General features: G+C 46.1%; 1 protein-coding gene across 2 annotated transcripts; it reads left to right on the forward strand.

The window, feature by feature from the left end:
- Window positions 1-539: 539 nt before the first annotated feature.
- TMEM201 (transmembrane protein 201) lies at window positions 540-44,444 on the forward strand. Of its 2 annotated transcripts, none has more exons than XM_053400886.1 (11): window positions 540-1,482; window positions 11,265-11,385; window positions 14,866-15,060; window positions 17,715-17,891; window positions 19,186-19,586; window positions 21,748-21,951; window positions 35,628-35,851; window positions 38,964-39,035; window positions 40,312-40,590; window positions 42,389-42,520; window positions 43,044-44,444. In XM_053400886.1, exons 1-11 carry the CDS (start codon window positions 1,367-1,369, stop codon window positions 43,139-43,141), a joined length of 2,019 nt encoding a protein of 672 aa, XP_053256861.1. In that variant the 5' UTR covers window positions 540-1,366; the 3' UTR covers window positions 43,142-44,444. The 2 variants fall into 2 exon arrangements, with proteins under 2 accessions (XP_053256861.1, XP_053256862.1); XM_053400887.1 differs by lacking the exon at window positions 540-1,482 and adding an exon at window positions 14,172-14,344 and having other exon boundaries at window positions 11,330-11,385.
- The last annotated feature ends 16,945 nt before the right edge of the window (window positions 44,445-61,389 follow it).

A 61,389-nucleotide genomic window follows, 5' to 3' on the forward strand; every position in this document is an offset into this window, starting at 1 on the left:
CTTTTTCTCTCCTTCCCGGTTGCCTCGACTCCGCGTTACAGCGAGGGAGTCGTGGACTGAAAAGGTGGGAGACTGGTGTTCGTGCTCGCCGCCGCCGCCGCGTGAAAGGCCAGCATCGTGCCAGCCTGCGCGCGTGAATCAGCTTTTGAGAGGAGTTTTTCCAAGCACGAAAAGCCAGCTTTAAAAACGGGGTCTCGCTTCCTCCAAGGTCCTGCCACAAGCACGGATCAAGCATTTCAAAGGCGTGAGTCGTGACGGATATTTTCGATTTGCCAGCCGGGGGCGTGGAAGTCTCTTGCTTCCTTTTTAAAATTTATTAGACTGAGCTGCTCACGCTTTTTTTTTTTAAAGATAAATAAAGGGTGATCCGCTTGATTTTTGACGCCACTCTGCCTGAACACACACAAAAGGTTTGCTTATTTTCGTCGTCATTCCACCATGGGGTGAGCAGTGCTTCGGTGTGCACGGCGCTCCGTACCCCGAATCGTTTGGGTGTGCGCGTGTGCAAAGCTCCCACTTCCACAGCCACGTGCTGCGTTCAGCAGCGCTTACTCCCAAAGGGGGAAAGCGTGCGTAAAAGGATCGCCGCCTCGGATTCCTTTTTCCTTCCCCGCGCCGCCTCCAGCCATGCTTACCCACGCCTCGTGCCGGTGATTGGAGGCGAGGCAGCCAGCTGGGGGTATATGCGAGAAGGGGGCGGATAGGTGCCTCCTGGAAGAGGAGGAGCGGCGGCGGCGGCAGTGGAGGGAAGGTCATACCGCTTTATAGAAAGAGGGGAGGAGAAAAGGAACCGCTCCAATTGCCCGCTGTGTCTACTGAACCGGGCGGGGGGTAACGCTCTTGATCAACCCGTTCCGCCTTTGGCGCTTTTTCTGGATTTGCCTCTGCCACGCGCGGGCGCGCTTTCTTCTAATTCTTCAAAGCGTTGGAGCAGAGGGCGCCGCGGGGGGCGGGGGAGTGAGGCGTGGAGGTGAGAAAGGGAGCCGGGCGCGCGATTGGACACTCCGCGTTCTAAAGAGGCTGCTCGTTACTCAGCGTTCCGAAAGGCTCGGCCGAGCATTCCAATCCGCATCCGGCGCTTCTCTCCTCCGCCTCCTCGCGCTCCGAAAGCCGCAACTGAACGTTCTAAGAACGCTCCCCCTCGACGCGTTCTAAGAGGAGGCGCCGTTCTTTCTTTGCTGAGCGCGCGGTGGAAACAGCCTTTTATTATTTTTTTCCTCCTTCTCTTTTCGCGACCGCCCCCTCGCACGAGGAATCCGAGCAGCGGTCGTTGCAGTTCCGTTTACTCCCCCCCCCCCGCTCCCTTTTCAGTTCCCCTTCCCTCCTCCTCCTCCCTGAGCCTTTTCTCCCGCAGAGCCCAGCGGCCATGGAGGGAGTCGGCGCGCTGCTGGCCGGCTGCCCCACCGCCGGCCTGGCCGGGGGCCTGGGGGTGACTGTGTGCGCTGCTGCCGGCGGAGTCCTGCTGTACAAAATCGCCCGGAGGTAAGCTGTGCTTTATTTTAAATACCTACATGTCCCGTGGAATTGCGATCGAGGCAGTAATACAAATGATAATGTACTGTAATATAAAAGATCCGCCGCGCGGATTAAGCTGCCTCCAGGAGGCGAGCATGCTTTGGGAGGCCCAGCCAGGCAAGCTGGGCGGGGTTGCCGCCTTAAGCCTTCGGAAGGGGAGCGACCATGCTTGCGACTCGCCTCCCTTCGATTTGAACTGCCGGGATCTTCCTGCGGGAGGGCGAGTCTTTCCTCCCGCCTCTTTGCTTCTCTTGTTTCTTTTTGGGAGAGAGGAATATTTTTTTAAATGTCCGGGGTTTTTTTCTTGGAGGGGGAGGTGAAGTCCCGCCCCCTTCCGGAGTCACGAACCGCTTGTAGAGAAGGGTGCCATCCGAACGGGTTTCAATGAATGCCGAGTTAGCTTTATTAAAAAATGACCACAAAAGTTTTACAGTGATGAAAGGCGAAAGCTGTCTTTTAATTGAGGCGGAACTGACAGCCTACCTATCTCAGTGTTGTCAGCACGGACTGGCAGGTGTCTCTCCACGCCCTACCTGGAGAATCCGTTGGGGATTAAACGTGGGATCTTCTGCGTGCAAGGCAGATGCTCTTACCACTCCGCTCAAGGCCCTCCCCCCAAAACAGAGCAAGATTCTAGTCTTCGTGGTGCTGCATAAAAGCTGCCTTGAGTCAGACCCTTTGTCCGTCTCGCTCAGTATTCTTCTACTGTGATTCCCAGCAGCTTTCTAGGGTTTCAGCCCTTCCTAGCCATACTGATTTTATATTGAAATTTACACGGTCCCGTGTTGCTCAGTGGATTTGAACCGGAGTTATGAGCGGATAAGCATATAAGGAGTGGTTTTGTTACTGAAACTGTGATTTAGGGAATCCTGCCCAAATATTGGTGGTTGTGCACAAGAAGTGACCTTACAGTATCCATGTTCTCTCAGCTTTGTTCCATATCCAGTACAGTGTTAGAAACTCTCATATATAAGCTTGGATGTGCATCTTGACAGCCTGCTTAAAAGTTGGGTCTAATCCAGCCTTCTGTGGTCCTTGTGATGCTTGGGACTACAACTCACATCATCCCAGCCTGTTGGCAATGCTGGCTGAGGCTGGAGGCAGTCATGGAAACTCAGATATATAAGCTAATCACCAAATAGCACCTTAAACCTGGGTTGTGGTCACCACAATGGAGTGTCTGGGCACCTTTTTTCCAGTGAATTGTTGTTATTTATTAATTTCATTTCTGTGCCACTAAATCTTAAAAAAACAATCTCACGGTGGTTTACAACACATTAAAACATCAAACCAAACAATCCAGACTAAAATAAATTCAAGCTTTAAGGAAAATATTTCAGATCTTTCTCTAGGTGACATTTTGCTTTCCCCATATTTACTTACCTGCGTAATTTATAGAGCTGTCGCATAGCAGCAGGGCTCTTGGAAGTCAGTGTGGTGTAGTGGTTAGAGTGTCAGAATAGGACCTGAGAGATCAGGTTCAAAGCCCTCCTCAGTCATGAAGCTCGCTGGGTGACCTTGGGCCAGTCATAGCCTCTTAATCTACTTCACAGGGCTGATTTCTAACACTGGAGGGTATCGGGTTGGCGAAAGCCCGGCCCAACCGTTGGATGCTTTGGGTAACATTTTGCTTCTGTGGGTCACTGTGGACATAGGAAACTGCCCAGTGGACACAAGCTTCCTGATCCCATAAGGACTGCGATTCTCAAACTGTGTGCCTTGAGGAAGAAGTTGATGAGTCTGAAATGAGTAATATGCCCTTGAAAGTTTCCTAAAGAACTTCACATTATGGGGTGACATACAAATGTTGTAAATAAATAAAACAGTCTAGGGAGCAGCCTGCTTTGAACTCCAGTGAAAGCTGACTTGGTAATTTAGATAGGCTTCAGTCAGTCAGTCACTCCCAGTTGCAGAGCTATGGCAAAGTGTCCTTGCTCTCAAGGGTTGTGCTTCTGTATGAGTTGCTGTTCTGGGCTTGCCTCCTTCCAGTCCTAGAATCCCAAGGTGAGCAATGTATACAGATGCATGGGGTGGTAGGAGGAAAGTAGAACACTTTCTCTCACACACACATCCGTAAGTAAGATGTGGTGTAAGATTGAAATGTGCTTTCCAGTTATAATAGTTCCTTTGCTGCCAGAGGTTTAGGAAGAGTAAGATGTTCTCAATGGAACCAAGTCAGGTTTTGGTTTTTATAGATTGTAGAGTTGGAAGGTGTACCCCAAGGTTCATCTAGGTCAGCCCCTTGCAATGCAGAAATCGCAGCTAAAGAATCCATCCAACCTCTGTTTAAAAGCCTCCATTGAAGGAAAGTCCACCACCTTCCAAGGGAGTCTCTTCTACTGGTTTGCATTCTCTCTGTGTTAAGGTAAAGGGACCCTTGACCATTAGGTCCAGTTGTGGCCGACTCTGGGGTTGCGCGCTCATCTCACTTTATTGGCCAAGGGAGCCGGTGTACAGCTTCCGGGTCATGTTGCCAGCATGACTAAACCGCTTCTGGCAAACCAAAGCAGCGCACGGAAACGCCGTTTACCTTCCCGCCGGAGCGGTACCTATTTATCTACTTGCACTTTGATGTGCTTTCGAACTGCTAGGTTGGCAGGAGCAGGGACCGAGCAATAATGGGAGCTCACCCCGTCGTGGGGATTCGAAACACCGACCTTCTGATCGGCAAGTCCTAGGCTCTGTGGTTTAACCCACAGCGCCACCCACGTTCCTCCCTTGACATGTAGTGATCCCTTCTCTCTGTGTGTGGAAACACATTATTTAAAGCCACGTCCTCTGCAGTTGCACGTTTCTAATTGAATAAAGTGCCCCCTGAGAACAGTTTGGGTCTGTGCATTTTAAAAATGTTATTGTTACGAACCTGTGTTGGTCCTGTGCTAATTCAGCTGTCATTGCTTCCCATGGTGGAGGTGTCAGCACTCGAGGAAGCTAGTAAATCATAAGATAATAATTATTTCCTCACGTTCCCAAGGGCCATATTCCCTTCTGAGGGCCACATCCTAGTATGGCAACTAATGTAATTTCCTCCCCTTTCATCCAGCGGTCTTGTTTCTCTAAACACACCTCTCCTGATCCTCCATCCAGGCAGGCAAAATCAGAGTTCAAGGCCACAATCCAGCCAGGCAAGAACACTTGAGGAGGGTGCAGAGCAAGGCTCATGAGGATTCTGACTTTGGGAAGGGGGGTTCTGAGGACCAGATCATGCGACCTGGAGGGCCACCCTTTGCATACATGATAGATTACCTGCTTTACCACAGCCCTGTAAGGTGGGATGGTAGCATAGGTAGGTTGGAGGCTGAAAGGGAGGAGCAGTGACTTTGAATGAGGTTCTCCTTCCGTCTGCTCAAAAGGAAGTCCATTGATTGTTAGTCACGATGGCTGGGCTGTGCGTCCACAGTCAGAGGTAGCAATGTTTTTGAAAGCTAGTTGCTGGAAACTGGAGGGGAGAGGGCTCTTGTGCTAGGGTCCTGCTTTTGCTGGTTTCTCACAGGCATCTGGTTGGCTGCTGTGAGAACATGATGCTGGACTAGCCACCAGCCTGGGCTCTCAGAGGCTTGCATGGAAATCTCAAAAAATTCCAGCAAAGCAGAGCTTATTTTGTTTTCAGTCTGAAGCAGATGCTGCAGGTGAGCGTTAACATTCCTGTTGTTTGACTAGGGAGAACGATTAGAGGAGGCAGGCAAAATGAGTGAATAGGTTTTTTTCATCCATTGCAGGCAAAGGATCAGCCCTGAGAATGTCTCTCTGGTGGAATGTGAGGAATGCATTTCGTTTGGGGATGAGGTCTTGTACAGCCGCTTTTCTCCATCTTCCTCCAGGGGTCATGATGACTGGACACTGCCTGAGCAGAACTTGGGAAGAACATTTTAAAATGTCCACTTCCCTTTTTTTGTGGCAAGTTAATGACTGCTTTCTTGCACTGCAACAGTGGCTCCCAAAGTTTTAATTCTTAAAATGCACCCCACCCCCGATTTTTTTTTATAAAAAAAAACCACTTCTGGAATCATGTTACTGTTGCCTCTTAAATCTGGAAAAATAGGTTTCCGTGTATTTCTCCATGAATCGTTATTTTGGACACGCAGAGGTGCAGTGGATACTCTCCTCTGAGTGTAGCTGATTCTGGCAAGAAAAGGTTATTCTCCCAACAGCCTTTTCAGGTAGGCTAAGTGACAGCCTGATTTTTCCAAGGACCCCCATTGAGCTTCATGGCTCTGCAGTGTATTTCCCTTATCCAGGATACGTCTGACCTTGTTATTCATCATCTACACTGCCTGCAAGTTTTCGTTGAACTTCTGTGTTCTAGCCCTTAAATTTTGGCTCCCTGCTTGAGCTTTGTGGCCCAGGAATCAGGCCCAACCTTCGTAGTTTTGAGTAACTTTGGAATGCCGTTTGTGGGGCAAGCAGCTTTCCCCAGATAAGAGTTTAATGTGTCTTTTATCAGTGCCTTTGCCTTTCTGCAGAGTGTCCTTGAATTGTGATAAAACTCATTGCTTTTCTGGTTATAAAAATGGGTGTGTGTAGCTCTCTGGCTTTTGCATGACTGGAATATAAGCTTACTTTGCAAAGGAAAGAGTCGCATCCCTTAACTGCTCACCTCTGCCTCTGGCATGCGGCCCCCAGAAGGTTACTAACAAGGGAATGTGGCCCTCAAGCTGGAAAAAAGTTTCCCCTTCCTTGTTCTAAGATATGTGTTTTGCTGGGGTTTCATTGCACGTGGGGAGGGGGTGCTAACTTCAGCTTCAAAGAAAAAATAATGTGAGGCATCAGTCTATCAATGGCTATTGCTTATATTGATGAAATAGAACCTCCATATACAAAGGCAGCATACATCAGAACCCCATGTGCTGGTAACAGATGCAGGAGTGTAGTAAACGTTATGCAATGCTTCTGAATTTCTTGCCCTCTCCTGGACACAATGCTTGAGCAGGCAGATTTGCAGGGCCTGTGATTTGCCTGATAATCTCCATCTTGTTCAGACCAGCCACCCCCTTCTGCGTTTTCTTGATCTAAAACAGCATTGTTTTTGTTCTTAATGCGTCTGTGGCCCCAGACAGAGTAGGATCACGGAAATAGTGCCACGAGATTATCGCTTCTTCGTCTGAGAAAGGCACAAGCTGAGGAAATCTCCACGCTGCTCCCAGTTTGTCTGAAATGAAAGGATTGCCATACACCCTTCATTTGAGGAAGCAGAAGGCACAAGAGAGCTGAGTAGGGGCATCTGGAGCCAGAATGGCTGATAAGACTTGACCTCGGTGGAAACTCTTGATTGGGCCTGTTTGTTGCTCTCTGCTGTTTGTGAGGAAGAAAAGCCATCTCTCGGACAGCTTTCATGTAGAATCCAGTAAGACTGGCTACCGCTGTCCTGGATTTTGCTGTTGTGGTGCCTTCTAGATGTTGTCAGACTCCACTTTTGCATCAGCCCAGAGCAGTGTTAGAAACTCAGATATATGAGCTAGGCACCAAATGGCTTCTTAAACCAGGGTTACAGTCAACCAAAATGGAACGCCTAGTTGCCCTTTTTGGGCCAGATGGCTCGAAAATCATTTTACCCCATGCGACTTTGGGGTTCCTGAAATTCATTCTGATTGTGCAGATAAAATATAATGGATAGAATTCCACAGGATGTGTCTGAAAATAGTCACGCTGCAAGGATCCCCAGGCATGCACCTCCAGGTGGTGGAGACATCAGGTGCCACCCGGGCACCTGGTAGCCAGGTGCAAAGTGTGCTGGGCGAATTTAGATCGCTGGACCTGACCATTATCCATTCCGGCTGGAGCTGATGAGCATTGGAGTCCAGCAGTGTACAGTGGTACCTCGGGTTAAGAACTTAATTTGTTCTGGAGGTCCATTCTTAACCTGAAACTGTTCTTAACCTGAAGCACCACTTTAGCTAATGGGGCCTCCTGCTGCCGCTGCACGATTTCTGTTCTCATCCTGAAGCAAAGTTCTTAACCCGAGTTTCTGGGTTAGCAGAGTCTGTAGCCTGAAGCGTATGTAACCTGAAGCGTCTGTAACCCGAGTTACCATGAATATATAATATTCATTAAGTTAAAAACAACTTGCGATTGCAAAAATAAGGTGGGTCCTAAAAGTGGACATTACGTGTGTCAAAAGCTCAGGGTTAAGAGGTGTGAATATATACACATATATATACACATACACTGTTTAGCCCTTCTTAAAATAAGTTTTAAAAATAGTTTTGGTAAATTAAGTGGATTATTGTTACTGATGCTAAAAGGTGCCCCCTTCTGATAGATTGGTTGCCAGATTCTAAAGAAAGGTTAGGAGAGAGTGTGCAACACACACACACACACACACACACACACAGGTGTTCTCTCCTCAGAGTCTCAGGGAGAGGAGGAGGAATACCTCTTCTAAAACAATGCCTGCTGTGGCAAAAAAGGGATTCGTTATTTGTGACTCCTGCATTGCTGGAAGTTGGACTAGATGACCCTTGGGATCCCTCCCAACTCTGCAATTCTGTGCGCCCTAATGAAAATAGTTTGTTTGTTAATTCCAAGAAAGAAGGGTCTGTGACGTCCAAGCCTGCTGGTTGAGGACATGAGCCCAGGCAGGAGGTATGCTTGGCTTGCATTGCAGCAGATGGATGTCCCAAGCATTCCCTTGGCCCCTGTTTGCATCAGCTGGGCCTTTTTGCTCTGTGGTGCTTCCGACAGCTGTAGTTCAAAGGAGCCCTTGTGCTGAAGTCATGTGGAAACAGATGGTGGAGAGGTGAGGTGTGTTGGGTAAGGGGAGTGGAATTCCCATCTCGGGCAGCTGTGCTTGGCGGAATTTGAAGTCTTGTTTTGCCTGCAGCAATACCTGGCACTATATTATTGCTGCTACTACTGTTGTTGTTGTATTTATTTATATCCTGCTTTCCACCCAGATCAGGACTCAAGGCGACTGGCACAGAATGAAACAACATGGAGATGAGGATGATAATAATAATTATTATTATTATAATGATGATGCACTGCCCATCCTAGGATCACAGGGTGCTTTACAGTGTAAAAACACAAAAAAATATAACGTCGTAACAAACAAAAGCAATACCATCCCATCCTTTACACACAGTTTAAAAGGCCATAGACTGTTTAATTAGCCAAAGGCCTAGGAGAAAAGGAATGTTTTTGCCTGGCGGCTAAAGAAACGTAGCAAAGATTCCTTGGGGAATACCTTGGCCGCTGACACACTTTGGGTGGGAGCAACTAGATGGCAGCTTTTTAGAAAATGTATTATACTTTAAACACAAGATTATGAACTGACCTGGACCCTGCAATCATAATCTGAGGCTTCTCTTCATGAGAGGCCAAAACAGAAAGCTTAGAAGCATATAAAAGATAAAAGTAATTGATCTCTAATAAAATTTTAAAAATATATAAAGAAAACAAATCTATTAAAATACAATTAAAATAGCACAGCACTATTAAAAGCCCTTTCCTTAAAAACCAGTCAATTCCCAAAGGCCTTTCGGAATGAGACAGTCTTTATCTGCCAGTCGAAGGACAACAAGGAGGGAGCCAGTCAAGCTTCTCTAGGAAGGGAGTTCCAGAGTCTGGGAGCAGCCACCGAGAAGGCCCTTTTTCACATCAACACCAAGTCTGCACATAAGGGTGGTGGCACTGAAGATCACACAGCCCAGGCAGGTTCATATGGGAGAATATGGCCGTCCTGATAGACTGGGCCTAAACTGTGTTGGGCTTTATAAGTCATTAGCAGCACTTTGCGTTTATAGAGAGGAAAGCTGTGCTCATGGAATAACTAACTGGCATTTGGGTCACCCATAATTTTTATTTTTATTTTGCACAGCTTGTCTCTGCATATGCACAGACCCCAATACAAAACACATGCCCCCTACTTAAATGGGGGGGGGGAGGTAGCTTTCATTCCAGGTCAGGTCTTTGATGGTTAGTTGGTCGTCAGTGGTAGAGTATCTCCTTTGCATGCAAAAAGTCCCCAGGTTCATACCTTGGCGTCTTCAGGTAGGCGTGGTGAAATCCTTGGGAGTTGCTGCCAGTCAGTGCAGACAGTACAGAGCTTGTCTGACTCAATGTAATACAATTTCTTGTGCTCCTGTCTGAGATGGCTTGTTCACATGAACAAGTCACCCACTTCTGTAGCTGCTGTGAAATAAAAGACCTTTATCATTATTATATACACAAACAAGCTTGGCTTCTAAGCGCACTTTTCAAGTACCAAGGCACCATGGCCCGAAGTTTAATAAAAGAAATCCCATTAAAACATGAAAATATAAATGCACCTAATTAAAATGAACACTAAAACAGTCCCATCGAAAATATAAACACTCACAGTTAAGATATGCAATTAAAAAAATCCATTATATATATATATATATATATATATATATATATATATATAACAATCCAAGGTAAAATTATGCAGTATAAAAGTCATTTTGAAACAACACAGCAATTAAAACAGGTTGAGTGAGCAAGGGAATGTCTGTGTGAACAAGTCTGTCTTCAAAAGCCTGTTCTTAGACTTTTGCTTATCTTTTTTTTAAAAAACAAAGCAAATGACTCTCCCTCTGTCCAAAAGGGTTAAGCCCCAACAGCTGCTCATTTTGATGGCAAGTGTTTCATTCCAGTGCATAGACAGGCAATCCTTTTCTATTGAAGTTCTGCTTTTCACTTGTGGCTCTGCTCGTTTACTGTTTACAGCTGCCCCATTAAGCTCTCTGGCTTTGGGCAGCAAATTCTTCCCTTCCCAGAAAAATATGATGGGGAAATCCCAGCCGTGGGCCCCACTCCTCCCTGGATTGGACATCTACGGCTTTTCCATTTTCTGGGTCTCCATCTTATTTTTCTGTTTTGGCGGGAAAGGGGAAAATTTGGTCTGTTGCCTGGTAAAGAGAGGTGGGAGGATCTTGTGGTTGCAGTACTGTCCCGAATTGCTTCCAGGTCAACCTGCAAGCGTTTCTGGGGGTATGCCAAGCAACTGCAAGGTGGTTGCTTCGGTAACCCTAGAAGTTGAGGTCTTCTAACTGCTTGCTGATGCTCAAAGGGATGCCCTGTGTTTGCTGTGTACCACAGTGGAGGTTGAAGCAAGTTGAGGTTGCCTAGCAACCACAGGACATGACCTTTGAAAGCCTGCAGGAAGTGATTAGAAGGCAGTGTCTTGCGGTTGCTAGACAACCACTATTATTATTATTATTATTATTATTATTATTATTATTATTATTAAATCTTTGATCTCACTTTCTTCCCCCACCAGGTGGGCCTAAAGCAATTCCCGCTATTAAAAAAGCAAAACATCAACAGCGGATCTTTGAGCAGGAATTAAAAGCTTGTATCTTAACTAGGTCCTACTCAGAGTAGGCCCATTTGAAAATAAGCAACCCAAGATAGTCATGCCTGTTAACTTTAAGATGGGTCTGCTCTGAGGAGGACTAGCTTTTGGTTAATGGCCATGAGTAACTTTAGGTCTGTTTGAGGAGAATGTAGTTGGATGTGGCCTAATTTGCATATAAAAAGAGTATATCAAACCGTGGGTATTATTATATGATTCTCTAAGCCAGGGGTGGGGAATCTCAGGCCAAGAAGACTATTGTGGCCCTCCAGGCTGCTCTTGCCTGGCCCTCGGAAATCTCTCCACAACCCTTCCTAGCCCTGCTTCATAACTTCCTTGCTATGTTTTTGCCTGACTGAAATGTGTCACATTGGGCCTCCTCCTCCCAGGGCCCAGTGTGATGTATACTTTTTTTTTATGCTGTTCCCCACAGGAAGAAACCCACCCACATGACTGTGAATTGCTGGTTCTGCAACCAGGACACCGTGGTTCCGTACGGGAACCGGAACTGTTGGGATTGCCCCAACTGCGAGCAGTACAATGGCTTCCAAGAGGTATGTTTCAAGAGTGGCGCCTCGTAAAGCCTCTATGACGAGATGAAATAGCGGTCAAGGGCCAAAGCAAGCTGGGTTGCCTCCAACTGAGGCCACATTCACATCATGTGTTTAAAGCGCTATGATACCACTTTAAACCATCATTGTCCCGTCCCCCCCAATTTTTTTATATAGTTTGTTAAATGTGCTGAGAGCTGTTAGGAGGTCTCCTGTTCCCCTCATGGAGCTACAATTCCCAGCATTCTGGGAATTATAACTGTGAGGAAAATAGGGTCTCTTAAGCACCCTTTACCCTTAACAAACTACAGTTCCCAGGATTTTTTGCCTAGGGGGACCATGACTGTTAAAGTGCAGTAATAGCGCTTTAAATATATGGTGTGAATGTGGCCTACGTTTTGCTCCAGAGTAGACCCATGGAAATTAATGGCCCTAAGTTAGTCGTGGTCATTGCTTTCAATGGGTATGCTCTTGGGTGGGGCTAGCCTTGGGTACAAACCCGGTGCCAACCCATGTGCATATATGTCTGTTCGATATTGGTGTGTATCAATTTATGAATCCCCTTTTACATATATCTATCATCTATCTATCTATCTATCTATCTATCTTAATTTCATTACATTTATATCCCACCTTTTTTCTCCCGAGAGGAGCTCAAGGTGGTGCACACACACTTCTCCCCGTCTCCGTTTCATCCTCACAGCATCCCTGTGAGGTAGGCAAGGCTGACGGGTAGCGACTGGCACTGAAGATACGCAATACAGTTTGAACGCCTTAAGGCAAGAGACCTTTTCGCCCAGCTGGAAAAGCTTATCAAAGCAAAAATGTAATTGGGTTGTTTCTTTGAAGTACAGATCTGTGGGTGCCTGCTGTATCTCAGCAGGGCTGCTGTTCCACAGAACAGGGGCAACCACAACAAAGGCCCTGCTTCCGAGTTGTTATGGTGTGGGCTTCTGATTTTTTGGGTGTATGTCCCTGTTGGTAGAATTTACTGGCAGAGGTCGAGGGTGGGAGCTTAAAAGCAAAAGTTGGTGTAACGAGTGAACCACCTTTGGGATTGAAGGGAGGAGATAGTTTTGGGGTGTGGAATGTTAAGGTAAGTGGGATAGATTTGGAGTGAGCATTGAATGAGAATCAGTGGGCTTAGGAGGTAACTTAACAGCTTCAGATCAGTTTACCTGTGAGTTCACCAGACCCCATCCGTATATGCTTGCTCTGCCTCTTCATTCTGCAGACTGTTACAAGGTGCCACATAATACTCATTCTGCATTTATAAGGAATCCATCCTTTAGCGTGGCAACACCCACACTTTGGAACTCCCTGCCTATTGAAACCAGGGAGGCGCCTTCACTGCACTCTTTTAGGTGCCTGTTAAAATTGATTTTGTTTAGGCCAGCCTACCCAGACATAATTTTACCTTCCTAAAATCTGGACTTTAGGTTATCGTTGATTTTAACTATTATTCTTTATTGAATTTATATACCTCCTTATACTTAGGGGTCTCAGGGGGATTTACAGAACAAAATCAAGATCTAAAACCACAAAATACATAATAAAAATAAAAACAACAACCCAATAGCCCCTCCCCACAAAAAACCCAACACATTTTAAAAGGGCATAGGGTGTAAATCAGATCAACCAAAGGCCTGTTTAAAAAGGAATGTTTTTGCCTGGTGCCTAAAGGTATATAATGAAGGCACCAGGCGAACTTCCCTGTGGAGAGCATTCCACAGACGGGGAGCCACTGCAGAGAAGGCCCATTCTTGTGTTGCCAAATTCTGGACCTCTCAAGGAGGAGGCACAAGATAATTATTTTTGAAGATTTTAGATAGTTGCTTTTGATGGATCATTTCATTGTGTTACTCATTTTGTAAACCACTTTGAATCTTTCTGGTTGTTGTTTTTTTACAATCAAGAGGTATAATACACATTTTATGAAATAAAATCCATCTGTACTTCACACTTTACTGTGAATTGGTTCTTCAAATAAACTCTGGTACAATTTTTATCCATCTTCCGTACAAGAGAAGTGGACTGTTGCCCCCTCACTCAGTTCTGCCTTAATTGGATCTCGCCAGTTTTCCCGTAGGTCCTCCAGTTGGTGGGACTCATGAAACCAAATGCCCCAGTTACTCTTATGAATTGACTTTGAAAGATCCCTACTGGATCATCAGATCAGAAGGCCCATCTAGTCCGGCATCCTCAAAGTAGCCAACCAGGTGCCTATGGAAAGCCCATAAGCAGTGCAGTGGTGCACTCCCCACTTGAGAACCACAGCAACTGGTTTTCAGAAGTTCACCGCCTCTAGCCCTGGAGGGTAGTACATAGCTGTCCTGGCAAGTAACCACCAATAACCCTAGCAGTGAGAGTTGCTAGGACTTTAATTAAGGTTTGTTTTGTGGCATACCACTTGTGGGTTTTCCAAACCACGAGCCTGGGTTTGGCCGTGACGCTAAACCCAACTGTTTCTTGGCTCACAATAGCAAGAGGAGCAAAGAAGAAGGGCGGGTTATAAACTTAAAACAATAATTTGAAATGATAATAAATAACTTTCCAAGGTTGCTTTTGTTGGCCCGTAAAAATTAAGAGTATCTCGGGGTGCAAATAAATCTATGGATTTTGCCTCCATTTGGCAGCCATTTGTTACTTATGTGGCTGGCCAATCACGGGAGTGACAAGTCCCAATGAAATACAGCTTTGTTTTGTATTCATAATATTTTGTATTCTTTTTTTTTTAATCCCCCCCAATTATTTTTATTGATTTTCCCATTTTAAATCCAATTATACAGATTTCTGGGTCTTCTTAAGAGCTTGGTGCCCATGGGAAGGTCCCCAACGGTAGGACCGGGGGGAAACTCTGGCCCTCCAGATGTTGTTGGGGCTGGAGTTCCATTTGACAACAGCAAGAAACAGTATCTTCATCTCAGTATTGTGGAATGCTCTGCCAGCAGAGATTCAGCAGGTGCCTTCTGTCAAAACTTTTAAATGCCTGCCGAAAACTTATTTTCTATTAGGCTTACGCAGGCAGTTAAGAATGCATCTTTTCACTGTAGGTAACGGATTTCTGATTTTAACCCTTTAATATGTTTTTTATTGTATGGTGGCCCACAAAAGGGCCTTCTCTGTGGCAGCCCCTTAACTGTGGAGCTCCCTCCCCACAGAGGTGCACCTGTCACCTTCATTATACAGCTTTTGACATTTGAGGTGTACATTTTTAGGACCCGCCTTATTTCTTTAACTGTTAAGCTGTTTTAAAGTGTTTGTAATATTGTGCTCTAATGTTGTATGTTAATGTAACCTGCCCTGGAACCACAGGCTGCAGATAATAAAAATTAAAACAGTGTACAATTGTTGTGAACTCCAATTAAAAAAAAAAAAGAATAGCAGTGTATAGATATTTTTTATGAAAAAATAAAAACGTCGTAGAGCAGCAGGAAGGAGACTGGAGTAACCATTGCCTCTCCTTTTGACCCCTCTTGGCAGAATGGAGATTACAACAAGCCGATCCCAGCTCAGTACATGGAGCATCTGAACCACGTTGTCTCTGGGGCCGGCGCCTTCTACGACCCCACCAAGCCCCAGCAGTGGGTGAGCAGCCAGGTCCTTCTCTGTAGGAAGTGCAACAACCATCAGACCACGAAGATTAAGCAGCTGGCATCCTTCACACCCAGGGAGGAGGTACGAACTGATCTCGGGACTCAGAGCAGCCCTTCGTTTTAAGGTTCTGGTACTTAACCTTCCCTAAGGCCATAAACCCACAGAAGGGGAAGCTCGACCCAGGAGACAAATGCGACCCTCTGGATCTTAGGAAACAAACCTTTTGTGGTTGTTTACATCGTTCTATTTCATGTACACATCATACTTTTAAATCTTAACGTTCCCACCAAAAATCGTGGGAGCTGTAGTTTGTGTGTGATTTCTTTCATGGAAAACTTATAATTCAGCGACCGATTAAAATAAAGAGTAAACAATACAATTTCAATAAAATTACACAAAAAAGGGTGCAGCTTTACATTGCTGCATTCACACTCCCTCGGAAAAATAATTATTATTGATATTGGGGTGGAGGTAGCAACATGACCTTTCCTTGCTTTTCTTTTTTCCTAAGGATTTGCTTTGTTAATAACTATCAAGATGTTGTCCTCAATGTCTTACGGTATTCTCACTTCAAGTTGAAAAGTTGCAAAGAACGCCAAAGAGTAGCCCATTTCACAGGAGGCTTTTGAATATTGTTATCATTTTGTCTAAAATGAATTTTAGTTTATGAATCTAAACTCTGACTGCATACATCTGCACCATACATTTTGAGCTTCCCCCACCAAAAAAAAATATTAAAAAATCTTAGGGAATGTGTTCTTCCTGTCAGAGCTGCAACTCTCCGCACACTTGAACTACAGTTCCCAGGACTCTTGGGGAGGGAGAAAGCCATGTTCTTTAAATGCATGATGTGTATACAGCCACAGTCTGAATTTGCAATGCCCTGCAAGTGTCTTCTGCTACTGCCTTGTCGTCCTACCCCCTTTGTCTCTATTATCCCCCCCCCCCCCGCTTTCATGTGTTACTGCCTTCCCCACTCCAGGTGGTGACATCTTTGAAAATGCCTGCCCCACTTATTTCAGGTGTCATGGCAACCAGGATAGCAATGGCAAGACACAGGCCGGCTTTCCCCATCCATGACTTAACACAAGAAGATTTTTGTCTGGTTGGAGGGTGCCTTGAGGGAAAGTGAGCTTGCATGGCTAAGCACATGGGGAACATTTTCCCCCTTAGTTGAGTTTCTGGGGGACGTATGATTGAGAGGGAACTGAATCTCATGCTGGTAGTTCTTAGGCCACGTTCACACAACACATTTTAAAGCACTATGATAATGATAATAATAATATAATTTATTATTTATACCCCGCCCATCTGGCTGGGTTTCCCCAGCCACTCTGGGCGGCTTCCAACCGAATATTAAAAACAATACAGCATCAGACATTAAAAACTTCCCTAAACAGGGCCGCCTTCAGTTGTCTTTTAAAAGTAAAATGGTTGACATCTGCTGGGAGGGCGTTCCACAGGGTAGGCGCCACTACCGCTTTAAACAGCTGTAGCTTCCCCCAAAGAATCTATTTGTTAAGGGAGCTGAGAGTTGTTAGGAGACCCCTGTTCCCCTCACAGAGCAAAAATTCCCAGAGTTCCTCGGGAAGAGGGTTTTATGGTTAAGCCATTCTGGGAATTGTCCCTCTGGGAGGGGAATAGGAGTCTCTTAACAGCGCTCAGAACTCTTTAACAAGCAACCGCTCCCATAATTCTTTGGGAGAAACCCTGGCTGTTTCAAGTGGTATCATAGTGCTTTAAATGTGTGGTCTGAATAGGGTCATGCTTGTGACTTGGTAGAATGTTGCTCCCTGTGTTGTATACAATAAGACCCAGCAGAAAAATACTGATCCATCAGTGAAATTTAAAATGACCCAGGACAGTCGTTCACAAACTTTTTCTCTGAGCCACACTTTCAGAATAAAAATTTGCTCGTACCACCCTGAATTTTTTTAATTGATAAAGAAATACATTTGAAAACAAAAAGAAACAACTCCTAGCACTGATTGGTTTATAACATGGAACACAACTACTTCATAACATGACCATGGGACATCCAGAAAATATAAATCAATGCAGCTACATAAGAATATGGATTATTCCCAAAATATAATTATAAACGAGCCTCTTACATATGTATCATAATAATGTATACATGAAATTCATACTTATTTAGTCATGTTCTGGATCACAACTAGGAATATCCTCAAGTTTCCCTTGATACTCTTGCTTTCTTTTTGAAAAGACAGCTATCCCTTTTCTGCAAGAAAACAATATTTTTATACTATACCATACTTCACTACATTGAAATGTTCAAAAGTTTCCTTGAGTGTCTTTGAAGCTCCCTGCCACACCAATGTGGTGTGCTACACCTTTTGAGAACCACTGGCCTAGGAGTTTAAAAAGCCTGAGAGGGTGAGGATTAAGGTTTTTTTTTCCCCAGTCGGAACTCACCAGAACTCAGTTCCAGCACCTCCCAGGTGGGCGCCATTGCCATTATAAGAGAACAAGGGAGGCATTCATGGTGAGTTCTGGCACCTTTTTCTAGAAAAATAGCACTGGTGAGGATGTTTTCTGCCTGGTACCGATGTTCCTCTATTCTGCTTCATCTCTAACAATGAGGTAGCAGAGATACTCATGAAACGGGAGCATGGGTCTGGTGCTCTTTTTCTGGTGGGGATTGAAGCCGTAAGTGTCTCTGCATGCAGAGCCCCTCCTGCCCCAGCTAAGCTTCTGCTCCTTCTTCCGGGCAGGGCAAGTACGACGAGGAGATTGAGGTGTACAAGCATCACCTGGAGCAGACCTACAAGCTCTGCCGTCCTTGCCAGGCCGCAGTGGAGTACTACATCAAGCACCAGAACCGGCAGCTCCGCGCCCTGCTGCTTCGGCACCACTTCAGCCACCGGAAGACAGACAAGACCTACATGCAGGTGAGGGAGAAGGAACAGGAAGGAACGGCTGTTGATTGGGCGTGGGCGGGGCATAACACTTGGGCAGGAAGTGACAGCTGTTCATTAGGCAGGGCATCCTGTTTGGATGGGCTGTGGGAGCAACAAGTGCTGAACCCAGAAGAGGATGGACACACAGCGATGGTGGAATCTGAATCATGCATTTTATTTTTAGATTGTCATATATTTTCTCTTAAGTAGGGCTTTCCGATCAAGCACGCTTTTCTCATTCTCTGTTTCTTTACACCAGGCCTTCTCTCTTCTCTCTATTTTTCTGCCACTGAATTTTTTATTGTGCTTATTTTGCCACCCATGTGAAAATTGGACCAAGGGCTGCATGAAATTAGGTGTGATGCTGCAAGTTGCCATCCATTACGCTACATCACAGTTTAGTGTCATATGTGACCTGTTTCCTATGCTATGCCACAGTTTAGTGTTACATGGGACCTGGGTCATATGCTACATAAGCCCTTCATGGCCTAGGACCCTCGTACTTACGGAACCTCCTCTCCTGGTCTGCCCCGCGGTGGATCTTATCCGTAAATAGCAACACCCTAGAGGTCCTGGGCCCTAAGGAAGTCAGATTAGCCTCAACCAGAGCCAGTGCCTTTTCAACACTGGCTCTGGCCTGGTGGAACACTGTCTCATGAGACCAGGGCCCTGCAGGATCTGATTTCTTTCCGCAGGGCCTGTAAGACAGAGTTGTTCTGCCTGACCTTTGGATTGGAGTCAATTTGATCCCCTCCCCCTCTTTCCTTTTTCCTTTCTCCTTCTGTGATGGAACTCCTATTTGAGGACTTCCCTGGCTTTTTTCTGGCCCATGTAGGACCAGTCTGGATAGTTGGCCTTGGTGAAGATTTGATGTTTTCATCCCCAAAAAGTTTTTGATTTGAGTTTCTACTGAAATGAGGCTGCATTTTAATGTTGTACTTTAATCTTGTTTTTAAGTTGTATTTTAATCAATTGTTTTTATACTTGGTGTTAGCCGCCCTGAGCCCGGTCTTGGCTGGGGAGGGCGGGTTATAAATAAAATTTATTATTATTTATTATTATTACATCACAGTTTAGCGTTACATGCAACTAGGGCCACGTAACCTTTCCAGTGGTTTAGAAGCCTACCTAGAATGCAAGCATTTCTTGCCTGTTGGCTCAGAAGTTGCCAAGAGAACCAGCCTGATCATGCACAGTTGTGTTCCCTTCCATGTAGATATAAAGACAACTCACACCGCCTGCACTGTAATCTTGTGATTATGAAGGTTCTTCTCTTCCCCTGCAGAGTTTTTATGCTGCGGCTTCGTCCACCGCCACAGCCACAACCACACCAGCCCAAGTGATTGCTCTCCGGTTCCTGGCCTTCCTCAGCTGCATTGTTCTCGTCACGATGGCCTTGTACGGGTCGGGCAACCCGTTCTCCCCTGAGCATGCAACTCCTCCTGCTCCAGCAAGCCCTGGGCCAGCGAGGAACGACACTGGCTCATCGCCACCAGCAGTGCCACCACCAGGCAACGGCACTCTCCTGGAAGTCCTCAGCTGGCAGGAAGTGATCCAGCTGTTGCCAGAGCAAGTCGTGGAGACTCTGAGAGTGGCTTGGTCTTACGGGAAGAATCACCAGATTGCGGTGGTCGTCCTTGGTCTTCTGACGTGCTCCTTAGCCATGCTGCTGGCGGGACGAATTAGGTATGGGGGATTTTGGGATGGGTTTTAAATCATTTATTCATGGCATTTATGTACTACTTAATTATAAATTATACATTTTATGAAATAAGGTTCCCAGACATGGAGAATGTTGATGTGTGTTTTAATTTTTTTAAAAAGTTTATTGCCGGTTTTTATCTTTTTAATATTTTCAAATTGTTGTCTTTACTGATAATTTTACTGCTTTATTCTCTTCATAAACTGCTTTGACGGTTTTGTAAGCAGTGTGTGTAAACTTTATGAACTAAATAAATTATTAACGTTTCTAAGCATTGAATGTAGAAGCCATACAGAGAAGAAAGCAGCAATAACAAAATCACCGTAAAACCATAAAATGCTCACCTTTTAAAATTCCTGCTGGAGTCAGACAGTCACATACCTGAAGTTCCTTGTTAACTTTTTAAAAATGGAATCAGGTTTTGTTTTCTTCTCTGCATTGCAGCTTATGCAGTCCTTTTTTTTTACTAGATTTTCTACCTGGCTGTGTGTCTTTGCAGCTGCAGTCAAAACTGACTTTTGCAAAGTTAGTTGGCATGTTAATTACGTTCAAAAGAGGAAACTCATCTGTAAATCAAACACTGGGGATTTAGAACGCGAAAGAAAGGGGGCTGCTGGTTAAAGGAACCGTTCCCCCACCTTGGGAATTGGGAGACCAGCAACATCTAGAGGCCATGGGTTCCCCACCCCACTTCTAATAGGATGGTGGAGTCTTAGGATTGTGGCCAACACTATACCTACTCAGAGGGGACCCATTGAAATGCATGGACCTTAGCCACAGCCGTTGATTTCAGTGGGGTCTTTTGAGTAGGACTAGTGTTGGATACAACCCAGCACCTCCCTGTGAGTGTTTCTGTTCAATATATGTGTGTATTATAAAAAGGTAAAGGGACCCCTGACCATTAGGTCCAGTCATGGCCGACTCTGGGGTTGCGGTGCTCATCTCGCTTTATTGGCTGAGGGAGCCGGCGTACAGCTTCCGGGTCATGTGGCCAGCATGACTAAGCTGCTTCCGGCGAACCAGAGCAGCGCATGGAAACGCCATTACCTTCCTGCCAGAGCGGTACCTATTTATCTACTTGCACTTTGATGTGCTTTCGAACTGCTAGGTTGTCAGGAGCTGGGACCGAGCAACGGGAGCTCACCCTGTTGCGGGGATTTGAACCGTCGACCTTCTGATCGGCAAGTCCTAGGCTCTGTGGTTTAACCCACAGCGCCACCCGCGCCCCTTTTATTATAGGATGTATTAATTTACGTGTTGCCTTTCACATATGTTTCAAGTTGACTTAAACCAAAAACAGCTAAAGGAACAGCTAAAAAAAACAAAACCTGGGTACGAAACTCAGATCTATAAGCTAGGTGTCAAATAGCTCCTTAAACCATGGTTACAGTGGCCATAACGGAATGTCTAGTTTCCATTTTGGGGCAAGATGGCTCCGAAGTCTTATTTTTCAAACGATGAACTGACTGTGATTGATTCTCAGTTAAACATCTGGCTAGTTCAGATGGAAACCTTGAGCTAGATTAGGAGCTTTGAGAACTTAAATAAAAGTCCCTTGATCCAGGGACAGCCCACATATATATTGGCCTGTTCCAACCTCATTTTCTTAATGGTGACTGCTCCTGCTCAGGCTGCACAGAAAATGCATTTTGGTTCCAGAAATTCATTCTGATTGTACAGATAAAATATAACTGGTAGAATTCTACAGGATGGGGCATTAATGTGTGAAAACAGTCCAGATCCAATGATCCCCAGACATGCACCTCCAGACAGTGGAGATTTCAGGTGCCATCCTGGCACCCAATCATCTTCAAGTGGTCAAAAGCCAGGTGCAAAATGTTCTTGGCTCTTGGCTAATTTTGAACACTGCATGCAGTTGGAAAGGCTTGTTGAAACAGAAGTGTTATTGTTTCTGGGAAGTACAAATAAGGGGGTGCCTGCTGTATCTCAACAGAGATGTTGTTCCACAGATTGGGGCAGCCACCCAGAAGGCCCTGCTCCGAGTTGCTCTGATCTCTTCTCCCTGAATGATCAGTGGGAAAAAGTTGCTAAATGATCTCTTCCCCCTTCTTTCCATCATTGGTTATTACTGCACGGTGTAGCCAACAGAGGCTGGTTTTTAACTCCCCCCCCCCCATGTTTCAGGCTTCGCCGGATCGACGCCTTCGCCTCTGTCCTGTGGCTCCTGGTGATGGGCTTCCACTTGGTGGAGCGCTACCTGCAGGCAGACACCCCCAGCTGGCTCGACACAGCCAAGTTCGGCACCACCTCACTGTGCTGCCTGGTGGGCTTTGCGGCTGCTGTGGCCACCCGGAAACCAACGGGCCAGCGGAGACCCCGGCCCCGAAGGTCAGAGCCAGAACAGTGACTGTCGGGGGTGGGACAGATACCCTGAAAAATCCAAGCCTTCAAATTCACTGCCGCTGGCGCTTCTCTTTTCTCTCCCTTCCTCTCTCTCTTCCTCCCTGACCCCTTTTAATTTTGTTTTAGGTTGCTTCCCTCCCCCACACACTTTCTTCCCTCCTTTCTTATTATACCTTTAAGAAACTGTGAAGCATCTTCCTTCTCCCAGCTGGCTGTAGCACAATTGCAGACCTCTCCCAGTTGCTCCAGTACTCCTTCATCCTCCTCCATCTAAACCCCAGACGCTTCCAAAACAAACCACACTCCGTGAATTGCCCCGCTCTTTGTGAATTGCCCCATAACACGTCTTCCATCTTGGTTTTTGTTTTCGTTTGGCGGTGGGAAGGCTCTCTTTCCCCCTCCCTTTTTTTTTGGTGGTGTGTGTACCACCAGTTATTCACAGTGAGAATCCCCATGTGTTATCTCAACTTACAGTCAATGCTGCAGACTCTAAACCAGTTTGAAATGGGTTTTGCTGTTGCGTCTTTCCTCAGTACTCCCAAGAATTTTGTGTGCACATGCATTTTCTTTTTAAGGATTTTGCGAGTGTTGAGAATCAGTAGTTGGCGACCTTTTAGAACTGAACTGTATTTCCCAGGATTCCCTTCTTTAGTTGGGAGCTGTGATGGTTCCAACTTGATTGAAACTAGTTTAAATGTATAGTGTAGGAGTGCTTTAAGGGATTAGGTCTGCTTACATTTTGTGTGTGTGTGTGTTCTGGGGTTTCTAATTTTTATACTGACGTACATTTTTTTATAACAATACTACATAAATAGTGGAGTGGACTTGAAGTGGCTCTAAGCTGGACTCCCCCTAACTTCCTTATTCTCAGTTTATCCTCTGTTAACAGCATGTTGCTGCTTGTGTCTTTTAAATTTCTGAAATAATGGGGGGGGGTTAATTAATTAGCAACAGCAAAAAACACCCTCTCTTGATTTCAGTTCAAGTTGTGTTGTGCTAACCTTTGTTTAATGTATGGCCACTTTAGCCTCCCCCCCCAGTCTCCCCCCCCCCCAAATCCCCGCCCTTAAGCCTTAGTTCCAGCCATCCTGGGATCCAAAGTGGATCAGGATGCTTGTCGTTCCGTCAAAGATGGTGACATCAGCCACACTCTGATGCTGATTTTTAAAAGGGGAAAGGGCGCAGTGATGTTGGCAGCTTCCTGTACGCTGAGCCAGCCGAAATGAGCCAAGAACCCTTCCTTTCTCCTTCTCAGTCCCGTCTATAATGATGTCTGCCAGGAATTCAGTGCTCAAACAATAGGGCACCTGGCCGAGTCTCTTCCATTCACTGGAAGCCCCATCAGTCTCATCTCTCCCCCTGCGTCTCTTTATTGAACATAATCTTTGCCTTATTTGCTGGTATGGAGTTGAACGTCATTCTTTTTTTAAAATATATATATTTTTATTTCATAACATTTATACACCCCTTGATTGTAAAAAAATAAAAAGGCTCAAAACAGTTTACAAAAAGGTAAAAAGAGTTAAAACTATTTAAAACCTCCTATGAAATAATCAGTGATAAGCTAAAAGCAGATTAAACACCTGTCAGCAATCTACATGTCTAGGTAGGCTTCTCTAAACAGAAACATGCTTAACGAGTGCTGAAAAGACTGCAGCGAAGGCATTTCTTTGGTGTCAGTAGGCAAGGAATTCCAAAGTGGGTGCTGCTACACTAAAAGATGAGTTTCTTGCAAATACAGAACAGGTATTATGTGGCACCTGGATCAGTGCCGGTTCTGCACTGGCATTTTTAAACATAACCTTGCTTTTAAAAAAACTATACTTTGCAGCACACGTCACACACAAACCCCCAGGGGCAGAGTCCCTGTGGCACCCACCCAATCCTAGGGCTTGATCAGCCCTCTGCTGTTTGCCTTTAGCAAAGCTACATCATTGAGCACTCCTGTGACCCTCTGAGTTGTCTCTTGGCAGCTTTTCCTGCTAAAGCAGTGATGTTCCTAATCCTGTAAGACAATGGAGAAGGATCGCTGGGGCTGTTTATTATCATTGTTATTTGATTTCTTCACCGTAAGGTCCCAGGTGGTGTCAAAACAGTTTTTTAAAAAAAGAAGAAGATTGAAATTGGTTGAAATAATTCACAGTTGGAAAGATAGTGTGGACCTTAAATATATATTTGTTGCAGCAACTAACAGAACAGAAGTTTTAAATTCTTACAGCAGACTATTTCAGCTTCCTCCTTCCCATCAGTTGCTCTGATAAGTGATGCTATTCCTAAAGGTGGTGGCTACAGAGCTTTGAGGATACAGTGCTCAGAAGGCCTTCATTTGCTATTAGAATGTAAGGATTCTGGTTTGTTCTGTCACTATAATAGATGTGTAGTTTCAGTGACTACCTGCATCCCACCAGGGCAAACTTGTCTGAAGTGCCATTTGATGCTTCAATTGCTATATTTCTTCTAAATAGTGTCTGATGTCAGAGGCCAGGGTGAAGAGGTGCATCGTCGGCCTATGCTGAAAGCTAGGAAGGTGCCCATTGCAACTCTGTATGAAGTTGCTGCAGTGCTTGTTCCGAAAACCTTCCAGGGTTCTTATTTTTAATTGTGGACCGGCTGTTGCCTTTGCCCACGCCCTCGATAGACTGATGACCTTTAATGTCGTATTCGTGATTGTTTATTACCAGATTGGTTCACAGCTTGAGTGGGAAGGCCCTGCACACCTTTTATAGTCTTTCTATTTATAATATTTTAGCTTTCTCCCTTGAAGGAACACTCACGCAGCTTTCCCCTTTTTATCTGCCACAGAACTCAGGTGTGTTGTTTACCTGCCACGGAAGACGCTTAAGGCAGAGATTTCCAGACTTGTTCCAAATCTGAAATTTGTTTTCTGAGCAATCTCGTTTGTCTGTGGCTGGCTGCAGGGGATTATAGAAAATATTCTGTGATATACGCACACCATTCATTGAGGCAGGAGACAGTTCAGGCTTCTTCACGCCAGCTGTGCTGTGATTGCATGAGACCTAACACCATTCTCCATGGCTTCGTGTTGCAAGGGAAGAAGGGGTAATAGGTTGGAGTGGCCATCCTAGAGGGAAGCTTGTCTTCCACTATTGAAAAACAATAATCAAAATACATCAGAACACTTTTAGAACCATGCACTAAAATCTAGTTAGCCCTGACAGCAGCATAGAGGTCAGCATCCTCTGCACTTAGCTTCGAAAGGAAGGTCTTAGCCTGACAGCAGAAGGATAACAAAGGAACCAGGCTAACCTCTCTTGGGAGGGAATTCCGCATTGTGGAAGCAGCCACAGAAAAGGCTCCCCCCCCCCCTTCTGATGCTGATGGGTCTGAGAGAAGGCGCTCACCTGAGTATCTTAGCACTGGGCAGGTTTGTATAGGGAAATAGATCTTTCAGGCAGCCTGAATAGCTCAAGCTATTATCCCTAGCATGATGAATTTTATTCTTTATTGCTGTTCACTAAACCTTTGCATGTTCCTCTTTTTTCATGTCTGTGGTTGGGGTGGGGGCTGCTATTATACTTTACCCTAAACACATTATCCTCTATCTCTACCCTCTTTCTCTCCCTTCTTTCCAAAAGTGTGTGTGTGTGGCTCAATGGACTGATGGTGCTTCCCTTTGCTTTTTGCGTTTTAAAAACTGCTTTAACTTTGATTGTTGTTGGTTGTTTTTTTAATAGCCTGCTTTTGCAAACACGAGACTTTTTTTTTATTTCTTTTGCCATTGCATGAAGGCTGGCGATTGAATTTAGCCTCATTAGCCAACGTGATTATTTATTCTCTAATATTATTATATTAAAAGCGTATTTAACAGAGGCAAATAGCTTCCTTCCTTTTAAAAGCTCTTTTTTAAAGTCACAAAAATAGAAGGTAGGTTAAAGGGGAATGGGGGGGGCGTGTCATATAAAGAGTTTTTCCTTCTGTACGTACTACTTACGGTAAGGAAAAGTGTAGCCATTATTGCCTTGTTCCCCCTGAAAAAAATAATGTTTGATAAAACCTTCCTTTGAAGGAACAGTGTCTAGTTCTGAAGGGTGTATATGTGTGAATGTCAATCTGTCTTCTGTGAAATTTGCTAGGTTCTATGATGGACGCGGGTGGCACTGTGGTCTAAACCACAGAGCCTAGGACTTGCTGATCAGAAGGTCGGCTGTTCGAATCCCCGCGACGGAATGAGCTCCCGTTGCTCAGTCCCTGCTCCTGCCAACCTAGCAATTCGAAAGCACGTCAAAGTGCAAGTAGATAAATAGGTACCGCTCCAGCAGGAAGGTAAACGGTGTTTCCGTGCACTGCTCTGGCTCGCCAGAAGCGGCTTAGTCATGCTGGCCACATGACCCGGAAGCTGTATGCCTGCTGCCTTGGCCAGTAAAGCGAGATGAGCACTGCAACCCCAGTCGTCCGCGACTGGACCTAATGGTCTGGGGTCCCTTTACCTTTATGATGCAATGGGGACCCCGGTGTGTGCATTTTTATTTCAGTAATTGCAAAGGAAGCTGCCTTATACAGAGTCAGACCCTGGATCCATCTTGCTTGGTTTTGTCTACACTGACTGGCAGCAGCTCTCCAGGGTCTCAGACAGAGAACCTTCCCAGTCCTGCCTGAGAATGCCAGGGATTGAACATGGGACCTTCTGCATGCAAAGCAGATTCCCTACCATTGAGCTATGGCAAATCATGGTTTTCAGTTCTGGGCTGCCAGGACATTGCAAAGTGTCTATTCAGAGTCCTGCTAAACCATCATCAAGCTCCCTGGCCTATGACTGGCACAGTGCCCAAACTGATCCTACAAAGAGCACCCTGCAATCCATCACTAAGATGAGAAGACCTAAGGCTGAAAAGGGCATGCTAGCCACATGCTTTTTGTGGTCTTAATGTGTGCTTGCTGCTAACATGTGTTGCAGCCTTCTGAGTAACCTCAGCAGGGGAGTTCTAGTATGGTCTCAACTTCAATGGAAACGTGAAATGTGAGCTATGGGCTGGCTCAGGCCTTCTAGTGTGTTTCATACCCTTGGAAAGCAGCCCTGTTTAATGTAGCTGTGACATCTGCATTGCGGGGGGTTGGACTAGATGACCCTTCGGGATTCCTCCCAACTCTACCATTCTGTCACTTTGCCTAAAGAGAGGAGGGGATCCTTGAATGGGTTGCCTCTCCCACTTGCTCCACTGGGCAGGTCCTTATGCAAATTAGGTGCCATTGCCTCACGTAGGACAGCAACATCACTCCAGCTCCTTCCTGCCTGGCTCCCCAGTGCAGGTTGAGTGACAGAAGGCACCTGTCATCCTTGTTTTTTGAGGATATATTTACAGGAGCATATGCATTCAGAAAAATGGCTCTGCCTGGTTTGGAGGACTGCTAGCCCTATCACTAGGAACACTATCAAAGCAATACCAAATGACACCTTGTGGTGGATATGTGTGAATGCATCCCAGTCTCTTTCGAAATTCCTTTCCGGTAGGCAAGTGGGGTTCTGATATGGACCTGGGACTGTGGCACGGAGTGTGGGAGCTATTTATCTCTCCCCCAGCCTTACCCCACACCAAAGAAAGACATTCTGCAGTAGCAAAGACATAAATGTGCCTTTGTTACCATGGCGAGCAGCAGCTGGGGAGGGGGCAGCAGAGGGTTTCATCAGGAGAACAGCACAAGGAGGAAGAATTAATACTCTCCTCCTCCTGTGCCACATGATTCTGGATTGGAGCCCCTCACTGCTGTGATCAGATTCTCTTTTTAAAAATGAGAATGCATCCACGAACCTCTGTTTGACCCTAAAAGAGGTTATGGGAAAGCTGTAGACCTACCAGGTGGTGTTGGACTTCAGCTCCCATCGCTTTCAACCATTGGCCGTGCTTGCTGGGGCTGATGGGAGTTGGAGTCCAACACCATCAAGAGGGCCACAGGTTCCCCATCCCTAAAACCTCTGTGTGTGTGCGTGTGCGTGTGTTCGTGCATTAAAAGTTGCTCTTTAATACATTGTGGATGTTGCAGGAAAACAACTGAAAAACAGGCTTCCTTGAGTTATACTTGCCAAGTGGATCTGAGCCATCGTACTGGAAGGTTCTGATTTCCTGGTAGCTGCTGGGAAGGGCATGGCAACCTGCTGCATGGTGGCCCTGACCAAGAAGGTGGCAGCGTTCAAACAATCCATATCTCGGCTTATTAAGTCAAGATATGCCAAAGCTCTTTGACCAGGCTCTCTTCCTCTTCACTCCTCTCTTTTGCTGCAAAACCACAGTTGGAAGCCTCTTACTAGCCACAGTTTCCTGGTTTTATTTTTCCTTTCGAACCAGGAAACCGTGGTTACCCGCTTCAACGCAAGCCAAGGATATTTTAAGCCATGGCTTGAAGTTGTTTTTCACAGCTCGGTTTGCTTCAAAGGTACATAGTTATCTCGGCCAGATAACTGTGGGCAAAGGTCAGGTGTGGGTTTTTCCCCTTAGGCCCTCCAGATGTAGCTAGACTCCCAACTCCCCATCAGCTGGACCAGCAAGTATGGTCAGTGGCCTGGAAGAATGGGGAGTTGTAGTTCCTAACTACATCTGTAGTCACAACAATATCTGGAGGACCAAAGGGTCTGCACTTACTGATCAAATCGTGGCTTGCACAAAAGGAAGAGTGAGGAGGCTTGCACATGAGAAAATGTAAAATGGACACTCTCCGTGTTACATAAGTGACTTAATGAAGACTCCGGGTGAGTGGTATTGGAGTGTTCCTGCGTCATCTGTCATCCAGAGACATTTTTTGCATGATTTGGAATGGGGAGATAAACTCACAATACTTCCATTCATCCAAAGTTTCCACACCTCGGTCAGGTGCTGGGGGGTGGTCTTTCTCTTCTTCCTTCCCTTTTCTCAATTTGGTCCGGATTCCCTTTGGGCGAAAAAGGTGCAATTCTGCTGCCCACACTGATTCGTGCCTCAAGGTGCATGCGTCCCCTTCAGTGTGAGTTTAGCTCTCCTTTTCTCCCCTTCCTCTGCAAACCCAGAAGATTTGTGAGCACATAGCATATACCTCAGCACTGTACACTGTCCCATGATCAACTTGATGTGTCTTTATTTATTTTTATTATTATTATTATTATTATTATTATTATTATTATTACTATTATTATTATTATTATTATTATTATTACTATTATTACTAAGCTTTTAAAAAAATCTCATATTTTATGTAGCATAACTGTGCCTCATTGTTTAGTAACACACTTATCATTGTTGTAAACACTACTTGAACTGCCAAGTTTTGAAAAATAAAGGGCTCCTTAGCCGTACACCTTTTCAAAAAGCGCTTTTGACTCCACATCCTTCTTTTTTTGTTTGTTGACTTACTTTCACTGCTCCCACTCCTTGGCAGTTTTGTGTTGCTGCGTTCAAGCATGCTTTAAAGGGGTTCTTTTTCTTGGCTGCAGTACTGCAGGTGGGGCAATTTGTTCTAATCGCCAACAGAGAAATTGTAGTACAAAATCAATAAATCTTGAAACCCGGCCCCAAATGCACCATGAGGACTAGTAACAGAGAGCAAGCCAAACAATAGGAAGCCAGCGTAATCTGCGTCGAGGTAAATTATGCTGGTCTATTTTATGCCTGTTCCAAACTCTGTTCAGGAGTGGAGCTACTGGCAGCTGAGCTGGCCCAAGCCTGGCAGAAGGGTGGGGGAAAGCTTTTAAAATAAAGTTTGACTTCTTCCACCTTTTTTTCTGGTGTAACTTCTGTGTTGCTAGGACTGAGCTGAAGGGAGTTTGGAATGGGTACAAGTTCCACTTCCACAAAACATCAGTCTTTTGGATTTGCCCCAGCTGTCCTAGGACAGAGGACTTAAGGCTAGTGAAGCCAAAGATTTGCCTCTTTCCATCTCTGCTCATTCCATCTGATCTCGGGTTTGAAGGTCTCCCCAGCTTGTTCCAAAGTTGGAATTTGAAAGGAGTCTTTTTTGACCAAGAAGCCTGAGGGATCCCTCAACCCCTCAGAGGCTGCCCAAGACCACCTCCTTTTTGTATATTCATAGAACCGTAGAATTGTGAAGTTTTAAGGGACCCTGAGGATTATCTTGTCCAACCCCTGCAGTGCAGGAATATGCAGTTGTCCCATACGGGGATCGAAACTACAGCCTTGGCATTATCAGCACCACGATCTAACCAACTGAGCTATCCAGCTCCATCCTTCAGAGAAGAATTAGCATCTGCATTACTGATGATTTGGCTTATTTTCCCCCCTTTTTAGCGGCATACTTCAATTTGCTCCTTAAAACTTAACGTTTTGTTAAAAGTCTTTTCTTGGTACTAGATATTCCACCCTTTAAAAGAACAAACTGTTGTATCCAGAAACAACCTCCCAGGCCCAAAAGCTCAAGATTCCCCCGAGAGATCCGTTTACCTAGCAATGAATCTGAGACCTGCTTCAACCAAATGTCTGTAGCTCTGTTGCTGAGCCCACGGCCTTCTGTGGGTCACTGCAACATGTGCTTTGGCTAGTCCTTGCCTCTTATTCCACCCACCTTGCCCTTCTTGTGGTATTCTGCCTTCTCAAGCACCCTTCCCAAGCTTAGCTGCCGTTACAGATTCCTGGCTGGTGGAAGAGGTGACTCAGGGCAATGCTTGCATCTTTAAAAATGTTCGTATACTGTCTTCTCTGCCCTTCAAAGCATCCTGCACACAGCATGCTAAATAAGGAGGACTGTGGTTCTGCTGCAATCCTTCGCCTACCTGGTGCCTTCTGGATGCTTTGGACTACAACTCCCATCAGCCACCTGTGGCTGATGGGAGCTTCTAGTACCCAAACATCTGGAGGGCCCCTGGATTGCAGAGGCTGTTCTGCAGCACCTCATGGATGAGACACAGAAAGAGGAGCTCTCATTGCAAAACCTAGGTCTGCCAAAGGGTGAGTGTTTTTGTGTGCAAGAGAAGGGCCATGATCCTGCCAACCGAATCATAGAATTGAAGAGTTGGAAGGGACCCCAAGGGTCATCTAGTCCAACCCGCTGCAATCCCAACTAAAGCATCCTCCCACAGCCCAATATCCATGGCTGGCATTAACAAACACTTCACTTTCGCCTTCTTTGAATGAGGGGCTCACAGAATCTGAGAATCTTGGGGTGTTTTTTGCAGTTTTTTCAAGGCCAGAGAGAAAATCTTCTGCACACTTAATTTACTTTTTCCCAGCCTCCATGATCCAAATTCTCTCCTGTGAAATCCCAACAGGTGATGGCTTCCACAACCTTGCTTCCCCATGCCTCAAGATTTATAAGGTGTCTCCTGCATTCTTTCTGAAGGGGGGGTGGAATCCACCTCTTATTGCCATAAAAGTTTCTGTTCTGCATCCAGCAGCAGGAGACAGTCTGGGCTGCTTTCTATGTTCTAAAGCTTTGAATGGCGCCCCCCCCCCCGCCCTCCCTTCCAGGATCATCTTAGCCAATGGCTGCGAGGCATGCAGATGAGCCCTGATAACTGGCCTATCCATGATGCCGGAATTGGAATGCAAAGCAGGTCATAAGAGTCTTGCAAGTTGGCGAGTAGGGAGGGGGAGAAGGAGAGCATTTTGCAGCATTTAAAAGTGCATTTGTTAAAAATATATGAGGCAGCTCTCATCTCTCTTTTTAAAGTCCTGATAAGATCGAGCTACCATCCGCGCTGGAACTGATGTCAAGTACGCACAAATAGAGGCAACCCAGTTCTGTTTAGGTTTTCTGGTAAGCAAATCCTATTGAATTCAGCGTGACTTACTTCAAAGTAAATGAGCATTTGCTTGTAGTTTTCAACAGTATTTTAACTTTACTGTCACCGTCTATTTGCAGAGGTGCACCCTTCTATAAACCACGTATGTGAAGTCAAATGCTTTTCATACATGAAAAGAACCCTTGGATTTTGTTTCGGGGGGGGGGGGGAATCAATAAAATTACTTTAAGTCCTCTTTGGCACACAGCCTTTTGATATGTAGCAGCAGGTAATGGCTTTATTTTTGAAGCCATTCTGATGAAATTCCCCAACTGCTTTTCAATCCCCATGGTTCAGTCCTATAAATGGTGGTTCTTCTGCCGCACCTCTCCATTTTATCTTCCCAACAACTGTGCGAGGTAGGAAGGATGCAAGGAGCCTAAGATCACCCAGTGAGCTTCATGGCAGAGTGGAGTTTTTCCTGGTTTTTGGCTTCCAACATTTGCAACGTTTCTGGCCAAGAATCTTCTCCTGCAAAATTCCTAGAGTAGTTCTTTATGTCCTAAAACTTTTGCTCGATGTCTCTGTTCAGCTCTGGGATTTTTGACTAGGTTTTAACACATTTTTAGCTGCTGCTGACACAACTGAGACAACATCAGTGCCTAGGCTCCCTTTTTTTCCTCTTCACGCCTAGGTCGCTTTTCCTTTTGTGCCATGTCTCTTAGATTGTGAGCCTGAGGGGCACAAGGGCTGTCTTGTCATGGGTATTTGGGAGCCTTTTTCAGCTGAAGAGCACAAGAAAAATGCCGTGTCGTCATAGCCATTTTGCCTTGTAACCACGAAGCTTTAATTAATGGGAAGGGGGAATCTTACGATGAGCAGCCACGACCCACCAAGATTTTAGGAGGAACTGTGGCATAAGAAATGCACACACTGCAGGACATGGGTGTAGTTCTCTCCTGGGATTTGGATAGATGGATGGATGGATGATTGAGATCACCAAAGACAAGGTAGGTGATGGAGGGCTTTCAGTTACCTGTATCAACCCTTTACAAATGATTTGGCTTGTTTTTATACTGCATGCACATGTACAAGAACGTAAGAAACTGCCTTATGCTAAGTCAGAGCATCAGTCCATTGCTAGCTCAGTAACATCTTCATGGACCGCTATCTACTCTCCAGGGTTTTAAGCAGGAGTTTGTGCAGAAGACTGAACCTAGTACCTTGTGAAGGCAAAGCAAGTTTTCTACCCCTGAGCTGTGGACCTTCCCTGAAGGTGTAGGGACACAGGAAATCGCCTTATTTTGATTCCATCTAGCTCAGTATTGTCCTCACAGACTGGAAGTAGCTCTCCAGGGTTTCAGGCAGAGCACCTCTCCCAGGCAACGTTTGCCAGAAATTGAACCCGGAACCCATTGCGTGTGCTGCACTTGCTGAGCCCTATATAGAGATGACAGGGTACTTTGAGAACATAAGAGGAGCCTGGTTGCTGGATCAGGCCAATGGCCCAAATGGGAAGCCTGAAAGCAGGTCCTGAGTGCAACAGGATCTCTTCCCCACTTGTGATCCCCAGCAACTGATATCCAGGGGCACACTGACATTGGAGGCAGGGCAATAGCCATTGTTTCTACTTTTTATATTTTTGTTGACTGTCCTCTGTAGAATTGCGGGGTGTGTGTGTGCACATTCTTAGATTTGTTGGCACAGGCTCAGTTCCCAAAATATTAATAGGCAAATAATCTCACCTGCAACAATGCCTCCTCAGTGTGGTTTTGCTGAATTTCAACCCCACTATGGCAACTTTTCCCTTTCCACCCCAGCTAGAACTTTGTCTCAGGTGCTGTTGGCCTCTTGAAATCAATAGGGATCGTTTTCTCTTCCAACCCTGTTGTGGATCAACCATTATATTCCACCCCACCCCCAGGATTGCAAGTAGCTGCTCTCCCAGTTATTTAACCACTTTTTGATCAGGGCAAGAGGAGGAGGAATTATCCTTTCATTCACTGTGGGGATGTATGTGTGTAGGGGCAAGAACTTTAAAAGCTTTGAAAAACAAAATAATGAGGACTAGAACCTTGTGTGTGCATGCATGTGCATTTTAATAATTTAGTCTTCTGGAAGTTAGGGCCTCTATAATAAATCTGTATTAGGAAAAACATGCAACATGTTCCTCTCTTTTAAAAGAATGCAAGATAGAGATTTTTTAGTCATCTCAGACTAGAATCGGGCAGCTTTTCTGTTGATATTTTCAGCAGCGTGGAGAGTGTTGACATTTAAACCTCTTTCTCCCAATCTCTAGTTGTTGCCAAACCATTCAACGCAGCTGGGGCAGGTCTTAACAGGGGCATTGATCTTAACATAGGAGTAGGGCATGCATGGTGCAACACAGGTAAATATCCCAATAGGTTTTACCCTCTAAGTGTGTTGATCTGGTTTCTTTAAATGAAATTTCCAGATCCCAGTATTGGGAACATTGTCTTCTACACCTTTACAAACCATTTTCATAAGTGTGCGACAGCACGGCGGGATAGCTGTCGGTAAGAAAATGAGACTCTAATCTCAGGGTCATGGGTTTGAGTCACATTGGGTGAAAGATTCCTACATTGCAGGGGGACTCTCGTGGTCCCTTCTAACTCTCATGATTCTTTGTGGTCTGGTGTTGCTAAATGCTTGAGTTGTGAATCAAGAAATCTCTTGTTAGAATTTAACAAGGTGGTCTTGGGCAAGCCGTTAATCATCTCAGCTTCTCATCAGACCTACCACCCAGCATTGACATAACAATTTATGAAAGGTCACTCTGACGAGCTTTTAAAACCCTTTACGATTAAAAGACTTAATGATGGTGGTGAAAACCATCTAAAGGACATCAGCCCCAGCCTCACAGGCTCTCCATCCTTGGATTAAAGGGTCCTAGGAGCTGAAAGCACCACCCAAAAAAGAGGCTTCCTGTTGTGTCTCTGCATGAGTGTCTGATCTGACTTCTCTTACTCTGTAGAACTACAGTACCTGGGGTTGTATCCTGAAGCTTCCACTGTCGCTGACAGACTTGTAGGCCCTACTCCACCTATACTGTGTTCAAACCCTATATATAAAGCATCATGTTACCACTTAAAACAGTCCTGGCTTCTCCCACAGAATTCTGGGAGCTATCGTTAGTTGTGTGTGCTGAGAGTTGGTAAGTGAGACCCCTTATTCACCCACCACAGAGTGGCTTCACACTCAATCCCAGGGAGCTCTGGGAACTGTAACTCTGGGCGGGGAATTGCAGTATATCCTAACACCTCTCAGCACCCTTAACAAGCTACAGCTCCCAGGATTCTTTTGGGGGAAGCCACGGCTGTTTAAAGTGGTGCCATGCAGCTTTAAATAGTATAATAATAATAATAATAATAATAATAATTATTATTATTATTATTATTATTTATTTGTACCCCGCCCATCTGGGCGGCTTCCAACAAAGATGAAAAATACACTAAATTGTCACATATTAAAAACTTCCCTGAACAGGGCTGCCTTCAGATGTCTTCTGAATGTCAGGTAGTTGTTTATCGCTTTGACATCTGATGGGAGGGCGTTCCACAGGGCGGGCGCCACTACCGAGAAGGCCCTCTGCCTGGTTCCCTGTAACTTGGCCTCTCGCAGTGAGGGAACCACCAGAAGGCCCTCGGAGCTGGACCTCAGTGTCCGGGCAGAACGATGGGGGTGGAGACGCTCCTTCAGTTATACTGGACCGAGTATGCTGTGAGTGTGTCCCTACTCAAGAGTAGACCCATTGAAGTCATTAGGCATAGCTGACTTCAGGTCATCAGTTTCATTGAACCTGCGCCGAGGATACCTTTGTTGGATTATGGCCGTAGTTCTTCAGAATACTGTCTCTGTGTGCTGATAATACCCTGAAATGGCAGTAATTTCAACTGTGTGCTAAACTGCTCTGTGAAAATGGTTTTGCAGTGGGCTGAGCCTACCAAGTGAATTGCCCTTTCGGGTCTCTCGTCCGCAGGTACCTCTCTGGGGATGGTTTCTCTCCGTTTCCGTACGGCGTTGATCTTGGCTTTCCGTCGCCTCCTTCTTCTCCCTCCATCTTCATCCCAACTCCTCCCAGCATGCTTCCGCTGACCAGCCAGACGCTCTTCCGCTCACCGCGCCGGACTTCCTCTTCCTCTCTCCCTGGAAGGCTGAACCGGGCCCTATCTCTGGGCACCATCCCTTCTCTGGCCCGAACCGGTAAGATCATAAAAGAGGCAAGGCAATAGCCACAAGCCAAAGCATTTCTTTATTTGATTTTGCACTTGCACCCCACTTTTCCAGTGATGGAAGTCGAGCCCAAAGCTGCCCTCGCAGATCATTAACAACAGCTGCAAAAATTAGTAAAACATTGCCCCCAAAAAAATCTTTAAAAGCAGTTCCAAGACAGATGCAAACCGGGAAAGATCTTCCACCTTAAAAACCTTTCTGGAAGAAAGGGAAGGTTTTTCTTAGGCGCCAAGAGATGGCACTTGCCTAAGATTCAAGGGGAAGGGATTCCAGATGGCAGCAGCCTCCACACTAAAGGTCTGCTTCCTACTTTGTGCAGAATGGGACTCCTCATAAGGTGGTATCTGCAGGACACCCTCACCTGCAGAGTTTTGTCATCGGCTAGGCATATACAGTGGTACCTCGCGTTACATACGCTTCAGGTTACAAATTCTGCTAACCCAGAAATAGTGCTTCAGGTTAAGAACTTTGCTTCAGGATGAGAACAGAAATCATGCTCCAGTGGTGCAGCAGCAGCAGGAGGCCCCATTAGCTAAAGCGGTGCTTCAGGTTAAGAACAGTTTCAGGTTAAGAACGGACCTCCAGAACGAATTAAGGTCTTAACCCGAGGTACCACTGTAAAGGAGTGAGAGGATCTTTCGGGTATCCTTGTCCTGAGCTGTATAAGGGGTTTGTGCACCAGCACCTTGAACTTGCCCTACTAGCTAAGTGATAACTTACTGCTCTGTGTAAGGCCAGTTAGGCCAAGTGATAACTGACTACGGAGGCCTTGTTGCCACAGGACTGATCCAGCTGCAGACGTATGTCAGAAGACATCTGCTTGGTGCAAGACAGTACAGATGCAGATCCATAAAGGGATGGGCACCTTCGACATGCTCTTTAGCTGTGGTTCCCGCATTGCAAGGGGTTGGACCAGATGATCCACATGGTCTCTTCCAAATCTACCATTCTGTAATTCTGTGACATTTCCTGGCATCTTGGGACAAGCTTCAGGGCTGCAAGTCGGAGAAGGGAAACAGAAGGATCCTTTGAGCAAAGGGGATTTAGGAGAAAGATGGTAGGAGGGAGCTGGGGGTGGACCGAGGGAGAAATGAGAGGCGTTTTACGGAATGAGAGGCGCTCGCAATGTTTTTCGGAAACTGGTGGCTTGATGGGATTCCTTTTCACGGCTGCTCTGTTTAACTTTCTTCCTCCTGGCTTGACGCGACATCTCTCAAGATGTATATATATTTAGACTGCACAACCACCCTCTGCAGAAAATCAATACGGTCATCTCATTCCTGTCTGGAAAGCCCCAACTTCATTGGGTGGGGTCTGCAGAACAGCTATGTCATCTAAGTTGAACTTCCATTTTCAGGCACAGTCTACCTCAGCACTAGGAACTGGGGAGACAAAGTGTCAGGTGCCTTCCGACCCTGATTTAGGGCTTTCTGGCCATGTGGGAGATGGGATCTTAGATGGGCTTTTGAGCCAGCCCTATCCGGACTCTTACTTTCCTTTAGTGGGAAGGGGCATAGGCCATTGGGAACTGTACTGTTGAGAATGCATTAACTTATGGTCTGTGTGTGTGGTTTGGGGAAAAACACGGTCAGGGGAAAAACAATGTTGTCCAGGGTTGTAAAGACTGCAGAGAGAATAATTGGGTGCACTCTCCCTACCTTGGTTCAAATCTATGCTTCCAGGTGCCATAAGAAAGCTGCAGAGATAGTGCAGGATAGTGTGCACCCCGAAAATTATCTCTTTCAGCTTCTGCCTTCTGGAAGAAGGTACAGGATTATAAAGACTAGGACTAGCCTCCCGACAAGCTGGTTCTATTCAAATGCGATTTTGGTTTTAAACGCAGTATAAGATAGTCTCTAGGGGACGCGGGTGGCGCTGTGGGTAAACCGCAGCGCCTAGGACTTGCCGATCTCATGGTCGGCGGTTCAAATCCCCGTGGCGGGGTGAGCTCCCGTCGTTCAGTTCCAGCTCCTGCCCACCTAGCAGTTCGAAAGCACCCTTAAGTACAAGTAGATAAATAGGTACCGCTTTATAGCGGGAAGGAAAACGGCATTTCCGTGTGCTGCGCTGGTGCTGGCTCGCCAGAGCAGCTTCGTCACGCTGGCCACGTGACCCGGAAGTGTCTGCGGACAGCGCTGGCTTCCGGCCTCTAGAGTGAGATAAGCGCACAACCCTAGAGTCTGTCAAGGCTGGCCCGTACGGGCAGGGGTACCTTTACCTTTACCTTTAAGATAGTCTCTGTGGGAGTATATTGTATTTAATTATGGGGTGTCAGAGTTTTTAGGGGGCTAACCAGGCTGGGATAGCAGGCTTGTCGGTTTCTGAGTGTCCAATGTAGATTTTCAATTTTGTTGTTCTGTATGGGACAATGACAATAAAGATTATCGTATCGTATCGAAGGGCATCTGCTTTGCATGCAAAAAGCTGCAGGTTCAATCCCTGGCATCTGCACTAGGACCTGGAGAGAACCTTCCCTGAAATCCCAGAGAGCTGCTGCCCGTCAGTGTAGACAATATTGAGCAAGGTGGGCCATGGAAATAACTTAAATTATAAAGCAGCTTCCTTATTATTTTAGCAGAGGGTATAATTCTCACGACAGCCTTGGGCCTCCAGACCCTCAGAAATGCATTATTTGACACATCATTCATTTAGCATTCTCCTGTGTCGTTGGTGATTGCTGTAAAGGTAAAGAGACCCCTGACCATTAGGTCCAGTCGTGACCAACTCTGGGGTTGTGGCGCTCATCTCGCTTTATTGGCCGAGGGAGCCGGCATACAGCTTCCGAGTCATGTGGCCAGCATGACTAAGCTGCTTCTGGCGAACCAAAGCAGTGCACGGAAACACCGTTTACCTTCCCACCGGAGCGGTACCTATTTATCTACTTGCACTTTGATGTGCTTTCGAACTGCTAGGTTGGCAGGAGCAGGGACCGAGCAACGGGAGCTCACCCCGTTACGGGGATTCGAACCGCTGACCTTCTGATTGGCAAGTCCTAGGCTCTGTGGTTTAACCCACAGCGCCACCCGCATCCCTGGTGATTGCTGTAGCTGCATGCAATTTCATTTTATTTTTATTTTTTTAGATTCTGGCTACCTCTTCAGCGGAAGCCGGCCACCATCCCAGACCTCTCACTCCAAAGAGTCTCCTACATCAGGTGAGAAGAGCCCAGGCATTGTTCTGGGGTGCTTGAAGGTTCCAGAAAGAGCAGAGATACCATTCTCTTTTTTGAACAAATCACACACACAAAAGAGAGAGAAACACCTTTGTGGTCCTAAATTGCACCAGTGTTTCCAAATTAGGTCGCAGTAGCTTACTCACACCGGTGACCTGTCTGTCACCCTTCTGAACCCTGTCTGGTTCTCTCCCCCACCCTAGATACAAAGTAATCCATGCAGGAGTCACCCAAGGAACAGATCTGCACTGGTTCTAAACTGGTTTTGCAATCGCATCTTCAGATAACACACACAGAAAAACATTCTGAGCAACGTGGCTGAAGGGTGCCTAGACTTCTGTTACTAGCAGCACCATATCCACCCCATCCCAGAAAATCCTGGGAACCGCAGTTCCCCCTTGCAGGGTTAGCACCCTTAACAAACTACGTTTCCCAGGATACTTTGGGGGAAGTCATGTGCTTTCAAGGTGCAATGTAGATGTGACCAGAATTACACTTTAATGCGCTTTAAAGCAGCTTATCATGTATTAATTATCATTTATGATTAAATTTATTACCCACGTTTCACTAGCAAATCCTAGCACAGGTTGCAACAATTTTAAAATTCAGAATTAAAAACTCTTTAAAAAATTATAGCAGCAGGGTCGCAGGGTGGGTTACAACAAAGAAGTTCCTTTTTGATCTGTTCTTTTTGTCTGTTGCTGATTCTAATTTATTATATATTACATTACCCTTGATACTGTTTTGTTGTAAGCTACACAGGGAATAATTATTAAAGGGCATCTATCTAGATTTACTACTACTACTACTAATAATAATATCATAAATAAAGGCTGCATACACACCATTACATTCAAAGCACACAGCTTCACCTAATGAAACTTGGGAACTGTGGTTTACTGCTTGCAGAGCTACAATTCCCAGCGCCGTTTAACAAACTGCAGTTCCCAGGGTTTCTTTCTTTTCAGGGGAAGGGAACCTTCTTCAGGTGTCCTTCCACAGTGGTTTATCGCTGCTCACTTTTAACTTCTTTGCTCTCGAATTTGCTTTTAATTGCTTCATGCATGGTTTTCATCTTTTTAATGTAAACCACTTCGATATATATTTTTATGACTTAACTATATATAAACATATTTTTTTTAAAAAACCGGTTTGGCGCATACGCAGCCAAAATCCCCATTTCCTGATTTCTACATATACTGAAACGCTGTCCCTCCTTCCCTCTCTCTCTCTTTCTTACTCCCATTTCCCCTCTCAGAATATTTTTCCCTCCTCTCGGGGAGCTGTGTCTCCTCCCCTGTGCCTTCGCCAGCACCATCCGTGGCCGGCTCCGTGGCTTCCAGCTCTGGCTCCCTGCGTTACCGACGGCCCCTCATCAGCCCTGCCCGGCTCAACCTGAAGGGCCAGCGGCTGATGCTGTTCTCGGCCCACAGCGAGGCCCAGCAGCAGGAGGACCTGGCCCACTCGGAGAGCAACGTTTTCGCCACAGAGCTGCCCTCCTTTCCGAAAAGGAACCTAAGCGAGCGGGGACTGCATGGTACGTACCCATCCGAGAGGTGGGACTTGAATCGTCTGTGCCAGGGTTGTGGTTTATCATAGTTAAGGCTCTGGTGGCTGTGCCTGGAAACATGAGCAGTCCAATAATAATAATAATAATAATAATAATAATAATAATAATAATAATACAGTGGTACCTCGGGTTAAGTACTTAATTCGTTCCGGAGGTCTGTTCTTAACCTGAAACTGTTCTTAACCTGAAGCACCACTTTAGCTAATGGGACCTCCTGCTGCCGCCGCGCCGCTGGAGCACAATTTCTGTTCTCATCCTGAAGCAAAGTTCTTAACATGAAGCACTATTTCTGGGTTAGCAGAGTCTGTAACCTGAAGCGTATGTAACCTGAAGCGTATGTAACCTGAGGTACCACTGTAAATTTATTTATATCCCGCCCTCCCTAGCCGAAGCTGAGCTCAGAGCGGCTAACTACAGTAAAAATAACACAGTTTACATAAAATCATAATCATTTAATTGAAATACATTCTAAAATCAATTGATTCTAAGATCAATTCAGAGTCAAATTAATGGGAACCATTGGGCTAGAGTTCAACAGTGGCTGCCGTGAGGGGCTGGCAGTGCCAGATCAGGCCAAAGGTCCGTCTAGTCCAGCATCCTGGCCACACAGTGGCCAACCTGGTGCGGGCAGGGCCTGAGTACAACAGTACCCTGGTGCCTTGGGTAAAACTGGCATAGAGTAAAACTCCCTGGAGCTATTGGCAAAGTGCCGCTGGTTCTAGCCAACTCGTTCGTTTTTCAGCAGAGGAAGAGCCTGCTGGATCAGGCCAGGGGGGTCCCATCTAAGTCCAGGATCCTGTTCTCACAGCGGCCACCCAGATCCCACAAGCAGGCCCTGAGCGCAAGAGGTTTCCAGCCACTGGCATTCAGAAATGCTAATGCCTCAGCCCATGGGCAGCTTGAAAAGAGGATTAGACAAATACCTGGAGGAAAAGGCTATCAGGGTGGCTGTGCTCTGCCCAAGGACGTACGAAGGGGGGTGCGGGGGTACAATTCACCCCAGGTGTCATCCTGACAGGAGGTGACAAAATGGCGGGTGGCACTCGTCGCCACGGGGCCTGCAGCGCGCATGAGCCACACATCTCAGCGCCTGCAAGCTCTGTGCTGTCTGCCCACTGCCTCCCCTCCCCCCAGCTGTAGGGTGGCTGAGGCCGCACTGCACGCCTGTCCCTGTGGGCGCCATGGCATGCCCTGTGCTGTCCCTATTGGCACTGTGTGCCCCGCCCCTATGGGTGGTTGGCCCCGCCCTGCCCCTGGGCACGTTGCCCCAGGTACCCAAGAGCCTTCCTCCGCCGCTGTCTCTGCCTCCACACTTCAAGGCAGCAATGCTTCTGATCTGGTGTCATCCAGCATGCCACTCTTATGTAGAAAAAGAGGTCCTAAACAGCCTAGGTTCTGCTTACCTGAAGGAGCGTCTCCACCCCCATTGCTCAGCCCTGACACTGAGGTCCAGCTCCGACGGCCTTCTGGCGGTTCCCTCACTGCAGGAAGTGAAGTTACAGAGAAACCAGGCAGAGGGCCTTCTCGGTAGTGGTGCTCACCCTGTGGAACGCCCTCCCATCAGACGTCAAGGAAATAAACAACTATCTTTTAGAAGACATCTGAAGGCAGCCCTGTTTAGGGAAGTTTTTAATGTTTGGTGTTTTATTGTTTTTTAAATATTTTTATTGTGTTTTTAATATTCTGTAAGGAGCTGCCCAGTGTGGCTGGGGCAACAAGATGGGATGCATATAAATAATACTATTAATTGTCCTCCTTTTTTAAGATATGAGAGCCATAACGGAAGCCGGGAGCATCTGCAGCGATGGCACTGTCAAGAAAGGGGAGAACTCGTCGCACTCGTCGAGCTGTGTGGTGGACACCACGACGAAAGGGGAGGAACTAACAGGCTGGAGGGGTGAGTGTTGCGCAGGGTTTGGGTTGTGGTTTTTTTTGCTTAAAACATGGTTTGCCATGGCAAGAAAGTGTCTAATAAATATAATTAATAATAATTAAAATATGAAAGCAATTGAAAAATATTACCTAGATAATAGATAAACACAAAAACAGACATGCAAAAAAAACCAGCATAAAAAAGAAGCAAATATTTTATTTTTAAAATATAAACTACATTAAAATATCCCTCCCCCCCAAAAAAAAAAATTTAAAAGCCATCGTTAAAAATCAAAGGCCTGTTTAGAAAGGAACCTTTTTTGCCTGGCACCTGATTAATGTAACAATGGCGCCAGGTGAGCCTTCCTGGGGAAAACATTCCACAAGCAGGGTGCCACCACCGAAAAGTCCCTGCTCTTTTGTTGCCGCCCTCCTGTGGAGTTGGGGCACCTGGAAGAAGGGCCTGTCACAGATAATTATGAGCAGACTGGTTGGTTCACGCTGCTAATCCTCTTCCTTCTCCGGTCTCCTTTCTTTTTTCCAATCAGGCCGTTTTGGCAACTCGGCGCTCCGAGGTCTCCTTGCCGTGAGCCTGACCGTCAACGCCATCTTCACGTCAGCCTACCTCTACCAAAACCTGCGCTGAGCCATGTTGCTGGGGACTGATGGCCAAACCACCACCGCCACTTCCTCTTTGTCCTCTTCCAAAGTGTCGCCACACTCCTTCCAAAGAGAGAGAAGGGGGTGGCGGCGATTCTAGGACGAGGAGGACCCAACCACTGTGCAGCCCTTCCATCGTCATATCTGCCTCTTGGCCATCCTCAAACTGCTGATCGCAAGAGAACACCCCCCCCCCCATCCATCGCCACTGACCTCGCCTAGAAACAGAACACTTTCTCATTTTAGGGAACTTTTGTGACCCAGGCTGGGTGATGGTGGGGCTGTTTCAGCCAGTGTTGGGCTTCTCCAGTTACTTTGCACCTTTTTTTGAACCGGTTTATCGGGATGAGCTTGAAGATGCTGGCCAAGGGACTTTCCTCCTCCGCTTGTTTAATGATGAAACGTTAGCGTTGCTGACGTCTTGTTTGCAAAAGGACCGGGAAACATGCCATTTTGGTCTCCGGTAGTTCCACGCCATTTCGTTGCTTCGTTGGCCTCGTTATCCCTAACAAGACTTCCTCTCAGTTTTCCCCTCTCTCCAGTGAGAGAAGGAGAGGGAGGACCAGCACATTAACTCAGTTGCTCTGTGGCGTTCTTTTTCACCCTGGTTCCTTAACCACTTGCCACTCAGCTGCAGTTCGTTTATTGGTGCTGCCATCGTATCTGTTTGTACTTGTTTGCAATGTTTTGCGGATTGGTGGATTGTGGGGTTTTTGTTTTTTTAAAGTCAGTATCCAGTATCGTAACTCCATTTTTGCCTCACGTACAGGCACCACTTCTACTGTAACAAGACGTTCTGATGTCACTGGTACACACTCCGGCTCTCGACGGCCAGGGTGTTCGCTGGGTGTTTCTGAGTTGGATTTTTGAGAAATTTGCTCTCAACGTGGTGTACTAGAAATGCCACAACTGGGAGACAAGTGGGTGTAGAAACAGGCCACTGTTTGCAGCTTCAGAGGTCTGTTTCCCGCTGCATCTGTGACGTGTGGATATCTTCGTTCAAAACTTCTATATATAGCCAAAAGCTGAAGTAGGTCAGGTTAAGGAATTCTGCCTTGTGCTGCAAAACTCAAAAATGAAATTGGTGCTTGCTGTATCACTTGGACTGTGTTTGGATTGCACACATACAATCCAACCCGTTAGGTGGAACGGGTTACGTGACTGTACCTCTGAGCAACAAATAAGTAAATCCCTGCACTTAAAAAGCTAGCAAGTTGGGGAAGTTTGAACTGACACTCTAGTTATCTGTGAGTAGGGATTTTATTTTATATATATATATATATATCAATCAATCAATCAATCAGGTATTATGTTATCTGGTGGCAGAGTCTAGACACATGTCAACCACCTCCTGCTCGTCATCTGTTTTAGAGAACCAGATCACAGGTGCTAGGTCCAAAAAATTACCCCTCTCCTAAAAGTAATTCCAAAACGTCTCGCTTCACAGGCTTCCAGTCCTACATTCTACATGCTGTATTTTTTGGTGGGCATCCAAGCACCGCCAGTTAACATGGGCAGAAACTCAAATTTTAATTCCTCCCAAGAAATTGCTCCTCTTTCCTCGGGGTATTCCCAAAAGTTAAATGCTGCTGCCGCCACCCAGGAAAATGTGCCCATTGCCAAATAGCTCAGCTTTTTTTGTTGCGCTTACAGAAAATATTTCAGACTTGAGGTGTGTAATTCCATGCCGCGACGTGACTGCTCACCAGCAGTGAAATTAAGCCTGTGATTTTACACCTTACCTGGTGGAGAGGTTTGTTTGTACGCAGGCTGTATTTCTTTGTGGTACTCTATTCCAGCAACATCTGAAGGGAAGGCTACAGGTTACCCACCACACTGTAAATATATTTCCATCTTTCAAACTACCTTTGGCTCTCTGTGGGGCAGGTGGGGAGCAATCACTCTGCTCTCTCTGCCTAAGAAGGGAGGAGGGAGACAGAATCCTTTGCATATGGTGCTAAAACACACTCGGTCGCAATCACTCTGGTGCAAATTCTTCAAATCACAGCGCTCCCAAGTAAAATGGGGTAAAGGTGTCTTGAAAGCACCACGTCTGTGTCTTAATTCCTTTCCGCCTTAATGCAATTGATGTGTTTCTTTATCTTGCTATTGTCCTTTCCCCTCGCACAAAGTGTGTGGGGAAACCGCTTGATGATGCCAATTTTTATTTATTTATGTATATATATTGCCCTGTCAGTTGGAAGCAAAAAAAACAACAACAACCCACCATTTCACTCTCTTCTTGAACTTGAATGCAGCACAGCCACCTGCGTTTAAATAACTATCAATTCTCAACTAAGAACCTGGGTTTAAGTGGCCAATTCCTTTATGGGAGCAAAGGGTGGGGAATACCATCAGCCTTCCGTGTCCAAGAAAACATTTAAAAACACACATGTACACTGTTCGCAACAGACAGAGAGGGGATTGGCCGCTGACACCCTTTTTCTGATGGGGTTACAGGCACGTGGTGATTGCTCTGTACATATAGAATGCATCCTTTGAGCAGCTTGTCCAGAAGCCTCATGAGGACTAGTTCCCTAACGAATGTAAAAACAACTGCCTTCAGGAGTTAACTCTTACTATCGAAATACACTGTGTTCCTGAGAGGCTTGAATTGTGGGGGTTGGGTGGGGATTTGGTGGGTGGGAGTCTTAAGAGAAGAAAAATGGCAGAGTCCTGGTTTTGATGTTCCTCCACTGGGAAAAGTTGTACATTTTCTACTTAATATGACTGTGGGGTGGGGTTAACTTTGTACAGTTTGGTTAGAAATTTGTGTCTTTAGTTTGGATGCAAGGGGTTTTGTTCTTTTCCCTCTTCTTGCCCCCTACCCCTGCCATTCCTCCGGGGAGTTTATGTTCTGTGTTTGAGAGATTATTTTTCATTATAAAAGTGGAGAATAAAAATGAAATTGAATCTTGAGCATCTTGTCCCATCACTTTCCTAAATGGGGAGGAAAAATTGCAAAAGCGGTGTGGCTTTTACCTTCAATTTCAAACCGACTCACCCGTCTGATCGTTTTGCAGACAGCATAGGTCAAGACAAGGCTTTCTATTCCTTTCATAATTTAGGTAGGCAAGGGAGGAAATTATATTCTATCCCGTCCAAGTAGCTCATGGTCAACACGTAATCCTCACAAAACAACCCTGCAAATTAGATTAAACAGAGCAGTCGAAATGGGGATTTGAACCCAGATCTTTCTTGTCCCAGGCTAATGTTTGATGCAGGTTTGAGATATAATTTTATTTATTGTTTATTGAATTTATATCCCACCCTTTATCCCCCAAGGCAAACAGGGCGACAAACACCTGTACAATTTAAAAGCGAAAGCATTCTAAAACAGACTGCAGCCTAAAAACAATTACAATTGAAAACTTTGCAAAAGCAGTTTCAGTTAAAAAAAACCAACAACATTGCAAAAGCAGCTGCAATTTTAAAAAATAATTCCATCCAGTGATCTCAGGGTTGCCAGGAACAGGATTCTTCCGCCACCAAATGGCAGGGTAAACAGGTAAGATGATTAATTAGGATGGAAGACTGGCACACCTCACTGTTTACAAGCAATATTAAAAGTATCAATAAAAAAACATGTAAAGGCAAGTAATTAAAAATATATTTTAAAATAATAAAACTTAAGACTAGAAAGAGGTTAAAACACGTTGCTATCTATGTTTCTGATTAGGTTTGCCTAAAATAAAAATGTTTTCAGCAGATGCCAAAAAGAATGCAACCAAGGCGCCTGCCTGCCTGCCTAGTGTCCATACTTGGGGGGCTTTAAACCTGTGTCCAGGCAGTGCCATTTAAGCCAGCAGCATCTGGGAGACTCCCTTGACAAAATACTTCTTTCTGCATAAACTTCATGTAGGCCTGGTTTGCACACAATGCTAAGCTACGGTCAATGTTAAGTTGCTTTATAAACCAACTACAAACCCTGGTTAACAAGTAGCCTTTCACCATAGTTAATATGTCCTTAGTTAAGCTACTGAAATGCTGAACTATGGTTTAATAATAATAATAATAATAATAATAATAATAATAATAATAATTTATTTATATCCCGCCCTCCCCAGCCGAAGCCGGGCTCAGAGTGGCTAACCACAATAAAAGTAACACAGTTTACATAAAATCACAATCAATTGATTGAAATGCATTCTAAAACCAATTCATTCTAAAATCAAATCAAAATCAAATTAATGGCAACCATTGGGCTAGAGTTTTGTGAGGATTACCAAAGGAGGGGGTCAGACTGTGCCTTGGCCAAAAAAACCCTAGCTTAATAAACCATGGTTTGATGTTATGTTCAAACTAGCATCTGTGCAAAAAGATTTCTCAACATACTGTGTTGAAGAGTATTGCTTTAACAGGTCATGGGACCCTGCCTGCAGCTTGTCACAGATTTACCACCTTTGTGGATGTTCAGCCTGAACTAAACCAGCTCTGGTTTTGGTGCCGAGAATCCTTTGGCCTGGCACGTTAGTCTCATTTTGTATCGGCCAGGGTGATGCAAGCAAGCTTTGTGGGATCCACCTCCAACTTCTACACATCCATACAGGTTCTGCTTCTTGGGTTGTGTGGTTGTGTCAGACCTCCTTTCTGTTGATAGATGCCACAGATAACAATTTGTTTATTCCATAAGGTGTGTTGAGGATGCAGTTGCCCAAGCTCTTTTGATCATCCTTGCCAGGTAAGCTCATGGTGATGTGTGTTGATGTTTATTGCTGTTCTAACCCCTCCTATTGTGTAATTTTTTAAATTTAAAAACGTGGTTCAAAGGGTGAAAATGGAATCTGTATGGAGCTGGAACACAGAAGCTACCTTAGACCAATTGTTTATATAGGCCAATATTAGAAATTGTTTATATAGGCCAATATTGTCTACTCTGACCGGCAGCAGTTCTCCAGAGTCTGAAGCAAGAAAATCTTTACTCTCAACTGTGACCTGCAGGGCCACATATCAAGTGCTTGAACAGAGTATAGAAACAAAATAAGGTACCTTCGGTCAGGGCCATGCTGAGCATGACGCATGTACCCCAACCCTGGGAACCAGAAGCCCCATCCAGGAAGGAGGTTCCCTGTTGCAACTCTGCATGAGTGGCTGCTCTGGCTTTTGTTAAGACAGATTGGAAACGGGTGGGAGAACCTCTGACCCATCAGCCTCGGTCATGGATAATGGGGCTTGTAGCCCCAGCAGCATTTGGAGGCGGGGGCACAAGTTCCCTATTCCCGCTGTTGTAATATCTGCTAACAGACAGCACTCTTGGCTTTTCAGAACGCCTCCATAAACGTACCAAGCAGAAAAGGTGCTTAGGAGAGGCAAACTTGTTGGACAGCCTCCTCCCACTTTTCTACGCGATCTTAATTACCCATTTGAACTAATACCCGTTTTGGTAGTGGCCTAATCCTGCCAGTGCTTGAAAGAGATATTTTGTGTGGTAGGCAAAGCTTGTACGTACTCTGTGCTCCTAACAAATAAAAGCTCTCCGTAATCTATGCCAAAAAAAAAAAAAGCTGATTTGTCATCCACATGCAGCTTGCATTTGTAAAGTGATTCTGCTTGCTTGTTTGTTTTACGTACTTTATAACTTTTTTTAGTTTAATTCTGCTAGGCACAGGTAGAGCAATCTGATTTATTCAATTGTTTTGGTTACAGTGGTACCTCGGGTTAAGAACTTAATTCATTCTGGAGGTCCATTCTTAATCTGAAACTGTTCTTAAAGCACCACTTTAGCTAATGGGGCCTCCCGCTGCCACCGCACCGCTGCTGCGCAATTTCTGACCTCATCCTGAAGCAAAGTTCTTAACCTGAGGTACTATTTCTGGGTAAGTGGAGTCTGTAACCTGAAGTGTCTGTAACCCAAGGTACCACTGTATATCCTTTTATCCAGCGCTCAAAAGTGGCCACATGCAAACTTCTCTCCATTTGCATCCTCACAACAACCCTTTGAGGTAGTTTAGGCTGAGAGATGGTGACTGGCTAAAAGTCACCCAGGGGGCTTCATGGCTGAGTGGGGACTCAGATATGGATCTCCCAGGTCCAGCACTCTAACCGCTGCCCTACACTGGTTCTTTGATGTTAAAGGTGAGCATTTACTCATATTGTGGAAATCATAAGGGCTAAAAAATTGGGGGGTGGTTTTTTTTAAATCTCCAAATTTAAAAGCGGAGGTTCACAAAGCTCCCTTATGCCCCTAGCATCACATTCCTTCAGGATACAGGGGCAGGGGGAGCAATTTCTCCCCCCACCCCACTACCTCCAACACACAAAACCATCTCTGGCCCTCAGTGGTTAGGTGACAGGCATTATTCACATACAAAATATAGTAATGAAAATGGCAATGAAAACAAGCCTGCTATTCTGAAGAGCCTGTCCAAGCTTAGGGCAGGGGAATTAATGTGAATCTTTAATATTTGGACCAAAGTTTGCACTCCCCCTAATCTGAACTTTGCCCCTTTCGTTGTCTTCTGTCTCCCCCACCCAGATATAGAGACAGAGGATGCTGCCTTATACAAAGTCAGACCACTGGTCCATCTAGCTTAGTATTGTCTGCACTGACTGGCAGCAGCTCTCCAGGACAACAGGTAGGAAGTCTCTCCCAGCCCTACCTGGAGATTCTGGGGGTTGAACCTAGGACCTTCTGCATGCCCAGCAGGTGCTCTCCCACTGAACTATGGCCCTTCCCCATAGCATTTTCTGATGCCACCTCTGCCTGACTGCTAGGCTGCAAGCACAACTGCAAATGCACCCGCCTATTTTGAGTTACTTGGGTCAAATTGTATGCCATGTGTTGGTCCTCTTTGTACAGATGGAGATGCATTTACCGGTATTTATTTTAAAACTACAGTAATTGTAACAAGAGAAAAGCATGAAGCCGCATTTTTTATGTTCCATGTTTTTATTAATGGCAGTTCTGTTCACTGAAAGGGCTGTCACACAGAAGACGGAGCAAGCTTGTTTTCTCCCGCTCCAGAGGGTAGGATTTGAACCAGTGCCTTCAAGTTACAAGAAAGGAGATTCTGATTAACATCAGGAATAACTTTCTGACAGTAAGAGCAGTTGACTGTGGAATGGTCTCCTATGAAATGTGGTGGGTTCTCCTTTAAAGCCCTATGCGGCCTAGGACCCACGTACCTACGGGACCGCCTCTCCTGGTATGTCCCGCGAAGGACCTTAAGGTACACAAATGACAACATTTTGGAGGTCCCAGGTCGCAAGGTGGTTAGATTGGTCGCAACTAGGGCCAGGGCCTTTTCAGTACTGGCCCCAACTTGGTGGAACACTTTGTCACAAGAGACTAGGGCCCTGTGGGACTTGACATATTTCCGCAGGGCCTGCAAGACAGAGCTGTTCCACCTGGCCTTTGGTTTGGACTCTGTCTGGCCCTTATGTTTCCCTCCCCTTATGGTTTTGATGAGGCTGCATTTTAAATTGCATTTTAACCTGTATTTTAAATTGTCCCCCCCCCCCATTGTGCTTTTACTGTAATCTTTTACTGTTGTTAGCTGCCAGGGAGGGTGGGGTATAAATAAAATTATTACGATTATTATTAATCAAAGATTGTTGAGCAGAGGTTGGATGGCCATCTGACATGTATGATCTAGTTGAGATTCCTGCATTGCAGGGGGCTGGACTGGGTGAAAGGGAACGCACTCTCTGCACATGTTCTCTTGATTATTGCTTTGCATGCCTCAGGCTGGAAGCGCTGCTCAGGGGGCAGAGAGCCTGAAGCAAATAGCTGCAGCCCAACATTCATCCTACTCAGAGCAGCAGCAGACCCATTGAAATGAATGGGCATGGCTAACTTAGCTCCACTCACTTCAAGGGCTCTACTCTGAGTAGAACTTGGATGGAAACAACCCTAGGCTCAGCTCCGGGTTCTAATCAAGTTCTGCCGTTTTGCCTTTGTTTTGCGTGCGCTGGGACAAAAGTTTAAAAGCTTTTCCACAAAGTGAATTGCCAGCGGAGCAGGGAAATAAATAAGGATCCAAGCCATAGAAGTAATGGGTAAAAACTTCTTTTGGACGGAGTCAGGATCCTTGGCACTTTTGGGCAAAGCAACGTCATAAAAGAAAACCATTAAAAATAGGATCATTTCAATTAAACTCTTGCTAACTGGAGAGCGATTCTTGCTTCTCCGCAGTCTCTCATCAGCAAATCACAATTCATGGGAGTATTGGAATTATTTCCTCCCCCTCGCTCCTCTTGACTCTTGGATTTTTGGCTCCGCGCAAGAAAATGGGTCTGTTCGCCAAAACTGGCACAGCGCCACGGTGCACCCAAGTTCAGGGCAGCGGTGACCTCCCTCTTCGGGGTTCACACGCAGGTCACAAAAAATTGTAGCACATTTCAAAGATCCAACTCCCGTCTCCAATCAAAACAAAGAATGAACTCAAACATTTGGTCTTATAAAAGTGTTTGCGAAACTCCCGTTTGTTTTTTGCCCGCTAAACTTGGGCGCAATTTTGGTTTTCCGAGGGAGACGGAGAGGGAGAGAATTACGCACGGAGCTCCAGGCGCGCTTTTGGAGAGGTAAGGAAAGCGCACCTGCAACCTGGAGAAAGGGAGGAGCGGGGCGCACTCAGCGCTTGGCGGATTGGGGGTGGCAACCGGGGGTGGGGGAATGGGACTTTCGAAAGGGCTCGATCCACCGCCACCACCTCTGTCCTTCAGGCAGAAGCTCCATGGAGGAAGCTGCGAGCGCCGGAGCCGTCGAGGCGACCTCGGGGACGAAGAAGGAGCAGCTCGCAGACGGAGAGAGTAACGCCGCCGCGCCGCCTGCTCCTCTCCAAAAGCCCCCGTATTCCTACATCGCTCTGATCACCATGGCCATCCGAGACAGCCCCGGACAGCGCTTGCCCCTGCGCGACATTTACCGGTACATCTCCCAGCGGTTCCCTTACTACAATTTGAGCCAGAAGAGCTGGCAGAACAGCATCCGGCATAACCTCAGCCTCAACGAGTGTTTCCTGAAGGTGTCCCGGGAGGGAGCCGGGCGCAAGGGCAACGACTGGATGCTGGATCCGGCCTTCGAAGGCATGTTCGAGCGGGGGAATTACCTGCGCCGGAGGCGCACCCGGAGGCGCTCGCGGGACCCCGCCCCTGCGCCTCCGCCGACGGCGCCTTGTTTCACCTGCCCGGAGACACCTGCGCCCGCTTACTGCCCTTATCACCCATATCCTCAGAGTCCGCTTCCGCCTCCTGCCTATCTTTTGGCCGGATCAGGTGTGGCGCAGCCCTCCCAGCCTTACCCGGTGAGCGGCTGCCTCCCAGCTATGGGGCCCGTCGGCGGCTACGGACCCTACCCCAGATTCCTGCTTCCCGGCGGGGCGGCCCAGCAGCCGCCGAGCCCGGTTGCAGGGGGGCCCGTGGCTCCTTTCCAGTCGCCCCCCGACCTGTCCCTTTTGCGCGGTTGGAATTGGCAAGAGAGGATCTCCTGCGCCCGCACGGACTTCTAAAGAGAGGACGACTTGATTCGGAGCAGCACCTAATGGACAGCCTCGGTTGTGACTCAAGGTTCTAGTCCTGCTTAAGGAAACTACCCGCTACCTCTTAAGGTCTCAGCGCTTGGGGGGACGGGCAGGATTGGGGGGTGGAGAGCTAGGCGTTTGAAAAGCAACGGGGCACGATTATTTCAAATTTGAGAAGAGAGCTGCCGACATATTTACACCAGGTCTGCTCCAGTGGTTTTCAACCACACCTGTTGTAATGCGGGGCGGGGGACGTAGTTGCCGATTTCTGCAGCTGAATGCTTTGTTGAAAGCGCAGGAGCAGGTAACTGTCTGGTCAGCTGGCAACTGTGCTTGGACTCAGTTTGCCAAACCTGGAAAGGATATGTTGATGAGGAACTGGGCAATCTTCCTTTAGAAGAAAGCTTTGGTGAGATATATCAGGTCCCTTCCCCTTCCCCTCCACCACCACCCCCGTGAAAAACCCAGCCTCATTTTATTTTTATTTTATTGGCTGGGTTTTGAGCGAGGTTAGGAGGAGTTCCCAAGGCAGTTGCCAACTTTTCAACCAGTCCCTGCTGCTTGTGCCTCAAAGAATGGTCTGATCTGCAGGGATTAGAAGATGCCGGGTGCTTTTTACCTACTCTATGAACAAACTCATTTGTCAGTATCTGACAATCAGGCTACTCTTCAAGGCACAGCACTGGGGACAGGCTGAAAAGTTGGCAACCCTTGTCTAGAGGAGGTTAAAAATCTCCCCTGTCGAATTGAAAGTAACAAAATTGATGTTTCCATTACAGTGATTTTTTTTCTTTTTTTAAAAAAAGCTGCCCAACAGATAGATGGTCTGTAAAGTGCCTGTTGCAGAGCTGCAACTTTGTAAGTTCACCTGTTGACTTACAGCTTTTTTAATTGCTCCTTAGATGCAAGCGAGCTACAAGTGTGGCAGGCAGGCAGAAATGGCCATTATATTAAGTATAGTTTGGAAGTAAGTTCCATTTAACGTATTGGGACTTGCTTCCTAGGTAAGTGGCTCACCTAGACATGGTCATTGTCATTTGTAATCAACTGGAAGTTGTTACAGGTGAAATGTTGCATTTAAAATTGGTGTCAAGCACTGCTCGGTGCTCAGGGCCAAAGTACCACCCAGTTTGACTAAAGTGTGGAGATTTTCAGCTGTGAAACAGAAGAAGGATCTTGTTTTTTTGTTTCTGGTTGGGAGCTGTGTAATGATTTCAAGTGTTCGAATTAGCTGTTTCCAAAGGCAGCATAAATAGCCTGGCAGTGGAAATTGACAAGATATTGCATGTGTTTAAAATGTTTGGGAGGAGAAATCTTGAAACTCCTCCCTAGGTTACTTTTCAAGTAGTATACTCCAGATTTAGTTTGTTACACACACACACACACAGACAGACACACCCCACTCAGGGAAGTTCAGTTAACTTGAATAAAATTACTTTAGAGTAAATGATTTTGGATTTAAAAGTGTCTTTGGTTCCTTTATCTTAACAATGGCTATATTTATTTCCACAAAGCATGGTAACTACTTTCCCTCCTAAAATAGCTGAATTCTAGCAAATGTTTAATCTACGCAGAGTAGAGCCATTGAAATTAATTTCAAGATGTTTACTCTGAGTAGCACCTAAAATCTGCCAAGAGTATTCACTTATTTGGGTGGGGCGGGGACCAGCATTTGGAAGTTTAATTTGAAAGGGATTATTATTATTATTACTATTTTATTATAAGGCATGTGTCATTTGTGGCTTTGAGGGATGATTGAAGTGTCTTCTCTCCCCCCCCCCCCATTTTGTGCCGGGGTTCCTGGGTCATTGGTGAGTAGAAAGCATTTCACCTGGTTACATTTAGGACTTACTGATCCTTGCTGCAATGTTGGAAAGTGAAGGACAGAGCCTAAAGAACTGATTTTTCCAGTCTGGACATGTCTGAAAAATGCAAGGCAAGGGAGACTAATTTGCTTTTGAAAAAGGGGTTGCCAACATCTTGTGCTGGCTCCTGCTCCTCTACCTTTAACAAAAGGTTGAACCTGCAAACATTGTCTTGGTGGGATCATGATAATCTGCATCCTGTTATAAAAAGGCCCCCTTTGCTTATTTCTGCAGCTCAGATTGTTGAATTAATTCTGCCTGTAAAACTAAATTGTGCAAAAGTTTAAAAAGTTGTTTTATGTCACTTCCTGTGTTTAAAACAGTATTTGAAATGCAGCAAGTGTTGTAAGTAATATTTTCCTGGGAATAATTAAGTGTTTGTTGGAGTAGAGATGTGAATGGACCTCCCTTTTGTGTTTAAGTTTTCTGGTTTGGTTTCACTGGAACTATTGGTTTTTTAATGGTTACTGGACAATAAATGTTTTTTATAGCAAGTGATGTCCTTTTAATGCAGGGCTGGGCTGCTATTTTTCATTCTGAGGGCCACATTCCATCAGAGGAAATCACTTGAGGGCCACTTGCTAGTAGGGGGTGGAGCCTGATTGCACTGAGTTAACCAACCGGGAACAAATATTAAGCTGCTTCAGTTTTCACCATTGCCACCTCAGATCAGAACTCCCGCACTGGGTTTTGATGGGCTTACTCTTAATTGAGACAGCTTTGGTTCCCATTTCTGGTATCAAAGAGCCCATGTACTGAGCAACTGGAAATAGCAAGTAGAACCATCTTCCTGGATTCTCCATTCCATTCCTCAGTTCCCCCTTGTCCTGCCCCTCTGGTAGCATTCTCTACCCATTTATCATGGAATCATGGAATTGTAAGCATCTTAAAAAGCAGAGACATCACCTTGCCAACAAAGGTCCATGTAGTTAAAGCTATGGTTTTCCCAGTAGTGATGTATGGAAGTGAGAGCTGGACCATAAAGAAGGCTGATTGCCAAAGAATTGATGCTTTTGAATTATAGTGCTGGAGGACTGCAAGAAGATCAAACCTATCCATTCTTAAGGAAATCAGCCCTGAGTGCTCACTGGAAGGACAGATCCTGAAGCTGAGGCTCCAATACTTTGGCCACCTCATGAGAAGAAAAGACTCCCTGGAAAAGACCCTGATGTTGGGAAAGATGGAGGGCACAAGGAGAAGGGGACGACAGAGGACGAGATGGTTGGACAGTGTTCTCGAAGCTACGAACGTGAGTCTGACCAAACTGCGGGAGGCAATGGAAGACAGAAGTGCCTGGCATGCTCTGGTCCATGGCGTCACAAAGAGTCGGACATGACTAAAGAACAACATTATTATTATTATTATAAATCAAGTAATTACCTGCCCTTCCCCGTTGACTGATTTCTGCAAGGTATTCAAGGTAGCGTACATGGTTCTCCTCATGTAATCTTCACAACAACCCTGGGAGGCAGTGTCTCCCCCAAGGTCATTTAGTGAGTTTTCTGGATGTGAGGGGGGTTTGAGCCATGGTATTCCAGGTCCTAGTCCGAGACTACTCTACAACGAATTAAAATTCAATATTTAAAATATTTAAAGCAAATCACTGTCACGCAGATTAGGGTGGGTTCTGAAAAAGATATCAGTTCACTGTTAGGAACGCCACCCCCTTTGAGAACCCCTACATTAATGTATCTTTGCTCATTTTGCCTTCTGTCGCCACCGGGTGGCGCCAATGAATCACCCAGGGTTGGATTCCTAAATCAAAAGCCTCAGCGCCTAGGGCTTGCCGATCGAAAGGTCGGCGGTTCGAATCCCTGCGGCGGGGTGCGCTCCCGTTGTTCGGTCCCAGCGCCTGCCAACCTAGCAGTTCGAAAGCACCCCCGGGTGCAAGTAGATAAATAGGGACCGCTTACTAGCGGGAAGGTAAACGGCGTTTCCGTGTGCGGCTCTGGCTCGCCAGAGCAGCGATGTCATGCTGGCCACGTGACCCGGAAGTGTCTCCGGACAGCGCTGGCCCCCGGCCTCTTGAGTGAGATGGGCGCACAACCCTAGAGTCTGTCAAGACTGGCCCGTACGGGCAGGGGTACGTTTACCTTTTATTCCTCCTTGTGGTCAGTCTCCCGTGAAACATTGGCCACTTGGAAATTGTCACATCTGTGCCACGCCGGCCCCCCCAATAGCTCCTGGAAGCTATACCCTGCAAGGCAGCGGAAGTTTAGGATCAAGAGTTTTCCCTCCTGGGTGCCTTCCTAGGTTGACAAGCCCCACCTGCCCCTCAGTTGCAGAAATCACCTTCTTGACGGTTGGACCCACTATTGGTCTCATCTACTGCAGCCTGTCTTTGCATGCCCCTTTGGAGAGGGAAAAAATCACAGTGTTTGTCTGATCTGAGATCAAGCTATTTCACTACACTCAAGTTGTAGTTCTTGGGCAATGAATTTGTGCGTGTGTGGATCAGCTCACAGGAACACTTTTGCAAAGGCCTTTAAATCACAATAGTTGCACCACATATTCTTTCATTGCATAGATGACCCTTTGGGTCCCTTCCAAATCTACAGTTCTATTATTCTCTCCATTCCAAATGCAATTTGCTTCCAGTGCCAGAGAACTTGTGCATTAAAGCACATTTTCCCCCCTTCAATGAGTCATAGGAACTATATCGCTTGCCCTTCAAAGCATTTGTGTTCCCAGCATCCTTAGCAAACTACAGTTCCCAAGATCCTGGTGTGTGTGCTTTAAATGTACGGTGTTGTGCATGTACTTATTTAACCAAGGTTAAATTAAATGTAAGGAAATTAAATATAAGAAGGGCTATCACGTGGCAAATGGTGCAAAGATGTTTTCTGCTGCTCCAGAGGGTAGGATTGGAATCAGATTTTAGGAGATTCTGGATGGCCATCTGTCAGGAGTTCTTTAGCAGAGATTCCTGCATTGCAGGGGGTTGGACTAGATGACCCTTGGATCCCTTCCAACTCTATACAGTGGTACCTCGGGTTACATACACTTCAGGTTACATACGCTACAGCTTACAGACTCTGCTAACCCAGAAATAGTACCTCAGGTTAAGAACTTTGCTTCAGGATGAGAACAGAAATTGTGCTCCGGCGGAGCGGCGGCAGCAGGAGGCCCCATTAGCTAAAGTGGTGCTTTAAGAACAGTTTCAGATTAAGAACGGACCTCCGGAACAAGTTAAGTACTTAACCCGAGGTACCACTGTAATTCTATATTAAAGAAATACATTGATTGACCAACCCAATTTTTACAAGTAGTGGGCAAGTTTTGGCGTTCTTCAAAAGTCTTCATCAGGCATGGTGGGAGAGGAAGAAAAATAGACTAATGTTGGGGACATGGATAGCATCAAGGGCGGTGTATACAATTGCATTGATTCCTCATCCATTGCGCTCCCACCGGTTTGAAGGTTTGAAGCCGAGTGGCGCTGTGGGTTAAACCACAGAGCCTAGGACTTGCTGATCAGAAGGTCAGCAGTTCGAATGCCCGCGACAGGGTGAGCTCCCGTTGCTCGGTCCCTGCTCCTGCCAACCTAGCAGTTCGAAAGCACGTCAAAGTGCAAGTAGATAAATAAGTACCACTCTGGCGGGAAGGTAAACGGTGTTTCCATGCTCTGCTCTGGTTCGCCAGAAGCGGCTCAGTCATGCTGGCCACATGACCCGGAAGCTGTACGCCAGCTCCCTCGGCCAATAAAGCGAGATGAGCACCGCAACCCCAGAGTCGGCGACAACTGGACCTAATGGTCAGGGGTCCCTTTACCTTTACATGTGATGCTGGTCACAATCTGTCTCCTGCAGCTTCTTGAGAAATGTTGCTGTTTGTCACACAATAGGTTGTTCAGCACCAGGGAAATGCGCATCAGGTGAACAAATGTGATTTGGAACTCAGCGTGGAGTGAAATGACTTCACTGCTCATACAGTCACAAATTGGTCCATAGCTTAAGAAATGAAAGTTTATTAGATTTGCAAATGAATCCCAAGAGGTTGGGGACTCCTGGTTTATGCCTTATTTTCACTCAATTCCCCGTGTGTTTTCAGCCTTTACGCCTAGCAATTGTTTTCATTTTTTTTTTTAATTTGCGGACTAGCAACCTTTTTAAAAAAAGTTTCTTATATTTTTAAAAGCTGAGATTCTCACACCATTGTGATTGCCAGCTGATAAGTAGCATAACACCTCACTACATTTCAAGCCGCTAATGCGTACATAGGGAGCCAGTGTGGAGTAATGGTTTGAGTCGTAGACTAAGACCTCGGGAGTCCTGGGTTCAAATCACCACTCAGCCATGAAACTCGCTGGGTGACTTTGTCCCAGTCACCGTATCTCAGCCTAACCTACCTCACAAGGTTGTTGTCAGGATAAATTGGAGAGGGAGAGAAATGTGTTTGCCACCTTGAATTCTTTGGGGGAAAGTTGGGATATACCGTATTTTTCGCCCTATAGGACGCACTTTTCCCCCTCCAAAAATGAAGGGGAAATCTGTGTGCGTCCTATGGGGCGAATGCAGGCTTTCGCTGAAGCTTGGAGAGCGAGAGGGGTCGGTGCGCACCGACCCCTATCGCTCTCCAGGCTTCAGGAAGCTATCTGCAAGCCTGGGGAGCCCGCGGGAGTTCCCACAGGGCTCCCTAGGCTGCGGATAGCAGCCTGTCGCCCGGCGTGTGGGGCGCCCTGAAGCAGAGCGCCCCGCGCTTCGGGCAGACATTGGGCAGCCCCACATGCTCGGGGGAAAGCGGGGAGGCGCAGCGCCGCCATCCCGCTGTTCCCCGACCTGGTTTGGATTCCCCAACTTGGTTTTGGGGGGGAAATAAAGGAAATTTTGTCCCCCTTTATTTCCCCCCATAAAAGCTAGGTGCGTCCTATGGGCCGGTGAGTCCTATGGGACGAAAAATACGGTAAGTGTAATAATAAAAAATGAAATGAAATAGCCCATGAAGCAAAAGTTTATTAGGTTAGTTGCTGGGTAGCTCATTTGGTAGAGCAGGAGTCTCTTAATCTCATGGTTGTGAGTTTGAGCCGCACGTTCGGCAAAGGATTCCCGCATTGATGGGGGTGGTCCCTTGCCTACTCTACAATTCTATGATTCCAGTTATGTCCCCTGCCCACAAAAAAAGGTTGGGGACTACTTTCTTTAAGTAGTGCATTTTCAGCCCTGAGGACTTGCAATTTATTTTTTAAATGTTTTTTTTTAATGCCTTGAGGACTAGTAAGCTTTTTTCTTTGTAAGAAATGGCTGAGATTCTCAGAGCGTTGCGATTGCTGGGTGATTGCATAGCATGATATGGGGAATGGGGGGAGGTACATGCACACCATGTAGCCCTGACCTCAAAGGCCCTGTGGCACCCGCTTTGACTTGTTTATCATGCTGAAAACTCAGAACAAAACCCCGAAACCTCGTTTCCTCTCAAGCTGCTGGTTTCCCTCTCTTTTGGGGTTTCTTTGGCGGACTGTTTCCCAGCAGGGCTGGTTAATTTCTCTCTCCCCGGCCCCCAGAGGCTTGCGGTAATATGTGGGGAGGGGGAGATGCTATTTTTTCTCTCTCTTCCTCACTTGTCTGACTTCCTTTTAGTTTTATTTTATGCTTCTAAAAAGGGGGGGGCGGACTCATCAGCTCTGTCTCTCCAAATCGACAAGAAGGCAGAGCAAAGCAGAGATAAAGGCAGCTCTCTCCGCTATACCCAGGCTGATCAGTTGCAAAGGAAGTGGGTGGGCGAAGATGTCTTCCTCTCACCAGGCCTGCAGGAGAATTTGCGTCTGAACATTTCCCCTTGCGCATCAGGATTAAAGTGCCCCCCCCCCGCTCAACTGGTTATTTTGCATCCACTTAGCCAGGGTTCCTTATTTGCCTCTTCACTTCTTAACTTCAATTTCCTCCTTGGCAGAAAAGTGTGCCACTGCCTTGTGGCAGGCAAAGGTTCACCTGGTAAAGCGTCTGCTCCATAGGGATAGCCGCACACCTGCTGTCCTCAGGCCACACTCATCACTGACTTTTCTTTGCCTGGCTGGAATATGTCCAAGATTGTCTCTTGCTGGCCTGGATGGTGTGAAGGGGCAGATTCTTCTCTGGTCAGCTGTGCACCAGGTCGAGAAAATTGTCTGCGGTGGGGGGTGGGGTGGGCAGGGGTCCCAGCGACCTTTGGTGAGGATGCTCAGGCAGGGGCCTAATTCCAAACCTTCCAACTTTTCTCCAATGAAAATAGGGATGTCGTCCTCCATAATAATAAATTTATTATTATTATTATTATTATTATTATTATTATTATTATTATTATTAATACCCAACCCATCTGACTGGGTTCCCCCAGCCGCTCTGAGTGGCTTCCAACACATGAAAACATAATAAAACTATACAGGGCTGCATTCAGATGTCTTCTAAAGGTTATATCGTTCTTTATTTGCTTGGCTTCGGCGTCGCATAACTCCATACTGTCTAATATTTCTCCAATGAAAATAGGGACTTCCTAAGGAAAAGTGAGAAGGGATGCGGGTGGCACTGTGGGTTAAAGCACAGAGCCTAGGACTTGCCGATGAGAAGGTTGGCGGTTTAAATCCCTGTGACGGGGTGAGCTCCCATTTCTCAGTCCCAGCTCATGCCAACCTAGCAGTTTGAAAGCATGTCAAAGTGCAAGTAGATAAACAGGAACCACTCCGGTGGGAAGGTAAACGGCGTTTCCATGCGCTGCTCTGGTTCGCCAGAAGTGGCTTTGTCATGCTGGCCACATGACCCGGAAGCTGTGCGCCGGCTCCCTCGGCCAATAAAACGAGATGAGCGCCGCAACCCCAGAGTCGGCCACAACTGGACCTAATGGTCAGGGGTCCCTTTACCTTTAAGGAAAAGTGGGACATTCTAATGTCAAATCAGAAACTGGGATGGCTTCTATAATTACTTGACTGTCCCTGGAAA

The sequence above is a fragment of the Podarcis raffonei genome, chromosome 8 (assembly GCF_027172205.1).
Source record: "Podarcis raffonei isolate rPodRaf1 chromosome 8, rPodRaf1.pri, whole genome shotgun sequence".
Taxonomy (NCBI): domain Eukaryota; kingdom Metazoa; phylum Chordata; class Lepidosauria; order Squamata; family Lacertidae; genus Podarcis; species Podarcis raffonei.

What these genes read in the sequence shown, in the direction of transcription:
- TMEM201 (XM_053400886.1), top strand. Translation starts at nt 1,367, where the DNA reads ATGGAGGGAGTCGGCGCGCTGCTGGCCGGCTGCCCCACCGCCGGCCTG. An exon ending in CGGAGACCCCGGCCCCGAAG is followed by an intron (nt 21,952 to 35,627) that starts GTCAGAGCCAGA and finishes TCTCGTCCGCAG; the next exon opens with GTACCTCTCTGGGGATGGTT. An exon ending in GGAACTAACAGGCTGGAGGG is followed by an intron (nt 42,521 to 43,043) that starts GTGAGTGTTGCG and finishes TTTTCCAATCAG; the next exon opens with GCCGTTTTGGCAACTCGGCG.